The sequence below is a fragment of the Vigna umbellata genome, chromosome 7 (genome assembly GCF_029865625.1).
Source record: "Vigna umbellata cultivar VRB3 chromosome 7, Vumbellata_1.0, whole genome shotgun sequence".
Taxonomy (NCBI): domain Eukaryota; kingdom Viridiplantae; phylum Streptophyta; class Magnoliopsida; order Fabales; family Fabaceae; genus Vigna; species Vigna umbellata.
The window spans coordinates 48739805-48811893 of NC_142171.1; the positions used below are offsets into that span (position 1 = coordinate 48739805).

General features: G+C 34.0%; 2 protein-coding genes and 1 pseudogene across 2 annotated transcripts; all 3 read left to right on the forward strand.

Moving 5' to 3' along the window:
- Positions 1-26131: 26131 nt before the first annotated feature.
- On the forward strand, positions 26132-29228 carry LOC124827607 (methylsterol monooxygenase 2-2-like). The gene is made up of 7 exons (XM_047300695.2): positions 26132-26250; positions 26395-26532; positions 27632-27777; positions 27919-28038; positions 28234-28446; positions 28524-28604; positions 28945-29228. The coding sequence occupies exons 1-7, from the start codon at positions 26221-26223 to the stop codon at positions 29033-29035; spliced, it is 819 nt and encodes a 272-aa protein (XP_047156651.1). The 5' UTR covers positions 26132-26220; the 3' UTR covers positions 29036-29228.
- Positions 29229-45804: 16576 nt separating this feature from the next.
- LOC124827608 (uncharacterized) lies at positions 45805-47296 on the forward strand. The gene is made up of 3 exons (XM_047300698.2): positions 45805-46214; positions 46303-46445; positions 46894-47296. Exons 1-3 carry the CDS (start codon positions 45950-45952, stop codon positions 47002-47004), a joined length of 519 nt encoding a protein of 172 aa, XP_047156654.1. The 5' UTR covers positions 45805-45949; the 3' UTR covers positions 47005-47296.
- A 7676-nt stretch (positions 47297-54972) lies between these two features.
- Positions 54973-59124, forward strand: LOC148196486 (putative disease resistance protein RGA4; annotated as a pseudogene).
- Positions 59125-72089: the final 12965 nt, after the last annotated feature.

A 72089-nucleotide genomic window follows, 5' to 3' on the forward strand; every position in this document is an offset into this window, starting at 1 on the left:
CGATTTTATGATCTGTTTGGGCCTGGACCCGTTTTCTATTATTTTTATGTCCTATTTAAAGACCTAGATGTCTTAGGGTTTTGTATCTTTGGCAGAAACGAAGCAAACACTCTCTCTTCCACCCCTTGGGGTAGATTGGGAGATGGTGACAGCTCTCCTCTTCTCTTTCTCGGGTTTTTCTATCTCTTTCATTCTTTCATTATTGTTCATCTAGGTTCACCATGAATATGGTGAACTAAACCTTGTATGTTTGTTGGGGAATCAATGTAATCTTTTGAAGCTCTCATATATGGAATTTGTGTTTGCATCTTAATCTAAGACTTATGCTTTCTTTCATCATTAGTTAGGGTTTTTCCTCTTTGCTCAATGCTTGCGTTGTTTAACTCATTCAATGCATGATTATTGGTTTTGTCGATACGGGAACGTACGGGGAAGTCTAGATCCGGGGAATTTCTCCCAATAGTATATTGGTTGCCTTAAGCTCCTGTGCTAAAAAAACTAATTATTAGGAATGCTAGGAATCGTATGAACTCGTAATTAGGGAGAAGCCTTCTTGAAAGGTAATTTAGAGAGTGGCATTAACAATGATGACTTGAATGTTGAATTCCTAAAATATATGAGAGTGGATAAGATGAAATTGACCCCCAACAACATATTCATCAATATATTTCATTGAAAGTCCTTGTCTTTTGTTTTAGCCATTGATCAATCTCATGCATACATGTTTATTTTCTGTTTTGCATATTAAACTTCAAATATTTCGTTCTTAAGTCTTAGCTAATCAATGAATCACACAACTAAACTAGGCCGTGAGTCCTTTGGGAGAACGATACTTGGTCTTACCGAGTTTATTACTTGAAATGATTCAGTCATACTTGCCGATTGTTCAACAAGTTTGTGACATCATATTTTGGTGATCATAAATTTGTCCATCAAGCGGTACTTGCTGATTCTCTTCTTTTGCACTTTTTGTGTCCTTTTTTGTCTCCATCTCTTTCCCTTTTCACTTCTTTCATCAATTTCATCTTAAAACCTGCAAAAACAAGGAAATCAAGCATAAAACCTGTCCAACTCTTTTATTTCCAATAATTCAACAAAACCATGAGTTCAAGCTAATTTCTAAGTCATAAAGGTTGTAATTGAAGTCAATTTTAAGTATAAAGATAACAGTTTTTCAACTTTTATCACAACCCCAAACTTAGAACTTTGCTTGTCCTCAAGCAAATAAGATGTAACTCAATCTTCTACCAATACATTCAATGGTTCACCACATTCAAAACTCCTTCTTTTAGGATAAGTAACTACTCAATTTAGCTCATCACCAAGACTTCAATCAAGATGTGCACATTCTTTTAGTGTTCACTCAATCACATCATATCCAACAAATGCTATTATCATGAATGATCAATCAACTAAGCAAAGATGTTCTTATGTGTTCATGGAATCTATCCTCACTAGATAAAGTGTTTCACTCAAACACACAAGTGTATAGGAGATACTCACTCATTCACTCTACTATTGCAATGTCACATGAATCAATTTTGCCTTTCATTTAACCATAATCAAAAACACTTACAAGCACACATCATCACAAGGACTTTTCAGTGGCTTATAATGTGGCTGGGCTAACAATAACAATTGGTTTTTCTGGATCACAAAATCCTTGAGTTAAGAGAATCATCTAAACACAACCATTCTTGATTATTCCCAACTTTCTTTTGCATTGAGCTTTTCTTTTCTTTTTCTTTTCTTTCCTTTTTCTTTTTTTTTCTTTTCACATGCTTAACTTTTAGCTCAATGCTTTTTATTTTCCCTTTCTATTTTCCAACAACCCCAAACTTGAACATTTATCAATACCACAGAATATTTTCATTTTAACTCAAGGTAAAGTTTTTCAAAAAGGGTTTTCAAATCATGTTCAAGGCTAAGGGTTCAAAGGATAGAACACATAGTGCTCTGTTTTAGTGGGCTAAATTCATGCATTTGGATAACAAAAAGGTTACAAACAAATGGCCTTGATCATATGATGCAAACAAGCAAGTGATTCAATCATAGAAAATCTGGGCAAAGTCATTCATGCTTTCACAGTAATAGTATTCAACAATAACAACTCTGGAGCTCAAAACCTCACATATAAGCTCATTCACATTCCACATACACATCCTGTTAAGCATCATAATCACAATCACAACATCATGCAAATTTGTTCACATAGCTCGTGAACCACCTGTATAAGCATATAATGTGCACATTCTCAATATCAATCAAGATTCAAACATCATCAAGCAATACTCATCATGCAATCAGTCATAAGCAAACCATCATAACATACAAGATTCAAATTGAGTACATCAACCCTATTCTAAAAACAGAAGTAAATAAGTTCAATATTACAAAACTAAAGATAGAAAAGATCCTACTCTAGTGCTGATAGAATCCATCAGTAGATGTTATCTCAGCTCATCATCAGCCTGTGTTGTCATTTGTATCTTCCTCCTCTTCATTATCTTCAGCATCCTCAAATGCGTCAACATCCTCATCATCTTCATCTTCCTCCATAGCTGAAGCTTCAGCTGCTCCAGCTCTATTGCCCTAGGTCTGCTCCTCTGGCCAATCTACCACACTATGGAATTCATCCATAGTCCACCTGTGTGCTGGAGGTGTATCATATAGCCAATAATCATCTCAGCAGTCGCCACCTGTCCTCTGTGGATGGACTACATCTGTGCACCTATGAGAGACATGTACATATCTCTCATCTGGAATGGTTCTGCCTCATAAGTCTCTACAGATGCCTGACTCGGTGCTAGTCTTCTTTCTCTACGAGGACGTTGTGGTGGAACTGGCTGAGCTGTCTCCTCTCCTCCAAAATACTGCCTATAATAGGCCTCATCAATGGATTTCCTCGGCCTCTCCAGTGGTGGAGCTGAAGTATCCACCCCAGCTATCTTGCACAGGTGTGTAATCAAGGAAGGATGCCCTAAAGGTGCCTTGGTGTTCATTGTGTTGGCACACATTTGTATTTCATTGGCAATCACTTGGCCAATGTTAATACTTATATTTCTGAGCACACAGTAGAGGAGAAGTTCCCTGCTGAGAGTGATCTCTGAAACATGTGAACACGGCTGAATGTTGGCATGGGAAAAAGCCATTCAATACTTAGCAAGCGGAGTCAAATCAGTCCGCCTAATATGCATGTATTGATCAATGGAATAGAAGAAACAAAACACGTGATTTGAATTATATGGATGAATATGTTGTTGGGGTTTATCAATTTCATCCTATCCACTCTCTTATATTTAGGAATTCATCAATCTTTTCATTAATGTTAATGCCACTTTCTAAATTACTAAAAATCTGATATCTCGGCGAAGAAAGCCTAATCATAATCACTAGTTTACAATGTCTTGTCTCCCTAGCAATTAATCATGCATTATAATGAACAGAAGCTTAAAGGCAACCAACAATCATACTCCTATGTCTAGGTTGGTAATATACTGTTCGGAGAGATTCCCTAGATCTAGATTTCCCCGTATGTGTCCATATCAACAAAACCAACGATCATGACATCGAATGAGTTAAACAATGCATGCTTTGAGTAAAGAGGAATAACTATTAATGAAAGAAAGCATGTATCATAAAGATTATTTTGAAGAACAAATTCCATACAAGAGAGTTTCTAAGGATTTACATTGATTCCCCAACAACAAAATAAGTTTAGTTCACCATATTCATGGTGAAACTAGATGAAATACAATGAAAGAATGAAAGATAGAACCCTAGAAAGTTGAGAAGGGAGCCTTAGCATCCAAAATCCTCCTCCAAGGAGTGAAAGAGTGTGTTTCTGCTTCATTCCAGCCAAAGATACAAACCCTAGGACGTCCTAAAGCTTATATACTATTCTAAAAAAATACAGAAAATTAGGCCCAAGCCCATAAAAGTGCCGCTCAGCGGTAGTAGCGCGTTTAACTTCTTCCCCTCAGAGCCAGTTTTCCCCTCAGCGGTGCCAACGGGTACTGAAAAGTGCCGCTGAGCGGTAATTGGCGCTGAGCGGTACTTGCTGATTCTCTTCTTTTGCACTTATTGTGTCCCTTTTTGTCTCCATCTCGTTCCCTTTTCACTTCTTTCATCAATTTCTTCTTAAAACCTACAAAGACAAGGAAATCAAGCATAAAACCTATCCAACTCTGTTATTTCCGATAATTCAACAAAATCATGAGTTCAAGCTAATTTCTTAGTCATAAAGGTTGTAATTGAAGTCAATTTTAAGTATAAAAATAACAGTTTTTCAACTGTTATCAACAAGGAACTGATATGTTGTGGTGAAATGATTTAGTAGTGAACATGCAATGATAAATGTGTAATATGTTTAATGTTGTAGGACTTATTTAAAGATAAGTGAGTTTGATTCAATTTGTATTAGAGAGTGTGTGTTGTTCTTGTAGAACCTTGGTTTTGTTGTTGAAAAGAATTCATCTATAAGACCGTTAGTCAATCAAAATTGGTACTTCTGGAGCTAAGATATAGTTATAATATAATTTTATAAAGTTATTTAAGTGGGGAATATCTTATAAGAGTCAAATTTCTCAATCAAAACTTAGAGAAATATCCAACTAATAGTGCTCAATCAAAGCCCACTAGTCCCGTCAGGTGCTAATCATGCAGTGGTCACTGACTTTGCCTGCATTGGGTGAAACTTTGATATCGTTGGATGCTACAAAGTCAATGAGCTTGTTGAGTTGTTGGCGCTAGGTGCCACCAAATAACCATTGGACACAACTCTTGGGTGGAAATCATGGAAAAATTCAGGGGACTAGCGCTAAGCGCTAGGTGTGGGGCGTTGGCGCCACCCTATTTTCATGCTTGGAAGGTAGATTTTCCGACTTTATATTATATAGCTATAACTCTTGCAAGGTAGGATTGGGAGATGACATATGCAAGATCTCTAAATCTACTTAATACACATGTCTTTCAGAAGTAAAGTCAAATTTCAATCTTATATGAGCCATTTTAGACATGCTTTTGGGTGCACATTTCATTGATGAATTATAAGATGTTAACAATTTATTTGAAAGAAAAGAATTTGAATATGTTTTGTTTTAGTTTAAGTAATATGAGTTATTATAAATAGACTAGCTTACTCTTTTGTATGTTTTGTTGTGGTTATCGTATGTTATATGTGAGTAGAACATAATGCAGATGAAAAATTTGTAAAGCGATAAACTTGTTAATGGTTGTTAAGAAAAGATAGTGATCGCTTAAATATATAACTTTTTTACACTGTAAATCATCCATGTCGATGAAATGTTATTTATCTTTAAAAAAGTTTAGTTTTATTTTTTTATTATAAAAGATTTGTAAATACAACAAAAAAAAAAAAATATATATATATATATATATATATATATAATATTAGGTTTATGCTCCATTACCTCAATTAATATAGTAAATATGCTTCTATTTTAAGTGTTCCATTTACATATAATCTCTATATTTCATCTTATGAACGATAAGAATAATAAAGATTAGAGTAGAGTGTAACGTCCCAGATTATATAGAAGCATATAATATAGTAAGTCCACATTTTAATATAAGAGAACAGTTAGAAGTAGACTGTAAGTAAAGTATTAAAGTTACAGTCATCCCAAAATGAGTCCTAATTTAAAACTTTAACACAATAGAGTATTTCAAAATAAACAGAAGCCTATGGATCCTAACTAGGCTAAGCAGTGGTGTCATCTCCCTCCAAAGTCTGCTCTAGAGGCACCTCATCTATCTCTGCTCACATCCAAGTGGATGATCATTGAAAAAGAAAAGCATACCCAAGCAAAACACAACATAGAAGCAAGGGTGAGCTAGATATAAAAATCATGTTATAGCATTCACACACAATATGCAATAAAAGACAGATATACCAGACTATACAAACATGACTTGTTGCACTATAAACTTGACTCGTCCGAACTTAGAATGATTGCCGAGTTATGGCGGGTCATGCACTCGTGGTGGCCTCTACTGCTTTGCAAAGTCATTGCTAATGGGTTTCACCCTACTACACTCACGAGGTTAGTCCGTTATCATTCACCTTGGGCCATACTGGAAGCACCCAAGACTAGGACCTCCTCCTACTACTCACGACATGATTCAATCCTCTCTACTTGAGAATGATTGACCATTATAGTTTAAGGATAACCCCAAGACTGAGCTACCATGCAAATCATTCTAAGCACTAAGGGCACCACCATGAATCTTCTCCTTGAAGATCATGGAATTACGTCCAATAATATAGGGCACCACCATGTAACCTCCCTTTGAGATCCCTGGAATTACGTCCATAACATAGGGCACCACCATGTAACCTCCCTTTGATGACAAATTTATGAACACTGAAAAACGGCGCCACAAAATTGTTTAACCCTCGGCAAGTGTGAACGAATCGTATCAAGTAATAAAACTCGGTAAGACCAAGTATCGTTCTCTCAAAGGACTCACGGCCTAGTTAGCTATATGATTTATTGATTATTTAAAACTTGTGAACAATTGATTGTAGGTTTTAAATGCAACTGACAATAATTAAACATGTATGCATGAATTTGATCAATGAAAAAGAGGAATACAAACACTTTAATGAATTAGATGGATGAATATGTTGTTGGGGTTATCAATTTCATCTTATCCACTCTCATATACTTTTAGAAATTCATCATTATTTTCATCAATTGCTAATGCTACTCTCTAAATCACCTTGCAAGAAGGCTTATCCTTAATTACGAGTTCATACAATTCCTAGCATCCCTAATAATTAATTTTGAAGCACAGAAGCTTAACGGCAACGAACCCTCATATTCCTATGTCTAGGCAATATGCTATTGGGAGAATTTCCCGGATCTAGAATTCCCCATACGTTCCCATATCGACAAAATCAATAATCATGGCATTGAATGAGTTAAACAATGCAAGCTTTAAGCAAAGAGGAAAAACCATAGCTAATGATGAAAGAAAGCATGTATCTTAAAGTAAGATGTTAAAACACAAATTCCTTTGTTGACCTTGGAAGAATTGAGTGCCCATATAGTCAAATTGTTGACCGAATTGCATCCTGCAAGCATTAGGCACAAAACTCTAGAAAATATTTGTTAGCACAAAAGATAGAGAAGATACAAAGAATAAATGATAAGAAGATAAAAGATAGCAAGATAGAAGATAAAATAGAAAAATAAAATAATAACCGAAAAATAAAAACAAAAAATAAAATAAAATAAAATCAAATCAAATCAAATCAAATCAAATAAAATAAAATAACATAAAATAAAATAAAATAAAAACAGAAAAAATAAAAACAGAAAAATAAAAACAGAAATTCAAAATTAAAGTCAAAGATAATCAATAATCACACAAATTAACCAGTTAAACCACGAGTCCCCGGCAACGGCGCCAAAAACTTGATGAACAAATTTTTGAACACCAAAATATGATGTCACAAACTTGTTTTTCAATCGGCAAGTATGACCGAATCGTTCAAGTAATAAACTTGGTAAGACCAAGTATCGTTCTTCCCAAAGGACTCACGGCCTAGTTTAGTTATGTGGTTTCTTGATTAGCTAAGACTTAAAGACGAAATATTTGGATTTTATATGCAAAAGACGAAAATTAAATATGTATGCATGAAGTTTTGATCAATGGCAAAAAGCACAAGATAAACACTTTCAATGAAATTTATGTATGAATATGTTGTTGGGGTCAATTTCATCTTATCCACTCTCATATATTTTAGGAATTCAACATTCAAATCATCATTGTTAATGTCACTCTCTAAAGTACCTTTCAAGAAGGCTTCTCCCTAATCACGAGTTCATACAATTCCTAGCATTCCTAATGATCAGTTCATAAGTGCAGGAGCTTAACGACAACCAATATCATATTGGGAGAAATTCCCGGATCTAGACTTCCCCGTACGCGCCCGTATCGACAAAACCAATAATCATGCATCGAATGAGTTAAACAATGCAAGCATTAAACAAAGAGGAAAAACCCTAACTAATGATGAAAGAAAGCATATATCTTAAATAAAAGATGTAAAAACAAATTCCATATATGAGAGCTTCAAAAGATTACATTGATTCCCCAACAAACATACAGAGTTTAGTTCACCATATTCATGGTGAACCTAGATGAATAACAATGAAAGAATGAAAGATAAAACCCTAAAAAGGTGAAGAGGAAGCCTCAGCATCCAAGATCCTCCTTCAAAGGGGTGAAAGAGAGAGTGTTTTCTTCGTTCCAGCCAGAGATACAAACCCTAGGACGTGCAAGTCCTTAAATAGGGCATAGAAATAACATAAAACAAGTCCAAGCCCATAAAAACAAAAGAAAATCGGTCTAAGCCCACTTAGAATGGCGCTCAGCGGTATTTTACCGCTGAGCGGTACTAGCGCATGATCCATTTTGCCCCCAGCTGCTGTTTTGCCCCTCAGCAGTGATTTTGGCACCCGAAAAGTGCTGCTCAGCGGTATTTTACCGCTCAGCGCCACTCGGTCACACGTTTTCTGCGTTCTGGTTGGTTTTTCAGCATTCTGGTTGACTGGTTGACTTTTCTGGTTGACTGGTTGACTTTTCTGGTTTCTGGTTGACTTTTCAGCACTCCAATCATTCGGTATTTCAATTCTTCTTTCAAATCATTCAATTAGCCTACAAAATCAAGGGAATCTTGCATAAAACCATTAAATTCACTTTCAACTCTCTTATTCTCAAAACTAAAGCAAAAATATGAGTTCAAGCTAGTTTCTAAGTCTTAAAGGTTGCTTTTGGTATCAAATTTAAGCATAAAAATAACGGTTTTTCAACCGTTATCACAACCCCAAACTTAAAACTTTGCTTGTCCTCAAGCAAACAAGATGTAACTCAATCTTCCATCAATCCATATAATGGTTCACCACATTCAAAAATCCTTCTTTCAAGACAAGTAAATACTTAATTTAGCTCATCATCAAGACTTCAATCATGATGTGCACATGCTTTTAGTGATCACTCAAACACATACTATCCAACAAATGCTATTTTCATGAATGATCAATTAACTAAGCAAAGATGTTCTTATGTGTTCATGGAATCTATCCTCACTAGATAAAGTGTTTCACTCAAACACACAAGTGTATAGGAGATATTCACTCATTCACTCTACTATTACAATATCACACGAATCAACTTTGCCTTTCATTTAACCACAATCAAAAACACTTACCAGCAAGCATCATCACAAGGACTTTTCTATGGCTTATAACGTGGCTGGGCTAACAAGAAAATTGGTTTTTCTAGATCACAAAACCCTTGAGTTAAGAGAAACATATAAACACAATCATTCTTATTTATTCCCAACTTTCTTTTGCATTGAGCTTTGCTTTTTCTTTTCTTTTCTTTCTCTTTTTCTTTTTCTTTTCACATACTTAATTATTAGCTCTTAGCTCAATGCTTTCAATTTCCCTTTCTATTTTCCAACAACCCCAAACTTGAACATTTGTCAATACCACAAAATATTTTCTACTTAACTCAAGGTAAAGCTTTTCAACAAGGGTTTTCAAATCATGTTCAAGGCTAGAGGTTCAAAGGATATAACACATAGTGTTCTCTTTTAGTGGGCTCAATTTATGAATTTGGCTAATAGAAGGTTATCAACAAATGGCCTTGATCATATGATGCAAACAAGCAAGTAATTCAATCATAGAAAACCTGGGCAAAGTCATTCATGCTTTCACAGTAATAGTATTCAACAATAACAACTCTGGAGCTCAAAACCTCACATATAAGCTCATTCACATTCCACATATAACATCCTGCTTAGAATCATAATCACAATCATAACATCTTGCATTTGTTCACAATGCTTGTGAACCACCTGTATAAGCATATAATGTGCACATTCTCAACATCAATCAATATCAAAGCATCATCAGGTATTACTTATCAAACAACAATCATAAGCAAACCATCATAACAGACAAAGTTTCCAATTGAGTACATCAAATCCTATTCTAAAAACAAAAGTGATTGATAAAACAAATCCTACTCTAGTGCTTTGAAAAACTCAGACCCATCAATGATGCTCTCTCCCAACCCCAAACTTAGATGGAAAACTAGTGAGAAAGTGAGTGGAAGGGAGATTTTCTAAAGAGGAATGAAAGGAAAAATGTAGAGAACCTTTGGAAAAATGTTTAGGAGTGTGTGTGCAGAGAAGAATCTAAAAATAGAGGCCAAAGCGTGACTTAGGGTATAAAAATACCCTAATGGGCTCGGGTTCCGCTAAGGGGCAACCTAAGCCCCTTTTACGATACCACCGCTCAGCGGCAATTTGCCGCTCAGCGGCACTTTCGTGTTGTGCTTTTCTTCTTCCTAGCTTACTGATAACAGTTCAAAAACCGTTATTTTTATGCTTAAATTTGATACCAAAAGCAACCTTTAAGACTTAGAAACTAGCTTGAACTCATATTTTTGCTTTAGTTTTGAGAATAAGAGAGTTGAAAGTGAATTTAATGGTTTTGTGCAAGATTCCCTTCATTTTGTAGGCTAATTGAATGATTTGAAAGAAGAATTGAAATACCGAATGATTGGAGTGCTGAAAAGTCAACCAGAAACCAGAAAAGTCAACCAGTCAACCAGAATGCTGAAAAACCAACCAGAACGCAGAAAAAGTCTGACCGAGTGGCGCTGAGCGGAAATTTGGAGCTGAGCGGCAGTTTTTAGGTGCCAAAATCACCGCTGAGGGGCAAAACAGCAGTTGGGGGGCAAAATGGATCAACCGCTAGTACCGCTCAGCGGTAAAATACCGCTGAGCGCCATTCTAAATGGGCTTGGACTGGTTTTTTGGCACTTTTATGGGCTTGGGCCTAATTTTTCTGTATTTTTGGAATAGTATATAAGCTTTAGGACGTCCTAGGGTTTGTATCTTTGGCAGAGACGAAGCAAACACTCTCTTTTTCACCCCTTGGGGGTAGATTGGGAGATGGTGACAGCTCTCCTCTTCTCTTTCTCGAGTTTTTCTATCTCTTTCATTCTTTCATTATTGTTCATCTAGGTCCACCATGAATATGGTGAACTAAACTCTGTATGTTTGTTGGGGAATCAATGTAATCTTTTGAAGCTCTCATATATGGAATTTGTTTTTACATCTTTTATTTAAGATCTATGCTTTCTTTCATCATTAGTTAGGGTTTTTCCTCTTTGCTTAATGCTTGCATTGTTTAACTCATTTGATGCATGATTATTGGTTTTGTCGATACGGGCGCGTACGGGGAAGTCTAGATCCGGGGAATTTCTCCCAATATTATATTGGTTGTCGTTAAGCTCCTGCACTTATGAACTAATCATTAGGAATGCTAGGAATTGTATGAACTCGTGATTAGGGAGAAGCCTTCTTGAAAGGTACTTTAGAGAGTGGCATTAACAATGATGATTTGAATGTTGAATTCCTAAAATATATGAGAGTGGATAAGATGAAATTGACCCACAACAACATATTCATACTTATATTTCATTGAAAGTGTTTATCTTTTGCTTTTTGCCATTGATCAAAACTTCATGCATACATATTTAATTTTCGTCTTTTGCATATAAAATCCAAATATTTTGTCTTTAATTCTTAGCTAATCAAGAAACCACACAACTAAACTAGGCCGTGAGTCCTTTGGGAAGAACGATACTTGGTCTTACCAAGTTTATTACTTGAACGATTCGGTCACACTTGCCGATTGAAAAACAAGTTTGTGACATCATATTTTGGTGTTCATAAATTTGTCCATCACTTACCCTAGGTGCCTTCTACTCATGCCCCTCACTTGCTCCCTGCAATTAATTTCTCAAATCACTCAAACATTCAATCCCTATCATGCAACTAAAGCAGAATCAAAACAAACAATACAGATAAAATCAATCAACTGGGTTGCCTCCCAGGTAGCGCTTGTTTAACGTCACAAGCCTGACCCAAACTCCTCCAGCACCCTTCAGTAGATGCAAATATTTCTTACCAACACCCATCAGTAGGTGTATACAAACATAGTATCCTTCAGTAGATACTCTTCCGCCTAACATCCATCAGTAGATGTAAACCCTGTAACAAACTTATAACAAAAACAAAAATACCCAAAAGTTCAAAATTACATCACCAAACCAAAAATTAAAAGTTCTTAAATCACTGGGTTGCCTCCCAGCAAGCGCTCTTTTAACGTCACTAGCTTGACCCAATAAAGCTCATGTTCCATCTTCTTTTTCTTCTTTCTACTGAACTTCTTCAGAAATTTGATCAAACCAGGAACCTGTTGCAGTGTCTCAATCATAGGAACTTTGATCTCCAATTTCTTGAAGATTTCCATAAAGCACTTAAATTTCTTTTCCTTCCTATGATTCTTCTTTAGATGAGGATGGGATTTTTCATATGATTCCTTCTTGTTTCCTCTCGTGTTCTTTTTCTTATGCTTCCTTTCCGCAAATTTTCTCTTTTTCTTTTCTCTTATTTTTTTCTTCCCTTCTCTTTTTCTTCTCAACTTCTTTATTTTCACACAAATTTTCTCTTCTTCTTTTTCTTCTCTCTCTTTTCTCTCTTCTCTCTCTTCTTTTTCCAACTCAACTTTTTCAACATTTACACTCACTAGCACTTCACATTCTTCCCTGGGGTTAACCTCAGTATTAGCCCCAAAATTTTTATCAGGCCTTTCTTCCAATTGCTTGGTAATCTGACCCATTTGAATCTCCAAGTTCTTAATAGCAGCTTCAGTGCTCTTTTGAGAAGATTCAATTTTCTGTATGAATTGCTGAAGAATTTCTTCCAACCTTGTTGATCTTTCATTAAGTTTAGACATTTGTTGCCATAAGGTTGGTTGTTGCTGTTGTTGCTTGTGAAATGACCCTGATTGTCCAGCTTGCCCACTTTGTCCTTGACCAATACTTGGGTGTGGTTTCCACCCTTGATTGAAGTTCCCTTGACAGTATGGAAATTGATTGGCCATGAAGTTAACATCCTCTAAAGCTTCCACTGGAAAGGCGCATTGACCATTTATATGGTCACCACCACATAATTCACACATTTGTGGTTGAACCTGTGCAACAGTCTTTAACTCTTTTGGCAGTTGTGCAAGTATCTTTGTGAGATTCTCCAATTGTTGAGTTAGTATCTTGTTCTGAGCTAGCAAGGCATCATTGGATTGCAACTGTAGAACTTCTTTTTGTTGAATAGGAGCTCTTGTTTCACTGTTCAGCTCATTATCACTAGTAGCCATATTATCAATGATTTCCGTAGCTTCCTCTGGAGTTTTCCATTTGATGTTTCCTCCTGCTGAGGCGTCAAGCATCATCTTGGTTTGTGGACCAAGACCTCCAAGGAAGGTTAGGACTACTTGCACATCATCAAAGCCATGCGTGGGTGTCTTTCTTAATAGGCTTTTGTATCTGTCCCATGCATGACCTAGTGATTCCTCCATTCCTTGCCTGAAAGATGAGATATCTTGCTTTCCTTTGTTGACCTTGGAAGAATTGAGTGCCCATATAGTCAAATTGTTGACCGAATTGCATCCTGCAAGCATTAGGCACAAAACTCTAGAAAATATTTGTTAGCACAAAAGATAGAGAAGATACAAAGAATAAATGATAAGAAGATAAAAGATAGCAAGATAGAAGATAAAATAGAAAAATAAAATAATAACCGAAAAATAAAAACAAAAAATCAAATCAAATCAAATCAAATCAAATAAAATAAAATAAAATAACATAATAAAATAAAATAAAAACAGAAAAAATAAAAACAGAAAAATAAAAACAGAAATTCAAAATTAAAGTCAAAGATAATCAATAATCACACAAATTAACCAGTTAAACCACGAGTCCCCGGCAACGACGCCAAAAACTTGATGAACAAATTTTTGAACACCAAAATATGATGTCACAAACTTGTTTTTCAATCGGCAAGTATGACCGAATCGTTCAAGTAATAAACTTGGTAAGACCAAGTATCGTTCTTCCCAAAGGACTCACGGCCTAGTTTAGTTATGTGGTTTCTTGATTAGCTAAGACTTAAAGACGAAATATTTGGATTTTATATGCAAAAGACGAAAATTAAATATGTATGCATGAAGTTTTGATCAATGGCAAAAAGCAAAAGATAAACACTTTCAATGAAATTTATGTATGAATATGTTGTTGGGGGTCAATTTCATCTTATCCACTCTCATATATTTTAGGAATTCAACATTCAAATCATCATTGTTAATGCCACTCTCTAAAGTACCTTTCAAGAAGGCTTCTCCCTAATCACGAGTTCATACAATTCCTAGCATTCCTAATGATCAGTTCATAAGTGCAGGAGCTTAACGACAACCAATATCATATTGGGAGAAATTCCCCGGATCTAGACTTCCCCGTACGCGCCCGTATCGACAAAACCAATAATCATGCATCGAATGAGTTAAACAATGCAAGCATTAAACAAAGAGGAAAAACCCTAACTAATGATGAAAGAAAGCATATATCTTAAATAAAAGATGTAAAAACAAATTCCATATATGAGAGCTTCAAAAGATTACATTGATTCCCCAACAAACATACAGAGTTTAGTTCACCATATTCATGGTGAACCTAGATGAATAACAATGAAATAATGAAAGATAAAACCCTAAAAAGGTGAAGAGGAAGCCTCAGCATCCAAGATCCTCCTTCAAAGGGGTGGAAGAGAGACTGTTTTCTTCGTTCCAGCCAGAGATACAAACCCTATGACGTGCAAGTCCTTAAATAGGGCATAAAAATAACATAAAACAAGTCCAAGCCCATAAAAACAAAAGAAAACCGGTCCAAGCCCACTTAGAATGGCGCTCAGCGGTATTTTACCGCTGAGCGGTACTAGCGCATGATCTATTTTGCCCCTCAGCTGCTGTTTTGCCCCTCAGTGTTTTGCCACTCGGTCACACGTTTTCTGCGTTCTGGTTGGTTTTTCAACATTTTGGTTGACTGGTTGACTTTTCTGGTTGACTGGTTGACTTTTTTGGTTGACTGGTTGACTTTTCTGGTTTCTGGTTGACTTTTCAGCACTCCAATCATTCGGTATTTCAATTCTTCTTTCAAATCATTCAATTAGCCTACAAAATCAAGGGAATCTTGCATAAAACCATTAAATTTACTTTCAACTCTCTTATTCTCAAAACTAAAGCAAAAATATGAGTTCAAGCTAGTTTCTAAGTCTTAAAGGTTGCTTTTGGTATCAAATTTAAGCATAAAAATAACGGTTTTTCAACCGTTATCAAGAACCCTAGAAAGAGGAGAAGGTAGCCTGAATGGAATATATGGATGAATGAATGTGATCAATGGTTAAAACAAAATACAAACACTTCAATGGAATATATGGATGAGTATGTTGTTGGGGTTATCAATTTCATCTTATCTACTCTCATATACTTTAGGAATTCAACATTCTTTTCATCATTGTTAATGCCACTCTCTAAATTACCTTGCAAGAAGGCCTATCCCTAATTACGAGTTCATACGATTCCTAGCATTCCTAATAAAAGATGTAAAAACAAATTCCATATATGAGAGCTTCAAAAGATTACATTGATTTAACGGAAACCAATATACTATTGGGAGAAATTCCCCGGATCTAGACTTCCCCGTACGTTCCCGTATCGACAAAATCAATAATCATGCATTGAATGAGTTAAACAAAGCAAGCATTGAGCAAAGAGGAAAAACCCTAACTAATGATGAAAGAAATCATAGGTCTTAAATATAAGATGTAAAAACAAATTCCATATATGAGAGTTTCACAAGACTACATTGATTCCCCAACAACAATACAAGGTTTAGTTCACCATATTCATGGTGAAACTAGATGAACAATAATGAAAGAATGAAAGATAAAACCCTAGAAGGATGAGTAGGTAGCCTCAGCATCAAAGATCTTCCTCCAAGGGGTGGAAAAGAGAGTGTTTGCTTCGTCTCCAGCCAAAGATACAAACCCTAGGAAGACCTAAAGCTTATGTATTGTTCGTAATATTAGCGCCACATTCCAATGGCTTTAGCGCTGAGAGGTAGCTTTCTGGCGCTGAGCGCCACATTCCAGTGGCTCTAGCAATGAGTGGTAGTTTTCTGACGTTGAGCGCTAGTGATTGAAAGTAGTTTCCTTTGTTTTTAAATGTGATTTTTGGTGAATGCTTTGTGTGAAATTGTTATGGTGTACATGTTCTGACAAGTATTTGAGGCTTTTGAAACGGATATTTTATGAGAATGAAAGTGGTGTGTGATACAAGAAGGTCTAACACCATAGGACCCATCACAAGAGGAATGGCCAAAAAGCTCCAAGATGAATATGCTCCTCAAGGTCAAGTACTATTTGCTATCTTTGGATGGAAAATTGGAGAACAAGAAGATATGCCAAATCTGCCAAAACATGGAGAAGGGTAAAAAGGACATTTCTATACAAAAGGGGTGTACTTATCCTTCTATGGGGCTGCATGAGTAATTGTTTTTCTTCACATAAAACTTGATTTTCACGTGTTTTAGACGCTATACATGTAGCACATGGGTTCAGATCTGCCACGTGAAAGTTGAGTGCTTAGAGCCTTGAGATTAATCTATAAAATCTCATAGGAAAAGCTTGTAAATCACTTTTGGATTGTATTAAAGAATTTCTGCTGAAATGCATAGCAAATTCCTTCTCCAAGAGTCACTTCTTAGCTTGATTTCCATTGCAACTTCCTTCCACTCTAGGAAGCCTTCTGAGTTGTGAATCACCTCTCCAAGCTAGCCTCCATATCCATTCACCTTAAACTCCAAACATCCGCTGCTTCACATCCAAAACTCTTCATCAATCTGTTCACAAAACTCCAAGTCTGCAGCTGCCCATGCTACTGTTCCATTGGTTTCCGCAAGCTGTTCAAGCCTCCCTGCACCTCCAATCTCACGGATCTGCTTCTCCACATCTCCTAGGATGTATCAGTGTGTGACAAGAATCTCAAGGAGAGATTCTATATTCAAGTAAGTTGTGGTGAGTGCTTGACAGAGAGACGTTGTAAGTAGGTATCCTGATATTCTAGCAATCATTTAACTTATGTAGAGTTGAATGGGGTGGTAGGGAGAATGGCAGGAGGTCTTTACCCTAGCCCTTTGGTTTTAGGAGTATAAGATTTACCTCATGGTTAGTAGGTTGAGTTACCCTTGTTTATGACTTTGTAGAGTGTAAATACTGTCATGGGTGCACACCTTCAGTAAGTCTATGTCAAGCATATTATCCAGATAATTGAGTATAACGGTCTTTTGGTTGTATGGTTTATTTGCTATTGAATGTTAATAATTGTCAATTTAAATTATGATATGTTGTTTCATTCGTACTCTAGCTTACCCTTGCTTTTGTCGTTGTTTGTCTACGTATGTTTTCTCTTTTGCAATGATCACCACAATAGTGTGAGCTTAGGGAGACGTTCTTTCAGTTGTTCATGAGAGGTTGAGGGAGAAGCAGCAACGTAGTTAAGTTCTATCCTTTAGGTGTAGAATATACTTTTCTAGAAATCTCAAGTTTCATAATAAGTTATCATCCTTGTAACATTTTATTTTAGTAGTTTTATACTATTAAAATAAGATGTTACAATAGCTATATATACCATTATTATTAAGGGAATTGAAAATTTTCATTACTTAATAAAAGAAAATAACATTCAAATTACTTAATTTATTTTAACCAAAATATCATTAAAAATGTTTAATGTACGATATGTGTTGATAGGGGGAGCTTAGTCTCTTTATATCTTTATTTTTTTATGATGAGTGGTAAAATGATTAAAAATGGTTTCTTACACAACAAAATGACATAACAATTGTTTATATCCTTTAACATGTGTGTGCTAGATAATTGAATCCATTAATGTTGACTGAATCATGTCTTAAACAAATTAAGAATCTAGTTTCTAGTATAAATAATCGATTACATAAAGTGTATAATCTGTTAGATTTATCCAGAACACTTAGAAAGCTAAACAGGGGAAATTCACTATGTTATAATCGATTATACAAGATACATAACCGATTAAAATAGAGAGAAAGTCATAATATGCTATATAAGTGAGATAATATGTTAAGGATGACAAATGAATGACTAATTTGGTTAACTGTTAATATAATCGACTACATGAGTTTGATAATCGATTAAGACAGAAAGAATAGTCTAATCCATTACACAAATAGCCTAATCTGTTAAGACTGTTAAAAGAAGCAGTAATATGCTTAAAAAGTTTAAATGATTGATTACATACATTGGATAATTTGTTAAAACAGAGAGAAAAGCATAACAAATTACGCAAATAACATAATCGATTATTGTGCAACAGGATTTAAATATCTTATATATATGTGACTTGAAACTTGTTTCAATAACGTTACAATTTTCAAATACCAACATTCTTATTGAGTTCTGATTACAGGTGATTTTGATAACAGTTGAAAAACTGTTATTTTTATACTTAATTTTGACATCTAAAACACCCTTTATGACTTAGAATCTAGCTTAAATCATGTTTTTGCTTAAGTTGTGGAAATAAGAGAGTTAGATGGGTTTTATGCTTGGTTTTCCTTGTTTTGGCAGGAATTTAGAAGAATTGGATGAAAGAAGTTGAAGTAGCAAGGAGTTGGACTCAGGAAAGGAAGGAAAAGTGCACAATTCAAGTATCGGAGTCACCGCTCAGCGCTATTTCACCGCTAAGCGCCAAGCTTGCTTGTTGAGTACATTGTCTCGCGCTTAAGCGTCATCGCTGTGGGCTAATTCTGAGTGTGGCACTCACCGCTCAGCGCCATTATACCACTGAGCGCCGTTAACTTGGGCTTTGGCCAATTTTCTGTATTTTTTAATAAACTATATAAGGGTTTAGTCGCATTGGGTTGGTATTTTTGGACAGAAAGAGGCGAAATTCCACTCCTTTCACCCTAGGGAGGCGGATTTTGGATGTGGAAGCTCCGATCTTCAACTTTTAGGGTTCTATCTTTCATTCTTTTCATTATTTTCATCTAGTTTCACCATGTCTATGGTGAACTAAACCTCCATTGTTGTTGGGGAAACGATGTAATCCTTTAAAACTCTCATGTATTGAATTGATTCTTGATTATATATGCTTTACTTCATTAATTGTTAGGGTTTTTCCTCTATACTCTATGCATGCTTTGTTTAACTCATTCAATTGCATGATTATTGATTTTGTCGATATGGACACATACGGGGAAATCTAGAACTGGGGAAATTCTCCCGGAAGCAATATTACCTAGACATAGGAATAGGAGGATCGGTTGCCTTTAAGCTTCTGTGCGCATGTAATGCATGAATAATTGCTAGGGAGACAAGGCATTGTAAACTAGTGATTAGGAGTAAGCTTTATTTACCGAGACATCGGGTTTAAGGTAAATTAGAAACTAGCATTAACATTAATGAAGAAAGATGAATTCATGAATACATGAGAGCGGATAGGATAAGTCGGAAACCCTAACAACATCATCATTCCATATTTTACATCAATCTCTTTTGCATTCATGTTTAGTTTTCACAATTCAACCACAATGATTTTGTTTACAAGTCTAATTTAATCAAGAAATCACATAACTGTTTAGGCCTTGAGTCTCTTTGGAAACGATACTGGGTCTTACCATTTATTATTACTTGATGCGATTCTGTACACTTGTCGAAGTGTTAACAGATTTCAAGAAACATTATTGGAGAATCAAAGCTTCATTTGGTGATTATAAATCAAGGATTCTTTCAAGATTTTAGACTAGATTGGTTCTGATTCAATCTGCACCCGAAGAATGTGTTAAAGCGCAGGTTCATCAATAATCTGTGCATTGTGTACTTGTGTGGGGATAGTCAGGTTTGAAGAGCTGGGATTGCTCTTGTGTTTGAAAGAGATTGAGTGTGTTCATCTCTTGTTTTACTATTTTGATTTTGAGTGGTGAGAGGAGTGTAATTGAGGGATTGTCATTGTATTCTTGTATATTCAATCATTATAGTGGATTCCCTTCAACTAAGGTTGATGAAGGAGGACTGGATGTAGGCTTGTGATAGCCAAACCAATATAGATTATTGTGTCTTGATCTTTTTCTCTTTCTCTTTATCTTTGTTGATTCATTTGCCTTTGATTATTGATTTCAAGTTTCAAGAATTCATAAAGATTTGAAAAGGGGTTAAAACCAATTCACCTTTCCCCCTCTTGGTTTGTGATATAAGGCTTATCTTTTCCAACAATATGTAATGGAAGACCCTTTGACCCAATCAACTATGACTTAAAGATGATTGATTAACCAAACATATTATGGATACCTCATACCAGATACCTGATATCGGATACATGACACTGAATACCTTATATGCATTACAGGTTACATGTCGATTATCGAATACTTTGTAAAGGTTAAGTTGTTTGTCGAAAACTAAGGATTGCATGTCGAAGGAGTAAGCCCAACGTTATATAATGAATACCAATGGTCGAATGCCAAGTACCATGCCACCTTAACCAAAAACTGGGTGTCATCCGCTAATATATGTGCTCCTCATTGGAGTCGGGTCCTGCCTACCGGTACCTATCCCTGCCTACCGAAGAAATCAATAAATCACGTAACTTAGCCAAAACCGGCTGCACATTGTCATAGGTAAAATGGCCATTGGGCAAAGGGGCCAATGGACCCATAATCGAGGCTCATCAGTGTAAGGGTACACGGTTAGTAAAATACTTCTATAAATATAACTTTAATCGAGTTTTGACTTTATTGCATTAATCATACTTTCATCAAAGTATTTGACTTTAAGCATTAACTTAAGTGTTAGAGAATTATGTGTAGGCACCCTCACCCGCTCATTTTCTAGTAGACGAGTACTGGGAGGACAAAGGAGATTTGGAGGACGAAGACCGAGTAGAAGAGGTTCGTGACTAATTTGTAGTATTACTTTTAAGGATAAAAACATTAAATATTAAATATATTAATAGACTCGTCTACTTTGTGTATTAAAAAACTTATCTAATGTATATTGTTAGACTTATCTAATTAATATATGAATGACTTGTCTAATGTGTATGGCTAAACTGGTCTGATCAATTCATCGACAACTCGTCTACTCAAAATATTCCTAACTCATCTATTCAAGGTATGAAATGATTCGTCTAATATATTTGTTATATTATTCTAAGTGATGTATTTACAGTCTTGTCTAATGTGTATTGTTAGACTCGTGTAACATTTTTTGCAATACTCATTTAATAAGTGTATGAAAAGACTTGTTTGATGTGTATTCCTAGAATCATCTAATCAAATGCATTAACAAACTCTTCTAATATGTATTGTTATACTTGTCTCATATATATATATATATATATATATATATATATATATATATATATATATGGACACACCCGTGTAATGTGTACTTCAAACTCGTGTAATCAGTTTATGAAAATACTTGTGTAATTTATTTTTCTAAACTCATCTTATCAATGTATGAACAAATTTGTCTAATGTTTGTTGATAGGCTCGCCTAATCAATGTATGGACACACTGGTCTAATGAGTATTCTTAGACAATTTTAATCAATGTATAGAAGAATCATCTAATGATTTTTTTTCTAAACTCACTTAATTAGGGTACAAACAAAGTTCTCTAATCAGTGTTTGTTCAAACTTGTCTAAAGTGTATTACAAGACACATCCAATTAGTGAATGTACAAACTTATATTGTATTAATAGACTTGTCTAATTTGTGTATAGATAAACTTGTCTAATGTATATTGATAAGTCTATCTTATCAGTGTATGTTGTTGGTAGACTCGTTTAATCAGTGTTTGGACAAACTCCTCCAATGAGTATTCCTAAACTCATGTAATTAATGTATGAAATGTCTCGTTTAATGGTTTTTGCTATACTTGTCTATTGATTGTATGGACAAAGTCATTTAAAGTGTATTGTTAGACTTGTTTATTAAGTGCATTCATAGACCCATTTCATTTTTATTTGTTATAATTAATTAATTAATTAATTAATTAATTAATCAAATGACTTGTCTAATTTTTTTGCTATATTCGTCTAATTATTATATGGACAGACTCGTCTAATATATATTGCTAGACTTGTGTAATATTTTTTATTATCCTAATCTAACTAGTGTATGGACAAATTGGTCTAATGTGTATTGCAAGATCCATTTAATATTTTTTGTTATATTTGTTTAATTAATTAACAAAATTAATTATCTAATGTTTTTTGTTATATTCGTCTAATTGGTATATAGATAAACTTGTCTAATGTATATTATTAAACTTGTAAAAAAAAATTCTACATTCATCTAAAGAGTTAATGGACATAATTATTCAATGTGTATTGTTAAATTTGTTTAATATTTTTTATACTTATCTAGTATGTATTTATAGACTCATCTAATCAATGTAAGTTTGATGTATATTTTTATAGTCTTTTAATCACAATATAAATACATTAGTAATATATTTTAAGACATTTAGTTTATTAGGTTCTACCTTTTGTTTCGATCTTACTAAAATTACAAGTTGTTACATTTTAAAGTTAAAAACAATAAAAAATAAATTAAAAAATGTAAATAAAATATATAATACTAAAAAGTATGGTTGTTTTATTACAAATATATTTTTTAAAACCTTTGAAATTAAGTAAAGCAAAATAAAGGGATAAAAAGGAAAATAACTTTCATGTGCATACGACACTAAAATAAATATAAATAAATAAAATTAAAAAAATAAGATAAATGAATAAAAACTAAAATATTTTTCATGTACATTACAACAAAATAATTAATTAATAAAAAATTTTAAGACACTTGTTAACAAAATAAAATAAGTATTAAAGTAAATTTCTTAATATTTTTTATATTATAATATATTATAATAAATTATTAATAATATTATTTACATTAAATTACACATTTAACATTATTTTTGTATTTCATGATATAATTATGTTTAATATTAATTTACAAAAGTATCTGGCATGCACTACAATTATATGTTATTTTTTAAAATTAAAATTAAAATTATATCACATTTCATTAAAAGTATAGAAATTATAGGTATTTTTAAATTAAATTAAACTTTTTTATTATTATTGGTAGCAGTATATTTCTATTTAAATTACATCATATTTTTTTAAAGCTTTTAAATCGCTTTATTGTTTTTAATATGTCAGAACCATTCAAATCCACGCACGTATCGTCTTAGTGGATTCCATGTGTCACGTGAGGGGTTCGACACTCAGATGGGTGAAGGCAGGTGTTAGCAACTGAGTGGACGTCCGTTTTGATGTTGGAAGGAAAAGCTCTGATTTTCAGAAATTCACGTCACACTCTCTGCATGCACCCTTCTTCCCAGATTTCTGAAAATCTCCAATCTCTCCTCCTTCTTTCTACATCTCCTCATCTTCTCTCTAAGAAAGCCTCACCGTTTCTTCCTCCGATCATCACTCAGGCACCATTTCCACTCTCCCGGTGTCAAGAGCTTTCGATTGAACCGATCGGTTTGTGAAGCTGAGCTGGTAAGTTCTTTTCTTCACTCAGTCGTACGATTCCTGGACATGCAAACCAAGTTCTGGTTTCATGTGTTGGTTGCTCTTCTAAATTTATAGTTCTGATAGTGTTTTGATTTGACTTGGTTTAGTTTTGGAGAATTGTTGAGCGTTGAGGGTAGAAGGATTCTTAGAGGTGAATCAGTGGTCCTATTTGTGAACGTTCACTCACATCAGAGGTAAGGGGAGCTTATTTAATTTGATTTGTATGTTTGTTTGGAATGTGTGTACGTTTGTTGAATTTCTGAATTAATATGAAATATGATTGTTTCTATGTTTTGAGTGTATGAAGTATGTGAATTTACTATGATATGGATGTATGAAATTATGTAGATAAATATTGAGAAATGAATTGAGATAAATGATTTCTAAGTATGAAATTTTCCTAAGATAATGTATGTTCGTTACTGAATGGTCTTTGACCGTTCGGTTTTTCTCGGGGACTCGTTTAGAACTGAACTCTTTCATTTAGAAGGAGTTTATGGTGAGGACGAGCGTCTTCGTCTAGTACAATTGGTGTACAGGCGTTCCACCAAGGATATTTTTCCTTGGCATTTTGATATATAAATCTAAGTATGTCTATAGGTAGTAGTATGTCCGTTCGTTCTTGAAAATTAATTAAATAATATCTTATATCTTCCAAGCGTTCGTACGATTTAGTGCGAGGTCTTTCACCAAGCGATCATACTATTTACTCATAGGTCTTTCATCAAGCGCTCGTATGATTTAGAGCTAGGTCCTTCACCAAGCGCTCGTACTATTTAGTGTTGGGTCTTACACCAAGCGCTCATTCTCTTTTCTATAATCTATCTTGATGAAAATAACGTTCGTCCAAATTCAATAAAGTTCTCTCTCTACCGTGCTTGGTCATTGACTGACATTCGGTTTTCTTGATGTTAAACTCAAATAAGCTAAGTATTTATAAGCGTTCAGTTTCTTCATGTGATTCTTTTAAGTATTATTCTTTGAATGTTTTGAAGTGTCTGTATCCATTGGTTTCAGCCTAGAGTCTTAGTACTTGGCATGGGCTTTTCGGTGTTCGATTTGAGCTCTCAAGAGTCAATTCATTTAATTGGCTCACTTTGTAAATAACATTCGTTCTATTCGTTCTTGTAATATGTGATTGTACTCGGTTTCTTTCTCAACCCGATAGTAACCTTCTCGGTCTTAATCTGTTCTAGAACTGGAGACCTCTCGGTCTCACTCCAAGTGTTCGGTCTCGTTCTGAGTTGGGGGTGAACGTTCGGTATTTGGTATCCTAAGGGATCTTTGTTAAAAATTGAAGTTTGAAAATAAAAGATGATGGAATATGATGTAGATGAAATGAGTATGATTATGAACAAGTATTCCGGGGAGGAATATCTCATGAATGGATATTGGAATTTGGTAAAGTATGAATGTGGGCATGCTAAGCTGGCTGTTCATCCTGATGTTCCGTGATTACTCGTCCTCACGTAGAGGAGGGTATCTCAGTTACTACATCACCCGGGTGCACGAACGTCGTAGCTACACATAATTCATACAGTCCGGACAGTCAGTCTAGTATTAGGCTTTGCATGAGCGAGTGATGAATTATCTTGTTTGGTTGATTGTGTGAAATATATGTTTATACATGAATTGAATTACATAAGTTTACCCTATGTCTTTCTGTCTTGTCTATTTTGTACGTTCGGTTGTCTTTCTGTTGCAATGATATCCATGTGGACGTGAGCAGAAGGAGACGAGCTGTTGGAAGAAGCTCTGGAAGAAGAAAACTTAGTCGAGGTAGGAGTTAAGACCGAACAGTAGAATCGTTCGGTCAGTAGTATAGTTTGATAGTAAGGTGATCGTTCGATGACATTTTCCCTGTTCTTTTGTATGACCGTCCGGTGTGGACTTTTGTAAACCGTTCGGTCAGAATTGCTTATCTTGTATAATTTAAGTTTTTAGTTCTTTCTGTAAGGCCGTTCGGCCACAAGCATACTTCTCTATTAATGTAAGATTGAGCTGTAATATTATTAAATGTGATTATTCTATTATATAGTTTTAGACTGTATTTTTGGGATGTTACATAATACAGCTGTTATAATTATAAAAATAAATTCAAACGTAATCAAAGTTAACTATTATTTTATATTTTACATTAATTTAATAAATTACAAATATAATAAAGAATTTTTGCATAATATAATTAAATGAATATATATTTTTATTATATAAAACTATTGCATGACAATTTTGTTAAAAAAAAGGTAATTTTGACCCTAAAATAAAACTTAAATCATAAAACTAATTACTAAAAGTTATTATAAATATTAATTGAAAAGTAAAATTTAGGAAAAATTTCTGACATCAATAACTACTATTTTGATTTTTTACTATAAAAATACAATATTCCTAACAATTTTCTTTTTTTTTGTGTAGAAAAAATGAGAGTGAAAAATAATGTTGATGGTACAAATTTTTGGAGTTAAAGTATCATTTATTTCAAAATTCATTATGCATGAACATTTGTTACAAGAGTGGTGCCTAAGAAGGACCCTCCCCTAGAAAAACACACTGGTTGGTCATACTGCAGTTTTATATTAGTTTTTATGTGTTGCTCATCACACTAAACACTCACATTTCACAAGTTGTTTTCTACCTGCTACAATCCATGGCTTCCGTAGTTCAATCTTCTTGGCAGGTTCTATTTCACCCCATTGTTCCAGTTTCATCTCTGATTGCTTTTACAATCTTCAAAAGTTGGTTTTTTGTTAATCTTGGTTCACAATCAAATTTTGAACTAGTGTTTGATGCTTGGGCACTTTGCATGTTGTTGTGATTGCAGTTTTTGATCACACATTTTAGCGAATTTCAATTGGCCTGTCTGGGTACTTTCTTTCTGCATGAAGGTGTTTTCTTTTTGTCTGGACTTCCTTGTATGATGTTGGAAAGGTCAAGGTGGCTCAGCAAGTATAAGATTCAGGTTTCACCTTATTCTTCTTCTGTCTTTGACAATTGGATTTGAGGACATGTTTCACTGGATCAAATGTTGTCCTTGTTAACTGTTTTTCTTGGTTGGAAAATCAATTTGTATTCACTTGATATGGTTTTATTTGAGAGTTGCAACAGATTTCCCAATGTCTTTTCATCTTCTTTGTTTCTATGTCCTGCATGATGAAGATTTCAAAGGTTTGAGAGAAAAATACAATTTTTATTGTGGATCCAACCGGGTGGGCCTTATTTGATAAAGATGAGTTTTTCCTTTCTCTTCATCAGAATCATATGTTGTTCAAGAACAAAAAAAGGATCCAAATGCCCTCTGGCTGACCATTCACATTTATGTCTTTTCTTCCTTCTCTTTATGCTCTGAATGGAAAGGATTCAAAGAATCTCTTGCAGCACTTGCAAGTTTGATTTCTGCTATGTTTAAATTATTGCATTGACTGAAATCTCCCAATGCCAGTACATGCAGAAAATTTCTTAATTTCTTCTTTTTCTATATATATCAAATTATTTACCATGGAGAAAGATAGAGTTTCTTCACTTCTCTTTTCCTCTTTTGTTTTCACTCTTTATTAGAAGACTGAGTTTTGCTTTAAAAAATTGTACTAAAAGCACGGAATTTAACATAATTGTACATAAAACAGGCAACAATAGAGTTTTCAGCAGGTCTTTGTAATAAAATTAATATTGAAAACCAGTTGTATAATTAATCACGAAATTAGAGAATAAAAAAAAAAAAAAAAAAAGACGTTTCCTCAAAATATGTTCTTTCCTGTTTTATAATAATCACTTTTTTTTTTCTCAATTCAAATATGACAACCAATATGTTGCTTAGTAATCATCTTTTTCTTTTGTATTTCCACCATTTTGAAGCTTGGCCGTCTCATAGTGTATTTGGAAAGCTTTCAGCCATAAATCACATCCTTGATGTGAAAAATGTAAAAGCCAGAACCATTTTGATTTGAAAAGAGTAGAAGCTAGAACTACTAGTTTCTATTTTGATGTGAAAATTGGTGTTCCTGATTCACTTCCACGCAGTTTGTTAAATATATATAGCTATTAATGCTTCTTTCATGCAGGCAAAAAATAATAGCCCTGCAGCTCAGAAAAAATGTATCAGTGGTTTAATGCTGTACCATTTTGGTGTCAATCTACCTGTTATGATCATTTCTTATCCTTTACTTAAGCGCATGGGTATGCAGATCAGTCTTCCATTGCCATCTTGGTACTTCATGAATTCTTTTAGTGATCATAATAACAATAATAATAAAGTAATTTTTTAGCAACATGATAGAAAGCTATTGATATGAACATTTATAAATTTCTTTTAAGTAGACATGAAAATATTTTGTTTTTGGTTTTGCAGGAAAATCATTTTAACCCAAATAATCTTCTACTTCATATTGGAGGATTTTGTATTCTACTGGGGACACAGGATATTGCATACCAAATGGTTGTACAAAAATGTGCACAGTGTTCACCATGAGTAAGTACTATGCATATTCTGGATTTGATTTTCATTTGTTCCTTTGAAAGTTTTGCTCACAGTTCCAAGATGTTTTTTCCATGTTGTGAAGATATGCTACACCATTTGGACTTACTTCTGAATATGGTTTGATTTTCATTTGTTCCTTTGAAAGTTTTGCTCACAGTTCCAAGATGTTTTTTCCATGTTGTGAAGATATGCTACACCATTTGGACTTACTTCTGAATATGCTCATCCTGCTGAGATACTTTTTCTTGGATTTGCTACCATTATTGGTCCTGTTCTCACTGGTCCTCACTTAATGACTCTCTGGACATGGATGAGTTTGAGAGTCCTGGAGACAGTTGAGGTGCATTGTGGCTACCATTTTCCATGGAGTCTTTCAAATTTCATTCCATTATATGGGGGGTGAGTGTGATACTCCTTTCCCTTGACATCATGCACTGGATTTATTCCATTATAGTTCTTATAATCTTCATTTTCAGAGCTGATTTCCATGACTATCATCACCGGTTGCTGTATACCAAATCTGGAAACTACTCCTCAACCTTTACATACATGGACTGGTATGTCTTCTTCCACTATGAAAGTATTAGCCTTTTTGGTCTTATAAGAATAGAGCTAAAATGATAGGAGATAGAAGATATTGTATTACTTAGCCAATCAAGCTGCATAAGTTGTACATGTTTGCACAAGAGTAATTCATTCCCTTGAACAAAAATAGTGTTCCCGAATGTTTAGTAACTCAATACATTTTGTTTTCTAATTGTTTGTCTAACATTTGGTTAAGATTTGAGATGGCCTAACCCATATTTTCATGCATTCTTTGAACTAAGCTTTTCTTTTAAGATGTTCACTAGTAATGGTGACAATGGTATATAAAATTTTGTTGTTTTCTGTGTACAGGATTTTCGGAACTGATACAGGGTACAAAAACTTGAAGGCATCCAAGAAAGCAGAAGCTGAAAGCAGTAGCCATCAAAAGAAACAGCATTGAGGTACAAATGTTCTTGGGAGTATGCAGAAAGTGTTGATATCCAACTAAAGGCATAATATCATTGTCATACTGTACTTGGTTTTTTGCTGTTCTGGTGTGCATAGTTCAAAGGTTTTCTTTCAAGACATATAACTTGTTTTTCAGACCAATATAATAAAGTCATTGTCTTCAATGGTTCATTTTATGCATAAGACTTAACCTTTCAATTGATTTGCAAACTGAATACAGTGTTTATATAAAACATTTGATAATCTTAAATGATAAAAGATACCGTGTGATTTCGGGTGTCTATATGTTTAGTTATATTTGGAGAAATTAGTTTCAAGTTAAAATATTTCAGGAATCTTGTAAGCTGAATACAATTTTTATAATGAGTTTTTCTGTTAGTTTGTTTTTAAAATAAATACATTTAAAAATAAATTACTTCTTTCTAACATCAAGGTTAAAATATACCTTATTGAACTAAAATTTGGATTTGTTTCTTTATTTTTTAACAGATTTATTATAATTTTAAACGCATTTATACTTTTATCTTTTAAAAGAAAAGCTGATGTTGCCTTTATGAAAAAGTAAATATTGATCATCTTATGCAGTTTTTACTCTGTTGAATATTTGAAACTTGTTTCATTAAATTACTTTATTTAACTCAAGTTGTACTTCAAAATAAACTTAAAGTCATAAACACAGAATTCTCTTTTAATTTTAATTAGAGAAAATAACGGAAAAGAAAAGTTAAGTTTTTTAATATGGAAATATTTAGTTAAACACTTGAGTTTTTTTTTTCATACTAAAGTTATTTTTTTTTCTGAAGTTATTTTTTATTACTATTCAAATGAAAATTCAGATGAAATAAATTAAATTTATTGCATTTAAAGCAATTGAAAAGCTAGTTAATATTTCATTAAATATTTTATTTTAATGATTATAAATAAATATTATTGCATATGCATGGGTACGGTATAATAGATTTAAATATTAATATAAACTTTATTTTTTATTGATAAGTTCGACCTTTCATTTATTTATTATTTTCTTTTCATCCATATTTAATTTATCAAATACTTAATAACATTAAATATTATATTAATTAAATTAAATGTAATACAAAATCAGCTTAAGAAATTATTAAAAATCTTAAAGTTAACATTAGACGACTTAATATGCACTTAAATATTATATTTATTGTACACTTTAAAAAATTCATCATGTATATTATATATTAACTTTATGATTATTTATTTATTGAAAATTTAAGTGTAAGTAGAAATACGAATGTTAAATATTATATAGAAATTTCATAAAACTATTAAGATTTTGTGTTTAAGTAATATATTTTCTTGTATTATTTGACTTATATTTCATTAATTTGTATCTTCTATCAATAAATCCATCACTTTCACACTCCACTTCTTCTGCTAATTGATATGTATCTTCTATCAATAAATCCATCATGATATAAAAAAATATAAGAAAAAAAGAGAAGGATCAAAACAAATTATTCAACACTCCCCTTCTGCTAATTGATTTGTATCTTCTATTGATAAATCCATCATGATATAAAAAAAATATAAGAAAAAGAGAAGGTCACAAAAAATGATTATAGAAAGAAAGTATTGTATATCCAAAGAAAAGGAAAAACAAGATGGTATAAGATACAAAATGTAACAATGAAAGAAAAAAAAATCGAATATGAAAGAGTTAAGCCACAATACACCCTTCGATCATATAAAGAGCTCGACTCTATGAGTAACTAAACCATAGGAAGAACTCGATAATATGGACGTCTTAGCCACAACACATAGCTTGACAACTTTGAAGAACTCGATTAAAAGAAAAGCTTGACAACTCTACAATAACTTGACCATAACTTAGAGACAACTCGTAACAATTCGACCATAGCTTAACTCGACAACACTACAATGGCTCAACAACGACTAAGTACAACTCGACAACTATGCAACAATTCAACCACAATTTAGAAACAACTCAACAACACTACAACAACTCAACAACACAAGATTATGAACTTATTATATACAATGTAATTGTAACGATTCCATTATCAACTTTAACAAAAACATTTGCATATTACTCCACATATGTTACATATATTTAATATTTACATGTATAAATAATTACGATTATCACTTTTGATTTTAAATTACGTTAATCTAATCAAATCAAAGTTTATAATAAAACTAGAAGATATTAATATCTATTTTACAAGATTCAGATAACAAATGAAAATGGTAATAAACTATATGGAGAGTTGACTTATAACTATAATTGTTTTTATCAAATGTTTCTAGTAACTAACCTTGTTCGTAAAATTTTGTTGTAACAATTTTTTACCACTAAAAGATTATCCCTACATATAGACTCAAGGTATCTAACCAAAGCAACTTGTTAAATTTTTTTTCAACTAATTCGAATGCTGTTAACAAATTATCTTGTATGTCACCAAAGTAATTCACATGATAATTATTTCAATTAATAAATTAACAAGAAAATAATTTTTATATGAATATTTCATTTAAGATACATAGATTTTAATTATTTTAAATTTTTTTGAACATAGCACAACAAAATACTTGTATTGTCAACATACACTTCTTTAATACACTCTGTCAAGGATTATAAGTTTGGAATTTTTGGGAGTGATTAAAATTTGGGGTGTTGCTCCCTCCACCCCCACACATCTCTTCCTCCACCTCCCCTTTACTATTTTGCCCCTTCCTCCACCTTTCCTTTACTATTTTGCCCCTCATTAAAATTTTATTTTTAAAATTATTGTTTTTTAATTTTATTCATTTATATCATATTTCACTGATAACCTGATAACCTACGTAGTTCCTTGTATGAGTAAAATATTTTTCTGCAAAGCTTGGTAATCGTGAAAAGAATTATCAAGCAATCTTCCTCTTGTTCTCGGTGCACTACGTGGTGCAGTGCGTTTGTGGTGTAGTGTCCTTGTCGTAGTTCCTCTCCAGGTACGTAGTCATAATCCTTCCAATAATCCTAAACCTTAAACCCTTCCCATACTTCCAATAATCCTTTTAATATCTAAGCCTATAATCCTTGCATGAGCCGTAAAACGTAGTAAAATAGAAACGAAACGTAAAAGGAACACTGTCTCTGGACGGATGACATCCTTCAACGGATGTCAACATCCGTTTAAGGCGAAACGGATGTCGACATCCGTTTTGCCTTAAACGGATGTTGACATCCGTTGAAGGATGTCATCCGTCCAGGAGTATTGTTCCCTACACCAAGTTTAAAATATTAATCCTTAAACGGATCTCCACATCCGTTAACGGATCTCAACATCCGTTAACAGATTTCAATGGAGGTAAATTTATTATAGAAAGAGTGCACCAGACACTAGTCACGGGACCACGGCCTCTTATTACAACCCCTCACCCATGTGCTTCTCTGCTCATTAATTTTATTCTTCCCGCTAATTAGTCTACCTACGTAGTTTGGCCATGAAATAAATTAAGCTCCAACATTATGGAACCTCGTAAAGCCAATTTCTTGTTTGTTTCAAATTTTTTTTCGCAAGCTTGGAAGAAAACACCTGCAAGATTGAGACTTGTACTTATTTCTTGTACTCCAAAAATTATTTACCCCATTTTCTAGTTGACAGCAACTCCAATTGTGTCACACTAACTTGTATTTTATTTACAGTAATTTATATTTAAATTTATAATTTTAAATGTTATATATGATTAGTTTTTAAACGTTGATGAGGCTTGACGGAAGAGAAAATGATAAACGGTGAAGAAGAAGCTTGACGGAAGAGAGAAAGGTAAACAGAAATGGAAGAGAGGAAGAGGTGCAGAGGGAAGTAAATCAGAAATTTTAAATAAAATAAAATATTAAAATAATAAAAATAAAAAATTTTAACTTTTGAGGATATAATTGTCATTTTAGAAGGATATAATTGGCATTTTAGAAAATTGGGGAGGTGGAGGAAGAGATGTGTGGGGGTGGAGGGAGCAACACCCTAAAATTTGAGTGTAAATTAGAAAGCCCAGTCCAACTGTATAATTCAAAGAGAAATGCTGGGTCAGGTAAAGCGTTTTTTCCACAACATAGTAATAACAACAAACATACTGTTAACTGTACTTCTCTATCAACACCCTTGTTTTACTAAGTTAAATCAGTATCCCATTGTTCAAACAACCCACACTACAATAATTAAACTTTATTTTCTACTAAAATAATATATTTTCGATTTTTCAGTATGATAATTCCTGCATCTTTCGATTTTGCTTCGTGGTTTTCCCAATCATTATATTAATCAAGTATAATTAAGAGTAAGGAGGACAAAGCGGATATCGACACCAAATTAATCCGATTTAAAGGTGGATTAGGTAGACTGTTTTTTTAAAAATTAACATAAAAATAAAAATAATTTAAAAAAATATTGTTTTTATTATATTATTTAAACATGTAAGAATATAATAATGTTGTAAATTAAATCATTAACATTGGTAAATTAAGTTTTAATAAATGTTCATAATAAAGTAATATAATGTAAAATAAATAGTTATTTTAATTTATTCACATAAAATATTAATTAATTAATTAAATATTTATAAAATATGTTTATGATTAAGTATGTTATATATGTACACACACACACACACATATATATATATATATATATATATATATATATATATATATATATATATATATATATATATATATATATATATATTATACAAACGAAATTTAGAAAAATTAAAATTAAGAAAAGAAATAGCTGAAGTATTCAACTAACTTGTTGACTCGTGTTTTGATGAAACCGGTCAAGATTTCAAGCTTTTCATGTTTCATTTTGAACGGGCTAAATAAACTAATCTATTTTACCACTCTTACGAAGAACTGAACACATTAAAAACCTATAATGTAAAATAGTAAAATAATTATTGTGTTAACATTAGTACATTTTTTAGTAAAATTCAACAAGATATTTTAAATAAAGTCTGGAATTATATTTAGATAGAAGAAAAAAACAGGTAAGAAAAGTTTGTCTTGTCAGAGCTCATAAGTAAAATTTATTAACGAAAGAAATTATTAGAATATTTTTCTGATAAAGTTTTGGTGATATTTTTTTACTTATTTGTTTTAAATTAATATATAAATGAATATATGGATTGAATATCCTGGCGGAGAGATGGTTGCATCTGTGTGTCACTATTTGACATGTCTGCAAGTGTTTGTATGGAATATCCTATCACCAATGTTTTATCTGTACGGAACCATTTATGGAATCCAAAACATTATATATGAGATACATTTATCCCTCCAAAGATCCCATCCACAAAACAGAACATCCATTCTTAAGAGAATTAATGCTCAAAAGTTTTCCATCTTTTAATTTCTCATACCAAATCTAAATTAAAATATCTTTAATTCTTAAATTTACAAGAATGATGTAATATTTTTCTTATTTATTTATAACTTAATATACTTCTTATATTTTTTTTTATCTTTTCTCTCAGCACGTTATCGTTATTTTCCCCCACCTTATTTTGTTCATGAGGTTAGACGATATATATAACAAATATGCAAGTTAATCATTCTCTAAAACGATGTTAATGTTGATTTAATAAAACAAATCATATCAAATATTTTTAAAAAAATATACAGACCACACAAAGTAAAAGATAAATAGAAAAAAAAAATCATCACTTATAGTGATAAAATATGCTATTTAAACCTTAAAAATTAAATGTGACTACACTTTAATTCATTATCTTGACATATAGTGCCTAAAATTTGATAGTCCTCAATGATCTAATAGTCTATAACAAGATAAGTCTAACAAACTTTGACGATATATTTTAATCTCATGTTACAAAACTGAATTTAAGTCTAACAAACTCATTTATTATATATTTTAAATTGATTTTATATTTTTTATTTACATTAGAGTTTGAAATTATTCCTTATTTTTATTAAGAATTAATGTTGATGATATATAGTTGGAAAGAGAAGGTGGTGGCTTATCAAAATAGAACATAAATTGGCAAGGTGGTAGATGATGTGAGTAATTACCGAAAGCACTTTTGTTGAAGGATTTGTCATATGATTCCTAAAATCTATTTGATTAGAAAAGGAGGGTAATGAAAAGACAAAAGTTTGCCACCCGGTTTGACGTAAAAATTGACCCTTGAACAAGAAATGTTTGTGTAAATGCCCATAATTATCCTATTATGACCCTAAAAATGTTCCCAGAAACTGTGACAAAACCATTTTGGATTTGATTTAAGCAAATGATGTGGGTGACAAGGTGACCACCACAAACCGTCGTGTCGATTTCTCAATTCTTCAACCTGTTTTTTAGCATCACTTTATATATTCCTGCCACACCAATAATTCTAACATGGTTTTACTCCCTCGTGCCTATCTCTTTCTCACTGAGGAACCAAACAGACAGTTAAAATCATCATCACTGGCAAAAGTGAAGGAAAAGAAAACTCATCAATCTTTGCCATTCGTGCATGAATTTGTCGAATAAAACATCAAAGGGCAAACACAACTTTACGCTAAAGTGCTTCTCTAGTTTTTGTCTTGTTAAACGTTGCTTTGTTCTCATCCATTAATTATTGTGCTGTGTTTAATATTATTATTCAAAATCTTGTTAGAAAAACATGAGACTATTCACCAACCGAGTGCATCACATCAATCGTGTGGTGGGTTAATGGAATCTTTGAGATGTTTGTTTGAGACACCAAACAATGGTTCTTTGCACATGGTCATAGAACTGTGTAGATTCGAAAAATCAAGCAACCCAACAACGATGTTTTTTTCAGAAAGGGTTGACCCAGATTACCATTTATATTTTCACTGTCAAAAGTTATTATTATTCGAACATTTACCCAGTAATCAAAAATTTAGTTACACAATAATACGTTTTTTTTTTCTTAATCAGTTCTGTGGTCACAAAAGGTGGTTCTATTCTTACGTTCTTCATAATTCAACATGAGTTATGCAAATAATTAATATATAAAATAAACTTCTCAAATCAATTCGACATTCAAACACGACTTCCAACTATAACTCTTTCAACATCGATTCTGAAATTAATGTGAGATCTCTTTCAGCACGTTGAGTAGTCCATTGTTGTAGTAACATTAGTACAAAAAAAATAACTAAAAGCACTCTTATCATCGTTTTGTTTGATATAAAAGAAGAAACAATGAATAAAAAAATAATATGTTAAAAAAAGATGTATTTAGTTGAAAAAAGTATAAACAAATTATATAAGAGAATTTTCGTACATGAATTTTGTTATAATATTATATTATTGCATAAGTTAAAAGCATTAATTGTGATTTTAGATTTCAGAACGTTCTATTGCAACGTTAGAATTCTAATTGGGAAACGAAAATATTTTTATTAAACATGTCAATGTTGAAATATTCAATGTGAATTAATTCTAACGTTAAAAATCTTTATGATTTTTAATTTCTTTTATTTAATTGATTCCTCCCTAGCTCTATAAACAACAGAGAGCTCTTTTCCTGTTCTAAAACACACCAAAAAATTTAGTCTTTCTCATTTTTTTCTTTTCTGAATTTCATTCTTTAGCTCTCTCTCTCTTCTAAAAATATTCTGGGTTATTCTTATACTCTGTTTAGAGTTCCTTACTAGTTCTGAGATCCTCAGACATTCTGAGAAGTTCCTGTTGTATCTTGGGGGACTTGCGCAACACACCGCGGATAAGTCCTTAAGGACAGTGACTCTACACGCCTCAGGAAATACTATTTTGTCAGTTTTTCCAACAATCTTAAGGACTTATGGCTGACATCAACAACATGCCTTCAAAGAACCAAACCATTGCTTCCAGAACCCAAACAGTCTTCACAAAATCTCTTCCGGACGTGTCAAAAATCGAGATTTTCTCTGGACAGAACTTTCGACGCTGGAAAGAACGTGTTTCCACCCTTTTAGACATGTATGGAGTTGTTGCTGCTCTTTCATCTCCGAAGCCCGACTCCACTATTCCTTCAAACTCAAAACTAGTTGAAGAGTGAACTTACACGAACAAGGTATGCCGACACACTCTACTTAGTGCACTTTCTAATGATTTGTTCGATGTGTACTGTTCCTACAAGGAAGCAAAGGACATTTGGGACTCGTTGATTCTCAAATACACTACTGAAGATGTCGTCAAACAAAGATTCGTCATAGGAAATTACTACCCTTGGGAAATGATTGAAGACAAGGACATAAAAACTCAAATCAATGAATACCACAAGTTGCTCGAAGACATCAAAGCAGAAAACATTCTAATCGAGTTGTTTCAGAACTTCTGATCGAGAAATTGCCGCCATCCTGGACAAATTACAAACAACAGTTGAAACACAGACACAAGCAAATGTCTCTACCAGAACTCATTACACACATAATAATTGAAGGTACCAACAGGAAGGAGTCTGCTACTACAAGGGCCAAAGCTTTATCTATGAAAGCAAATATGGTAGAAGTAAAACCTGCTCCAAAAAGGTACGAATACAAACCTGATCACAAAAAGAAAAATAATTTTCTTAAATCTCGTCCCCATGAATCTAAACCCACCTTTAAAAAGAAAGGAAATTGCTTCGTATGTGGGAAGCCAAGCCATCATGCACCACAGTGCAGGCGTATAGCGAGAAACGACAATCCTCCTAGGGCCAATATAGCCGAAGGAGATGACATTATTGTTGCGGTCGTTTCTCAAGTGAATCTGATGACCAATGTGAGCAAGTGGGTAGTAGACTCTGGTGTTACTAGGCATATCTGTGCAAACAGAAGTGCTTTTACCTCTTACACTAGTGTCGGGGATGGAGAAGAACATGTCTACCTCGGTGATTCCAGGACCACTCCTATTCTGGGAAAAGGAAAAGTTCTTCTCAAACTCACATCTGGAAAGACTCTGGCCTTGAGTGATGTGCTACATGTGCCATCAATCAGAGTTAATTTAATCTCTGTAGCACTATTGGGAAAAGTGGGGATTAAAGTGTCATTTGAGTCTGACAAGATCATCATGACAAAAAAATAATGTGTTCGTGGGGAAGGGATATTGTGATCAAGGACTCTTCATTCTAAATGTTTCTGAAAATATTAATGAATCAAGTTCTTCTGCTTATATTGTTGACTCGTATGATATATAGCATGCTAGATTAGGACATGTGAATTCCTCGTATGTTTTGAAATTACAACGACTAGGATTGATTAATATGCATGATAAACAGAGTAGAAAATGTGATATATGTGTAGAATCTAAATTAACAAAGAAAACATGTTTTTCTGTAGAACGCCAAACTGAACTATTAAGCTTAATTCATACTGATGTAGCTGATATGAAACAAACCATGTCTAGAGGAGGTAAAAATTATTTTGTGACCTTTATAGATGATTATTCTAGATATACCAAAGTTTACTTAATCAAACATAAAGATGAAACCTTTGATGTATTTTTAACCTATAAGACAGAAGTAGAAAATCAGTTGAATAAGAAAATTAAAAGGATTATATCAGATAGAGGTGGTGAGTATGTGCTTTTTAATGACTATTGTGTTAAAGAAGGAATTATCCATGAAGTGACCCCACCATATTCACCTGAGTCTAATGGAGTAGCTGAGACGAAAAATAGAACCCTTAAGGAAATGATGAATGCTATGCTTGTTAGTTCTGGTGCACCTGATAACCTTTGGGGAGAAGCCTTGCTTACTGCATGTTTTTTACAAAATAGAATACCCCATAAAGAAACCGGTAAAACTCCTTATGAGTTGTGGAAAGGTTACCAACCTAACCTTAAATATTTAAGGGTGTGGGGGTGCTTAGCTAAGGTGATGTTACCTGATCCTAAGAAAAGGAAAATAGGATCTAAAACCTCTGATTGTATGTTCTTAGGTTATGCTGAACATAGTGCTGCCTATAGGTTTCTAGTTGTTAAAAGTAATATACTTGAGAGAAATTCTATAATGGAGACGAAAAATGCTGAATTTTTTGAACACGTGTTTCCCTTAAAGGTTAGTGAGATGTCTCAACCTGTTGATGATAATGATAATAGTAATACCATAAATGATGATTTGAGAAGAAGCAAAAGGCTAAGAAAGGAAACTTCCTTTGGAGATGACTTTTATACTTGTCTTGTTGATAATGATCCAATAAGCTTTATAGAAGCTACTAGTGCTCCTAATGCAAAACAGTGGGATAAGGCCATTAGAACTGAAATTGAATCAATTCAGAAAAACAATACTTGGACTTTAGTAGATTTGCCTAAAGGAGCAAAACCCATTGGTTGTAAGTGGATCTTTAAGAAAAAGTATCACCTTGATGGATCCATAGAGAAATATAAGGCAAGATTAGTAGCAAAAGGTTTTACTCAAAAACCCAACATAGATTACTTTGATACTTTTGAATTTTTGAGTGTTGTTAGCCTTAGCAGCTATCCATAAACTAGTGATACATCAGATGAATGTTAAAACAACCTTTTTGAATGGTGATTTAGAGGAGGAAATTTATATGACTCAACCTGAACGGTGTGTTGTACCTGGTCAAGAGGATAAAATATGCACACTCTTAAAATCCTTATATGGGTTGAAACAAGCACCAAAACAATGGCATGAAAAACTTGATAATGTGTTGCTTTGTGATGGGTTTTCACCTAATCATGCTGATAAATGTGTGTACTCTAAGTTCAAAAATGGTGATTGTGTCATTATATGCTTGTATGTGGATGACATGTTAATCTTTGGTACATGCAATGAGATTGTCGCTACAACTAAATTGTTTCTAGGATCAAAATTTGAAATGAAAGACATGGGTGAAGCCAATGTGATTTTAGGTATTAGAATCATAAGGAAGGGAGATAGTATATTACTATCTCAAGAACAATACATTGACAAACTTCTTAAGAAGTTTGGGTTTTATGACTTAAAACAAGTGAGTACCCCTTATGATGCTAACTCTAAATTAATGAAAAATAGAGGAGAATCATTATCTCAGCCTCAGTATGCCCAGATAATTGGGAGCTTATTGCACTTGATGAGCTTTTCTAGACCTGACATTGCTTATGCAGTAGGTAGACTAAGTAGGTACACTCAATGTCCAAATCAGGAACATTGGGATGCACTTGCTAGGCTTATGAGATACTTAAGAGGTTCAATGGATTATGCCATTGAATATAGTGGATTTCCCGCTGTACTAGAAAGGTACACTGATGCTAACTGGATCTCTGATTTAGATGAGAAAAAATCCACTAGTGGTTATGTATTCATACTTGGGGGTGGTACGATTACATGAAGATCAGCCAGACAAACAATTATTGCAAGATCAACAATGGAATCTGAGTTTGTCGCTCTTGAGATGGCTGGTAGTGAGGCTGAGTAGTTGAAAAACATCTTAGCAAACATTCCGCTAGGAATGAAATCAACCACATCTGTGTCAATACATTGTGATTGCCAATTGGCAATAGCTATAGCTAAAAACAAAAATTACAATGGAAAGAATAGACATATTCAATTGAGACACAATTTGGTGAAGCAGCTGCTAAAGAGTGGAACTATTTCCATTGATTATGTGAAGTCAGAACGGAATCTAGCAGATCCTCTGACAAAACCTATGGGAAGAAAAATGATATTAGAAACATCAAGGGGAATGGGACTTAAGCCGCTTGCAAACAAACAAATGATGGTAACCCAACCTTTGTGATTGGAGATCCCATGAATAAGGTTCATATGGGTAAAAACAAGTCACTTGTTAGTTCTGATAGCACTAAATTGATTTTAATCAATTATGTCTATTCCTATGGTGTGTGTGTGTGAAAGTGCTAGAGACTGCATTATTGAGAGGTTAAACTTTGTCATTAAAATTCCATACGGTGATAGAATTTTGTCTTAAACAAAGTCTTAATGATTTTCATATCCCTTATGGGTAGTGTATGATTTGCAGCATACACTTGATGAAATCACCTATATGAGTGTCAAGTGGGGCCGCTTGCATGAGATCTTGGCATGATCTCTAGATCATTCATGAATACCGGGCACGCGCATGGCCTAGTAAGCGCAACACAGCGATAACAGCAAGGATTGTGGGGGTGTATTGTGATTTATAAACCTCTAACACACGTCAATTGTCCTTGGCTTATATAGCTTGCTATACCAACTACACTGTGTGTTAAGTATCTCAATCTAAAACTGGTTCATATAGCTTGCTATACCAGCTCTGATGCATTACATCCTATGAGACCCAGAATAAAAGTTTTTATCTTTTCTTTCAACTTTTGCAATACGTGGGGGATTATTATAATATTATATTATTGCATAAGTTAAAACCATTAATTGTGATTTTGGATTTTAGAACGTTGTATTGCAACGTTAGAATTCTAATTAGAAAACGAAAATATTTTTATTAAACATGTCAACGTTCAAATATTCAATGTGAATTAATTCCAACGTTAAAAATCTTTATGATTTTTAATTTCTTTTATTTAATTGATTCCTCCCTAGCTCTATAAATAGAGAGCTCTTCCCCTGTTCCAAAACACACCAAAAAATTCAGTCTTTCTCATTCTTCTCTTTTCTGAATTTCATTCTTTAGCTCTTTCTCTCTTCTAAAAATATTCTGGGTTATTCTTATATTCTGTTTAGAGTTCCTTGCTAGTTCTGAGATCTTCAAACATTCTGAGAAGTTCCTGTTGTATCTTGAAGGACTTGCGCAACACACCGCGGATAAGTTCTTAAGGACAATGACTCTACAAGTCTCAGAAAATACTATTTTGTCAGCTTTTCCAACAAATTTAAGTATCTATGAATTTATTTAACTTATTTATGAAAACAGTTTTCTTTTTTCTTGTTTGTGGTGTAGAATTCATTTGAGAAGTTCTACAAGAAGAATTAATATGCTTTTCTAGTTTGCTACTACTTTCGTCTTTACACGTCTCTTCACATTTAATGATGGTGTACTGTCACTTGTATGAAGAGAAGAAATAATACATAAACCCAATTAATGTGAATTTATTAATTTTGAACACTATAATGAAAGTTGAAATATTAGAAATATATATATTGAGAAAGAAATCATATAGCGGAACAAAATAGATATTTTAATGCATAAAACGTTTTTGTGTTTTAATCATTTAATAATAATAAATCAGATTATTCAGTTCTCTGTTTTAATAAAAAATCGTAAAAGGTAAACCACTTTTTACAGTTTCTCACGGAAATATTTAAAAATGAGTTAAGTTTATTATTATTATAATTTCTGAAACAAGAAGTAAACTTAGAAAATACATTTGATTATTAAATGTTAAAAATGTTGTTATATTTATGCATTTCTTTTACCCTAATTAAAGGTATTAGTTTTTGACCTATGCATGTTGCGTAGCCATCTAAAAAGGTAAATTGTCCACTGCAATATTAAATCATAATCACATCCAAGAGCAGGAATCCTGGGGAGAAGTCTTTTCATTTCTATAAATATGAAATTTTATAAAAAGTTTACGAAAAAAGAGTTCACAAATATGAAAAGTTTTAATAGCAAAATTGTCAGTACAACAACCATATTTTATGAGGGACGGGGTTAAACTTAATTGCCTCATTTTTATTTCTTTAAAATGAATATACATATATATATATATATATATATATATATATATATATATATATATATATATATTTGAAATTTTTTAAGAAATTGAATAGTTAGGCTTCAATCTGTTTTGAGAATTGAGGGAAATGGGAATCATACTCTGCATAAATATATAATAAAATTGTGATTAAAATATATGAAAAAAATTAGAAGTGAAGAATTTGATTTTGGTTATTGGTTGCTTTTAAGGTTAAGCATGATTATTCCGTACTTTGAATTGGTCAATTCATTATGGAAGAGCTAATTCAAATGGATATGGCCCTCCAAAACCTTTCCCTTCTCTCTACAAGACCACCATCTGGGTGTGTTCATAACTATAAAGAACCTATTCATGATTACAAGGCTTCTTTTAAAGTTTTTCTCTCGAGCTCATAACCTAAGGTTTGACCCCTTTATGATAATGAATCATTTACTACTAGCTCCGTCTTTATTTAAGAAAATCATGCATGAATCCATACAAATATTCACATTCTAAGCTAAATTTGCCACATTTCAATTTTTTTTTTCACTAAAAGTTAGGTCACCTTTTAAACATAAATCTCCATCGGCGTTAAAACCGATTCTCTTCATCAAGTCTTTTCACCAAGGATTTGGATCTTTTTTACGAGGAACAACATAACAATGTCACGTTTCAGAAAATCTTAAGTTTTAAGGACAATGGAGTCTCATTTTAATGCCTTGAAGCACATACCCTTTTGATATAAATGGTTGGTTAAGGCAAAACACTAATGGCCTAACCACATGCAATTTTATTTTTGTGAATAAAATAACAAACAGTTAGCAGATGAAATGTGTGAAACAGATATGGTGAGACCAATGTGAACAATGTTTAGGAAGCCTTGTACAGAGGACAGTATCTTGCACCTTGATTTTTTGGAATCAAGAAAAGATTTAGAGAGTAGAAAGGAAAGCCAAACATGATTTGGAGACAACAAACCGATATAATATATATATATATATATATATATCAGATTTCATTTCACAAACTTTATAATGTTTCCCCAACGACACATGCAGATTTTCTTTATGAGAATATACTGAACTTGTATCAGACAAAGCACTGTAAAAACCCTGCACATTGTTGGGTACTTGACTGTCCCTAAACAACATGGTGGCATATGCTTTTGCCCCTAAGTTCCTCCCTCTGAGTCACCAATTTCATGGGGGTCTCAGATATTTTGATTCAGTGAACTTTTCTCGTAGATAATAAATTGATTAGTAAGTGCTTTTTGGATGGTTGGTTTTGTTTTTATCATGGGGGGAAGAATGTGGAGAAAGCAACTCTTGGCTTATGTCCTTCACAGCAACAAAAGAACGAATAATAGTCCCCACAAATAAGAGGCTTTCAGAGGTCCAACGTTTGGTGGGAAGTTTTAAATAAAAGAGAGAATGTTGAAAAGCCACGGTACAAGCCATACAAAACCTGAATATGGTACCCCCACAAGTTGCAAATATGAACCATTATTGAGATTGAATTCCATCAACTACTGTATTTAAAACATGTCCTAACATTAGAATATTAACAAATAACGATGGCTGCCACTCTTACTATATAATAGCAAAGGTGTAGTCCCCTACAAGAGTCATGTTTGAACAAGAAACAGTCCTTTCCTCATTTAATATTTCGGCCAAAATCACCCAGCACCTCACATGGCTTACATACACTGACATTATGCAGAGATGTTTACACATGTGAATCAGAAGAAGAAAATTTCAAACCTTGGGGCAATCATAGTTTAAGTAATATCAGATTCACAAGAGTCAAGGATCTACACCAATATTACCACTCTTGTCTTAACTCAACAAGGCATTGTTCATCCCAAGATATATGGACAATTTATTGAGCAAAACATACAAATTAATTATATTATGTCAACACTTTTTCCCCATACATACACAGAACCAGACAACACAACCTATGGAGGCCCTTCCTAGGGGTGGTCCCATAGGTCATAGTTACTTGCTTGCTTGAGTTGGCCAAGCAAGGTTAATGTGCAGTGATAAAAGTAAGAAGCAAATATGAATTCTGGTAATTTCAAAATTAACGAGTATTCATCGCCTTGTCGCTGGGATCATGGAGAGAAATTATGATTGTAAAGCATCTTTGGTGCCTTCTTGTCAAAGTACTCAAGATACGCACAAAATTTGCTCCATGGATCAAAGAGGATACTCAAATCTATCATTTATGGTTCATAAAATAGTTTGGGCGAGTCACGTTTCAAATCCTGAATTAAAGTTTCTCCACATTGAAGATCAAAGACTCTTGCAGCCGTCTGAAAAGAATTATTTATCTCAAACTGAAACTTAGAAAAATTACCAAAATGGCTTACAATGATTTGGTCCAACCCACTTTCAAAAAGCAAAGTTCGCTCGAACACACTCATAGTTTTTATACATTCATCAATAAACCAATATCATCAATTATTATAGGTCACTTTGAAGCTACACTCGGCATTGGACTGAGAAGCAATATCCGTTTAGTATTAGTGAAAATTTGGCATGTTAATTCCTAGAAGTTTCTACCTTCACACACATTTTATAGAAACCAAACAAACAAGGTACGCGAGTTTCTGAAACCCGGATAAGATGGTGCTGTGTCCTTTATCCAACGTCCACTCAAAAGAATCTTGTTCAAACGCACGCTTTGAGTGCCCAATATTTTTATTTTATTGTTAGAATAATTATTATTATTAGTATTTTCTGATTTTTGGTTATATAGTAGTAGTAGCATATAGATAATACGTAAGAGGCATTTGTCTTACTTTAAATCTAATCCTTGACCGCGTCGACATCGCCGAACATATCCGTCCAATTTTCTTCGTCTTCTCATCTCTCCACGTGGCATTTGCAGCATTTCTAGAGGCCAGTGCCGGTGCCAATCAGTGGTTGCACAATATTAAAATAATTAACCACTATGTCCAAACATTATCTTACTAGATTCACAATTATTAACGAAAACCTTCACAATATTTTTGTCATGCCCCCCTATGCAATTTAAGGCCAAATATCTTTGCCTTAAATTGACCACCCTATCACATTAATATAATATTATTATTATTAATAATATAATGTTAAATGGGACGAGGCTGGTTAAAGAGCCAAGAGTTTCTTAGAACCTGTTTTTACTATATTTGTGGGGTGCTAGAAGGAGCTGTATAGATAAAGACCTTTGCTTACTTCACTTCCTTCCTTCTCTTCATTCGTTCATTCATTCATTCTCCCTTATCTTTACCATTTTCTTCTTCATTCATCCATTCACACATGGGGAATTGCCAAGCTGTGGATGCCGCAGTGCTTGTGATCCAACACCCTTGTGGGAAGATAGAGAGGTTGTATTGGCCAGTCTCTGCAAGTGAGGTTATGAGGACCAACCCAGGTCACTATGTGTCTTTGATAATACCATTGCCTGTGCCACCACAGGACCAGAATCAAGACCACAAAACGGTACGTTTCACCCGAGTTAAGCTCCTCCGGCCTAACGAAACTCTCAACCTTGGCCATGCCTACAGGCTCATCACCACTCAAGGTATATCATGCTGTCAGATCTTTTTCATGATTCTACTTTTTGTGTGTTTTGGAAGGGTCTCTGACTGTGTTTCTGTTTCTGGTTTTAGAGGTTATGAAGGTTTTGAAAGCAAAGAAGCATGCAAAGACAAGGAAGCCACAGGCTGAGACTGTTGATAAGCCACACACAGCACAACCGGAGAAGCAGAGTTCAGCCAGTGAGCCACATACAGGAGGGGAGTCTGCACACCAGGTATGTCTCATGTCAACACTGCTTTTCTACTTTTCCCTTTAAGTTAAGTATTATTCCATGAATAATATTCTAGTAGGTTCTTTCTTTAGTCCACCCCAATAGTGAATCCACTCGAGACTTTGATCTATCTATCCACATGGCACACGTTCTATAGATGCCGAATCTCTCTACTGTTATCTATAATAAAATATGTATGTATTTATACCGTTAGTCATGCAATCCTTAACAAAACATGGCTTGGATGTTATAACTCTTTGAAAGTGTGAAACTCTAGCCCTTGTGTTTCTTTTGAAACGAAGGGAATGAATGCTCAAAGCAAAATGAAATATAATCCAGTAATTTGACAGACATAATTTTACTAGAAATTAAGCTGCAGACACGACTTTTATCTCCAATTTTGGACGCATCATTGATTTGTATCGATGCTAAACAGTCTAATGAATTCCAGGGAACGAGGGCAGAGAGACAAAGGCCTAGGGTGGCTTCAGCAAATCCTGCTGTAGTGAGGTCAAAATCCTGGCGCCCTTCGTTGCAGAGTATTTCGGAATCAGCAAGTTGATTGGTGCAAACTGCAAAGTTGTGACATGTATAGTGGCTCGTAGAGTATTATATGATAGCCACTAGAATGTCGGAAGTTCCTTCTAGTTGATTCTTACATGGGCATGGAAATTCATCAGAAGTTTCAACCAAGATTTCTCTTTCAACGCCAATCATAACCTCAACTGCAAAACCATGCTCCTGTGGTAACATGTTTGTATAGCACCACCAACAAAAAGAAAAAGAATAGAGGAGTAATGAATGTAAAAATTTTTTACAAGTGAGTTTTCTGATTGATATAGTTACAACATCCACATCTTCCTTTTTAGTAATTATATGTTTAGCAAATAAGGCATTCTTACTCACAACTTGAAGGGATCTTATTTATAACAAGAAAAAGAAAACATGAGGCGAAAATTATATCAGTTGAGTTCCAAACTTCCGACATTCAAGTTTTTATGACGCTCTTGGTGACCAACATATTCATGAAAGGTTTCACCAATAATGTGCCAGAATCTCCACAATCCTCAAGCAGAACCTCACGCAATGTCTGTTTTCCAATTAAGAGCGGTTAAAATAATAGCTCAGAGTTCAAATTGGAGTTTAAATATTGCATTATTTGTTTCTAGGCTCAAGTATCAAAGGACAGATAGCACGTCAAAACATTGTCAGATAAGAGGTTTTCCAAAATTTATGCTGACTTTCTAGTAATTTTTTGTTTGGGTCAATAATTGTACCATTGATATCAGGTCCGGCTTTCTAATTGAAAAGTAAATGAAAATTCTTCACTGCAGAAGTAAATAAACACAATAACAGATCATTACAGACATCTGAATTTAATGAAAGGTTTGCTCTATCTGAGGTGTTATGAACCTCGGAATTCTGATCATGGTTTGGCTCAGATTTTCCGTTTTGTTAAAAGAACTCAATCACAGATACAAGAGTGTTACTTTTTCACTATGTGTGCAAAATATAACAGCATGAAGCCACAAAACCACCACCCTTTTATTGTTTATGCAATAGGAACTTGAAACAAGCAATCTTCTAATCAACAACTCAGTCAAAAAAAGTCTCTAATATAGTTTCAATTCAAATTAATTATAATGAATTATTAGTTGATATTTTAATGGGTGAGTCTTGACCCTTACGCTATTAGTACAATAGCATGTAGGGAAGAAGCCAAAAATCTATCCATCAAGTTAGGATGGGTCCATAACTGCATATATGAAGCAGCCAGTTACTGCTATGTCAAGAACCAACAAAGAAACCAACATGCAGTATGAAATCCTGTGATATTCATGATAACAGTAACAGTTATTACCACAGTAATATTCATTTATAATGTACCTACTGTTCTTGTGATATTTATCCCTTTAAATAAGGCCATATAACTCATTTACTAAATTCCCATAGGCCAGAATTTCTAATAATCAAAACGCCTACTGTTTATATCATTTCAACCATCCAAAGAATTGCATATCACTTCATGTGTCATGATTAGACCCAAATCAGACAGTCTATCTCTATTGATTGAGACCAAAAATAGACAACCAGGTAAACCTACCTTGGGATTTTTCTTTTGCAATCATTAAGGAAAATTAAGTAATTATAACATACTGTCTACCAAGGACCACAGATCAAATCTGCAATAAATTCTCAATTACTCTGAAAGGCAAAAGAAAAGGGCCATATAAAATAAAGGCACATGCAAATGGGGCCTGTATTGTGACTCATCAGTAAACAATTGTGATATTCTTATTAATGTTATACCATTTCTTATAGGAAAGGAATGTTGGCCACAAACATTAATGAAGAAATTCCTTTAGATGTACCAATATTGGCCACAGAATTATGAAATGAGAATGTCCTTAATGTGGGCATGGTAATCAATAAGGGTATTATCAGTGAATTAAAGGCAGATCTTTCAAATTCAATTTAGGATTGCTCTTGATAACTATAGTGACTGAATTCTATGTCCCCATTTCCCTCTTTCTTCGACGGTTCCAAACTGAAGATCAAGTTTATGAATATTATGATTTAGAAGAAACAACAAGTGATTAACACAACCCTTGACTTCTGATCAGCTTTCTTTTTCAAAACACAATGCTTGACAAGATAACACAGACTAGTAGCATATGATAATTGACTTTTGTTCTTTCAAGAAAGATGTTGGAGATCAGATTACAGGAGACTTGTTCTATAAAAGACAGCAATCACTGCTCTCCAAGAAAGTTCACAGGGAAACTAGTCAAAAGCAGATTTTACTGCTTATATGCAATCAATGAACTTCACTAACTGCATAAACACTTCTTGCTAGCATAGCCCTTGTTCTAGTACTTAAACTATGAGAAGTACAATTACTTTCTTTTAGTGAATAACACCTGTATCAAAACTGAAGTACATGAACAAATAACTGTTGAACAACAGAAACAGTAAATTTCTCCTTCTCTGCTATTGATTGATGATAAGATGAGTTATTATAATGCAACCAACAGCTCTTTTCATGTCCAAACTTCAAGTTTTAGGACTGTATAAGGTTATCATTAACAATAAAAAAAGAATAAAAGATACAAATATCAATTAATAGGTTGCTTGATTCAGTTTTTTCACATGGAAAAACACTTCTACATTTTTTATGTTTGTTTACGAATATTCTATTATCATGAAAACTTTACTTTGAGGAGTTTTTGGAAAGAAAAAGCTGTAATTTAATTATCTTTTCAAATAAAATCTTTTTATTATTATAACCAAATAAAATACTAGCATATATGTTTTTTGTAATTTTTAAAATTACTTTGCTTAAAAGCTTATTTATGCATCCCAGACAGTCCTGAGAACATTTTGTCTGTTACGTGTTCCTTTACAGCAGGATAAACTATTACCGAACATTGAAAACAACGAGATAATCATAAAGAGTTAAAAATATGTGTTTGGATTATGGTTACCAAAGTTAAACTTAGGTTGAAAAAAAAATTATCATAGCTTTAAAGGTAACTGAAATTTTGGTGAATTTTATTTTTAACTAAATTAAAAAAAATGTTTTCAAATATCAACATAATGTTTGACGAAAACTAATTAAAATTTAAATTTAAATCACAGAAAACACGAATACAATTATACCATCAACACCAACACACGTATTATAAAAAATAAAATAAAACAGAACGTGAATTCAGTTACTGAGTAAAATTTAGTTAACTAAACCTAAACATTCTTGTTCAATTTACATTGAACTGTGTTTTTACTCTGTCAATTTTTTTGGTCAAATTTAGCGTCGTCTAAATTATCATGTAATTTACCTAACTTGGATTCACAACGAAATAGGAGAACTCTGTTTAGTTAAATTTTTTTATTGTATTTATTATTAAATCTTACATTTAAAATAGAAAAATAAAAAATATTGACAAATACGTAATTTAGTAGGATAATAGGTAGTTAGTTTTTATTTTAATCATTTACTTTACATAAAATACGTAATAAACACTTAAAAATCAATTTATCAGAATTTCTGTTATTATAATAAAGAAAGAAAATATCCAAATTCATAATACAACACCCTTTTCAAAAAATGGCTCAGAGTACAATTACTAATTTTAGGGTTCAATCGTTTGGGCTAAGATAAAGTGTAACATGGATTATCATAGTCGAAAACAGTACTTATTTATTTGGTCCTAGATGAAAACTTAAGTGGTATTGCTTCCTATACCCCACAATTACTCACAGCATCCCCATATTAACATAAAAATTAAATTAAGAAGAGAGGAAGAACGCCATAAAGAAAAAAGAGAGAGAGAATGAAAAAAAGAAGTTTCAAAAAGCTCTTTTAAAAATGCATTTCAAAAACGAGAGGGAGAATGAAAATAATAAAAAAGGTTTCAAAAAGCTCTTTTAAAAATGCATTTCATGTGGTTTGAAAAAATCATTTTGCAAGGCGTTATATGTTTCGGAAAATTTGTTTCAAAAATCCTATTATAGAAAGCTTATTCCATATTAGATTTCACACATTCTGGAAATTGCAGAAAGCGTGCGTGTGCCAAAAATTTTTGGAACAGGTAATCTGAAAAATTCTTTTACAAAGGAAGAAATAATCATTTTGAAAATTTGAAAGAGTGTGCAAAGAAATTGTGAGAGTGCATGAAGTAAAAGCTAAACTTTAGTAGAAGGACTTATTTTACCAAAAGCATGGAAAGGTGAAACTAAACGCGTATCATTTCTTCTTACAACTCCATAATTTCAATCTGCATCCAAAAATATTTCTATATACAACTTGGAATATACAATTTTATATTTTAGAGTGGATGTTTTAAAATACAAAATAAAAAATACATTTGAGATTGTATAAATACAAATATATTCCACATCATATAAAATAAAAAATACGTTTCAAATTACACATTCTAGAATACAAAATTTACATTATAAAAATTTATAAGAGTACAAATTGAAACTATGGAGGTGGAGGAAAAAATTGTCTTAACTGCGTCACCATTCAAACAGATCGATGATTTCTTATGGACAATTACTTTCTACATTGCACCCAATCAGTTTTTTTAATTCCACTTATACCCTTGTGTTTTATTTGAAGTTGTCTTCTTTGTAGATACACTGGCTTGGTCAAATTAGGTGTTTTGTGGTGTGGATCTCTAGAAGCTTTGATGAAAGTGTAGCTGAGCTGCGGATGAAAGTCTTTGTAAAAACTTGAATTCAAAAAAAAGTACAAGCAAACAAATTTACATACCAGCATGCTTTTGAAATGACTCAAGAAAATAAAAATAGAAAATGAATTTATTTTTATTAAAATTTGGATTAGTTAAAATGATTATCTATACACAAAAACTTCTATGATTTTTTCTGATTTTCAAATAAACAAACAATTTCATCGTAAATTTAAAAAGAATTGAAGGAAAGAAAAGAAAAATATATTTGTACTGTGTGACTGTACAGTTTCGGAAAAGCACTGACCATACAAGATCATGAATAGGGCCAAATAGTCCAAATATAAATATCTTTAAGCATTATTCAATCCAGATTATTAAAAAACATTGTTTCTTAGGCAACGAACTATAATTAAAAGTTCGTTAATCATAAGCTTATATCAAAACTTATAAATACAAGTAAAATGTAGGAAGATAGATAATTGCATTTATTACGAATTGAGATTTTATTGTGACTCCCAATCAATTATATTATTGACTTCAACGTTGAAGTATCTTTGATATGTATCTGTCCATACGGTTTGGAACTTAGACATCAAGAAAGTAGAAGAAAGTTAACTAAAAATATTTAAGATAACCTAATCTGAACCGAAAAATTTTAAAAATTATTTTGTAGAAATCCTTTTACAACCAAATAATATTTATAAAGAATGTGATATTACAATCAAAATTTGATTACTTCATATTCTTTTTATAGCTGAAGTTTTTTAACGCTAAAATAACTTAATTCTACTCCTATTATCTACTCTATCTCATCTATACATACGGTTCATTCTATCTCGTCTACGACGTCTACTCTATGTCGATTTCATATATTATGTATTTCTATATTTAATATTTCTAAATCCTTACATTCATTATCTTTATTTTCTTAATCAATATTTTTTTCTCAACCTTAAAATAACTCTAGTTTAAGGTAAAACTAAAAACAATTGTTAAAAGAATTTCAATAATCTAAAACTAATAAAGAAATTTGCAAGAATTAAGAATAAACAATATCATAGTTATAGAAATTTAGAATATATTTAAACATTAAAAAATAAGACTATGAAAAATATGATTTAACTTTTCTTCTAGAAAATGATATCTATAACTTGTGATTATAAAATTAATTATTTAAAATATGATAAAATCAAATACATATTTAACAAGAATGTAACGTTAATTATAATTGTTACTATTAGTTCTTTTAATTAATAATTTTAAATACACTTTAATTATTATGAATTTATTCTTTTTTGTAAAGCTTTAACTTTTAACTCATGTATTGTGAGAGCCAAGCAGTTGGAGCAGCCAGGTTTAGTAAGAGAATGGGACCAAGTGTTTATTATTAAAATAAGTTTGATATATAAATGAAATTTTAAAAAGCTTCGTTCCATTTCTCTGATACAACTATCTCTCCAAAACTTCTACTCTCTTCTTTCTCCTCCTTCTCTCTAGATTTCTTCCATCTCATTTCATCTATTCTACAATCAGATTGTGCCTAAGCAATCTTGGTGTCAAGAGCTTCCATTCCTACCGATCAGATTCTTGTTTAGAGCTGGTAAGTCTTGTTTTTTTGAGTTCTTGTGAATTTTTGAAACTCTGAGACACATGCAAGCCATGTTTATGTTTGCATGTGTTCATCGGTCTTCTTCCTCCCTCCTGACTTCATTTTTGGTCTTTTGGTTGGTTCATTCTCACAAATCTGTGAGTTATAGGTTCTTAGGATTTTATGGTGTTGAGAGCAAATTTTTGAAGTTCTTGAGTTGTCCAGTTCGGTCAAAGAGGTAAGGGTAGCTATTTAATTTAGTTTCTTGGTTATGATGTATGAAAATGTTGTTTGATGGTGCTGCATGTGTGTGAAACTGAATGATTGTGTGTTCGGTATTGTTGTTGAAGACTATTAAATGTTGTATTCATGTTGATTGTGATTCTGCATAATTCTGGTTTAGTGGCCGACTGATATTGGGAGGAAGTGTGGTAGTAAAAATGGAGAATTTGTGTTCGGTGTGAGTTTGGTCTGTATGAGGAATTTAGGTGAGTTGTTTAAGATTTATTTGAATCCTTAAGCCACTCAAAATTGTACCAAAAGTAAGAAATTTGATTCTTGGTCATTGAGTTCATGATTCTACATAATTGACTCTCAAATATGAGATTAAACTCTCTAAATAATGTGAGGAATGTTTATATGTTCTTAGAGAAGTGTATAGGTCTGTATAATATAAGTTGGGAGGATTAGAAGTTGGGAAGAATGAAGGAAATTGGTAAAGATTGGTGTTGGCCATAATTCTGCAGTAGTTTGCAGAATTTTGCAGTTCGCTGAGTGTCACTTGTTGACTGTTCGGCCTTTCTCTTATGATCGATCTTAACTGGGTTATGCTTCTATGGAGTTTTAGTTAATGACCGAACGGTCTTACACTAGTACTCAGTCTAGTCTAAGTTCTCGATCTTATATTTAGTCTTCAGTTTGTACTGAGTCAGTATTAACTGTGTTCGGTTTCTTATGGGATTTTCTTGTTAATGACCGTTCAGTCATGTTGAGTGACCGGTCTCTTAAGTAGTGCTCGATCTTGTACTAGCACTTGGTTTCTTAGTAGTTCTCGGTATTACGTTAGTACTCGGTTTGTATTGGTGTTCGGTCTAAGTTAAATAATATTCGGTTACTTCTAGTGGTCGGCCTCAATAGTGTTCAGCCACCTACTTCAGTCTTATCTATTAGGGATTGTTCTTTCCTGATCTTTGAGTAGTAACGAATCGTTCGGTCTCCAACATTCACAGGGTGTTCGGTCTTGTTCATATGTGTTTGGTGATTTATGTTCGACCTATGTTTATATTTATTCCAGTGTGTTATTTTAATTAATTGTTCTAATTGCTTTGATGACTTATGTATGCATTATCATAATGGTGTCAAATTGAAAGTATGGTATGATAATTGTAATATCACTAGTGTAGAAAGGGCTTTAGACGTCTATTATTTTGGGCTTTTAACATCATATCCCGATCCGACGTCTTTATGGGTGACGTTAATGGGACGTCGGGACTTTACAGGTCCGACGTCTTTATAGACGTCAGATTACACCAAAACCGATGTCTATAGACGTCGGACATGACATTAATCGACGTCTACTACAGCTCGTGTCTTTGGGTAGCGTAGTAGCACTTTCTTCCTTTGCTTGTTTCCTCATAAGAAAAGCTTGCGTCTTTTGGACTTCTTATGGAATTTCAACCGAAAACTGAATCTGGGTCCTTGCCTAGTTCCATTCCAACTAGGCAATGAAAATGAATACGGTGACATGAGAATTAGGCAAGGACCCAGGTTTGATTTTGGGTTGAAATGCTATAAGACATCCAAATGACGCAAGCTTTCCTTACGAGGAAACTAGAGGGAGAAGGTGCTACTACGCTACCCAAAGACACGATAAAAACTGCACCAAAACACAACGAAAACTCATTTTAATAGGTTCAAATTGAAGATAATCCATCAAAGGCTAATTTAATCGGAGTAAACGTAAGTTTAAACGGTTCAAAAGAGACAAAACGCACCTGGAAATGCAATGCCACAGAGAAAAAAGGGGAGCCGATGCCCAAAACAACTCTTCACTTACCCTGTCAGGCCATTTAGACGTCGGATGGTGGGATTAGACGTCCATATGGCAGAAACAACTTCTCACCTGCCTGTCAGGCATATAAACGTCTGTTGTAGGGGGTCGACGTCGATAATCGTATATAGATGTTGGGATGGTGGGATCAGACGTCTATATGGCGGAAAAAAGGAATTTTTCATCTACCTGTCAGACATATAAACGTCTGTTAGGAGGGGCACCGACGTCTATAATATGAGAGACGTCGTGGACCCCCTAACCGACGTCTATATGCCCAACTTATTTACGAAAATGCCACCGGTCAATAATTTACGTTGGTTATTTTGTGGTCCGACGTCTACGGGGTGACGTTAAAGGCCAATTCTGCACTAGTGTATGGATGCGAAAGAGAATTCCAAGGAGGAATGTCTTAGTAATTGGTTATCAAGGTGGTGGTAAAGTATGAATATGGACAGCGAAATCCATGACGTTCATCGTGACATTCTAATGATTACCAATTCTCAAGTAGAGATGGGTAAGTCATGTCGTGAGAATAGCAGGAGACCCTAGCTGAGGGGGAGAGGGGTCCTACGGTGAGTGATAACGGGTTAACCTCGTGTGGCAGCTAATGGGTTTCCAGTTACTACACCCACGAGTGCACGAACGACCAAAGCTACATATTCATACTTGTCCGGACGGTCAAATGTAAAGTGGTTGGTCAATATGTGTATATATGTTTTATGCATGTGTATGAGTGTTTTATCTGTTTATTGAATTGTATGTTAACATGATTATTAAATTACACTACCTTACCCTGCTTTTCTGTTTTGCCATGTTTACCCATTCGGTTTATCCTTTGCAATGATCATCCGGTGGGTGTGAGCAGAAGGAGAAGAGGTCTCGGTGGAGCAAGCTCTAGAAGGAGAGGATCCACTAGTTTAGTACAAATCGTTCGGTCTTGTACATATTTTAGTACTAGATTAGGTTTCTGCTTAAAGTTTTAATTTTATAGTTATTTTGGGATAAGTGTATTATTAACACTTTATTATTAAGTGAATAACTGGTCTATCATATCAATTCATGTAAATATTATACTATGTAGTTTATACTATATTTTGGGATGTTACATTTATAACAATATAATTAAAAAATGATATTTTTTTTAAATTATTGTTGAAAAGAGCCCGTAACAATAAATTAATAAAACTAAGAAAATTAAAAATAATAGGATTAAAATTATAAGAAAAAGACATTAAATTTTTTTATAATCGTTCATTTTAATCTAATATAATCCCAACAAAGCTGAATTTTTAAGAATGAGTTTTTATAATTGTTCAAACATATAGCAGGAGATATGAAGCATTTTGCTTATTCTCTTTTCATCCCAAGCATGTTATTTTCAGTTACAAAACTTCCAAGAAAATGAAAAGTATAAGTGAAAGATTAATAAAAATTGTTGATGAAAAGAATAAGTTTCATTTGACTGAGACCGAGATGAGTGCTGAGAGAACAAATGAAGTCACTGCGGGGAGTCGAACTACCTTTTTCTTCGGTGATCCACGACTGTACGAAAGAGAAGAGGATAAAAATGGACTTTTAAACGATTTTACTAGTTATCCTATATTCTCTTACGGAAGAGAAGAGGAAACAAGTAAACTTTTACACTATTTGACTAGTTATCATAAAGGTTATTTGAAGGTCCGGACGGAATTCGAAAAACAACATTTGCCAAGTTCATCTTCGATCATCCGATGGTAGTCATTCACTTTGAGTTAAGAATTTGGGTATGTAGTTTTTCGGATTTCAGTTTTAAGAGAATGATGGAAGCTATGATGAAAGCAGCTATTGGGTGTGACTGTGAGGACTTGGACCTACAGCTAGTACAAAATAAACTTCTAAATCTTCTCCAAAGAAAAAGATATTTGATTATAACTGGCAGAGGTTGAAATCAGTACTGGCATGTGGGAAAGATGACGCTTTCATTTTGGTCACCAGTTGTAGTTGGATAGGAGCAGAAACGATTGGAACAGGGCCTGGTTGTGAATTACCAGTGCTATCTTACGATCATTGTTTGGAATTGTTTCAATAATAAGTCTTTGAACCCAAGGAAAAAAATACCGTTTGAGTTTGACACAATGAGGATGAAGATAGTACAAAAGTGTTGGGGAATGCCTCTTACAGCAAAAGTACTGGGTGGTCTTTTACAGTTCAGCAGAGATAAAAAACAGTGGCTCAATGTCATGAAAAACGTCGATTGGAATTTACCATATTTTCATACGGTAAGACCTACCCTGATATTAAGTTACTTGAACTTACCAATAAGACTCAAAAAGTGTTTTGCTTATTGTGCATTATTTCCCAAAAGTGAGACAATAAGGAAGCCATATTTAATTGAACTTTGGATGGCTAATGGATTCATTTCATCCGATGGAAAGTTAGATGCAGAGGATGTCGGTGAAGAGGTGTGGAAAGAATTACGTAGAAGATCATTTTTCCAGGATATTGAGACAGATGAATTTGGCAACATCACAGGTTTTAAGATTCATGATGTTGTCCTTGGTGTTGCAACCTTAGTTGCACAAGATGTAAAATGCTTAATAGATGATAGTAGAGTTACTCATTCATCTAACAGAATCCACCATCTCTCAGATTATAGATGGAGAGCTGAATTCGATTCACATGAGTTGCAGGATACAAATTTTTTTAAGACTTATCTAATGTCAAATCAGTGCAGTGATCTAGTTTCTCCTAATGTATTGAAATGTCAATATTTGCGGGTGCTTCAGTTACGACTAAAGAGAGAATTGTCACCTTTAATTGGTGATTTAAAGCCTCTAAGGTACTTGAATCTTTCCAAGGGTGACTTCACAACTCTTCCAGAATTCATATGTAAACTGTGAAATTTGCAAATCTTGAAATTAGATTACTGTAAACATCTCCGGAAGTTGCCCGACAATTTGATAGACTTAAAATTTCTTCAAAAGCTATCTTTTAAAGGTTGCCACAAATTATCAAGCTTGCTTCCTCAGATGGGGAAGTTGAGTAACCTGAGGAGTTTAACCTCGTTCTTTGTTGGCAACGAAAGAGGGTTCCTTTTGGCAGAATTGGGAGGAATGAGGCTGAGAGAAGATCTTGAGATGAAGAATCTGGGAAGAGTGAAAAGTGTAAAGGATGCGATGGAAGCCAATATGTCAAGTAAGAGATTGAAGGAGTTGAGGTTGTCATGGGACAGAAATGAAGAGACTAAATTAGGAGAAAAAGCTGAGGAGATTCTTGAAGTGCTTCAACCAGATATCCAACAGCTTGTGAGTTTGACAGTAACAGGATACACAGGTGGTCGTTTCCCGAGATGGTTGTTTAGTGGTTCTCTGAAGAAATTGCAGATTGAAAGATGCAAAGAGTTGAAAGGTTTTCACGAGTCTTTAGAATCCATGACTGGCCTGCACTCGTTGAGATTATGTGATCTTCCAAATCTTGAATCTTTGCCTGATTGCTTTGAACACACCTTTCCTCTCTTCGCCATTTAGCTATTGGTTTCTGTTGCAAGTTGAGGAGCCTTCCAAACAACCAACTACTGAAAAGGCTGGAAAGATTGGAGATTTACGCTTGCCCTTCCTTACAGGAGCTACTATGTCATTCGTCTACAATGCTTCCTCTTTGCGAAATTAGAGTGGACGGACGCTTGTCTTATTTTAGACAAGGTAAAACTATCACTTTCTCTTACCAATATCATCAGTGTCGGTTTAAATTACAAGGTTTACCAAGTTTTATTGCTCCTTATAATTTCTTTTGTTTAATCAAATTTACAAAATTTAATATCAATTTTATTGGCTAAATTTAACAAGCTAAAGTAAACACCATTGATTATGTAAACTGAGAAAAAGAAGTAATTTCATATGTCCTAGAAAATATTTGAAGGATCGAACTCAATATATTTATTAACTTGTCAAACCAAAATAAACTAAAAAAAGTTAAATTTATTTACAATTAGTATGTATATTCTTATCCGGATTTTGGTTTTCTGATTCATTTACATGTTAAAGAAGTCCTTGTTAAATTTAAGTGCAGATTATTTTGATGTCTACTTTAAATCATCATGATCTCGTACAAAAAGACCGTTTATTGGAGAATGCAGTAGTGTTATGTTTAGATAGATAGTCTACCACTTTTATTATATGGTATTTTGACTTAATTGTTTTAACAATTTTTTTTTTATTTTCTTAGTTTTATATAGAGAATTTTATGTGTAAACTATAATACTGTAATGTTTCTAATTGAGAATGTGTTTGATAGAATACAATTGTTTTGATTCATTCTTGTTATAGTGTTTTTTTTTTGTTATTGTTGAACGAACCCAACAATTGACAATATATGTGGGATGTGAGGAAGAAAGTCAAGAAATACAAGGTTTAAAACCGTGATCATTATGTTTGACAATTGAAAAGTATTTTTGTGGTTAAATTGGTACTATCTAGGACTGTTTTTGAGTAAAATTATACTCATTTTATGCTTGAGAAGAGTGACAAAGACTAACTCAAGAATAGAATAATGGACCAATCTAATATATTTATAAAGTTTGGGTTTGGTAAGACTTCGAAACCGTTAGACACCATTTGGAAAAGAGTCTAGGGTGTTGGACACCATATAGGAACTATTATGCACTCAAGGCCAATGGAAGGAAATATTAAGTATGATAGATGGAAATAAATTCCAAAAAGCGCCACGGGTTTAGCCACCTAGATATTGTTGGGTGCTCAATGCAGAGTTGTTAGCTGCAAATCTAACCATAAGAACACCGGTTACAGCGTACACCGGTTACAGCGTACACTAATACAAAATTTCATTTTTAACTCGTACATTATGCCTTGGTTTTTTTAGAACCGAAGCGTATCAGACGCGGTGGCAGAGTTGTAATTTTCAAATCATTATATGCTTCGGTTATTAAATAACCGGTGTCTAAAAGATATATTGACTCGGTTGACAGAATAGACCGAGGTATATACCTCAGGTGAAAAAGTTACTGCCTCGGTTACCAAATGGACCGAGGCATATGGGCTTGGACTTGGACTGAAGCACGAGAAAACCTAGGAGCTCTCTCTTCTTCCTTTTATTTTTCTCGCTTCTCTCTCGTTCCCTAGAAGCTCTCTCACTTTCCTTTTATTTTTCTCGTTCCCTAGAAGCTTCTCTCTCGTTCCAATCTCGCTTCTCTCGTTCCAAGCTCGCTTTTCTCTCTTCCAATCTCGCTTCTGCTGTTGTAAGTGTCGCTGCCGCTGCCCTGCTGCTGCCCCGCCACTGCCGGGAGCCACCACCACCTCGTCCTGGGCGACGGCTCGAGTGCAGCTTCCACCTCACCTGCCATTGCGTCTCTGGAGCGAAGAGCAAGCGGCCCCGGCGCTGCCCCGGCGCTGCCCCGCTGCTACAAGGAGCCACCACCACCTCGCCTGTGCAAGCGGCCCCATCTCTGGAGTGAAGAGCAAGCGGCCCCGTCTCTGGAGTGAAGCGGTGGCTGTTGGCGGTGGCTGTTGGCGGTGGCTGTTGGCGGTTGCTGTTGGCGGTGGCTGTTAGCGCTTGCTGTTGGCGGTGGCTTTTGGCGGTGAAAAATCTCAGATCTGAAGGCCCGGCTCACCCGCAACAGAGATCCCCAACGTCCCAACCGACTCTCGTTCCAATCTCAGATCTACAGATCTGATGCCTCTTCGCGGATTCGCGTCTGGGGAAGTGTCGTTCGCAACCTCACGTTGGAGCCGAGGCCAGTCGTCGGACCGCCGTTGCTCAACAAAGTCGCCGTTGTTGGCTCCATTTTTGTGTTTTCTTTTTTGTGTTTTTTTTATATTGTATGATTCTGTTATATTTATGAAAGAATCTGAATATGATTTTAGCCTCTCTGGATATTTTCCTCTCTGGTTGTGAGATTTTGCTTTCTTTTTCTGGTTGTGGTTTTACAGTGTTTGAGATTGAAAGATGCAACAGAGAAAATGATAATAAGTTAATGTGATGGAAGGCCTGGAACATTGGAAAATCGAAAAACACTATACTCACTATACTACCTCGGTTCAGGTCTCAAACGAGGCAGTAGAATCCAAGATATTGACTCGGTTCAGCAGAAACCGAGGCAAAATTCTATCATTTTTTGATTCGGGTCACAACCGAGGCAAAAAGAGGTAATCTTTTTACCTTGTCTGGATATGCACCGGTTACCGAACCGGTGTCTATAACCCAAAATAACCGAGGCTATATCCTTTTAATGCAGTAGTGGTAACAAGTTATAAATATCGTTCTCTTTTAAAGGACTTGTACAATACTTAACAACTATTGCATTCTAACTCAATTAGAGTATAAAATTCACAAAAACACAAGAAGCTTTTTTTTTTGTACTTTTAATCAAACAATTAATGTGCAAAGAAATGTAACATAGATTATTTACAAATTGTTAAGACTAAAGTTCAACAACTTCATTATCTTGCATTAATAATCATCTCAATTCTATATTCATGTCAAATTCAACTCACAAGCATGCTCAAATCTTATCTTACTGACTTTGAGCTTATGATAATTTATCGAGTTCAAATTCCTTCAATCCTCAACAAGCAACCACATATTAAGTTAAGAGTTTAAGATTACTAATGAATCATGTTATATTCCTAAATACAAGATCCATTAGGTATCCAATTTCAGTTATAGATTCAAGTCATATTTTTCACTACATCAAGAACAATAAATCAAGCATGGGAACAATCCACATCAAGCATTAAGCACGAAAATTCAATACTAACATGAATTGGAAAAACATATACCATTAATAGCATAAAATTACACAAGAGTTTCATGTTTTACAACTAATCTCAATAAATAGGATTAGCCCTCCATAATAGAAAACTTAGGGTTCTACAAATTGAAAGAAATGGAAACCAAAGAGAATATGCAAGCCCTCTCCCAAGGTTCATTGTAGCTACTCCATGCTCCAATTGCACCTCCCATTCGCATAAACTCCTTCAATTCGAGGTCATCTCCCTCATCAACCCTAAGAAGGGTAAAACACCATGGATGAAGATTGAAGTCCCAAGTGTTAAAGATAAAATTGTCTATATTCTCAAAAGCTCTCATGTTTTGAAATTTAATCAAATAACATTAAAACAGGATAATAATAAAAAAACAACCAAGGGTGAAAGCACAAGACTTAGAGCCTAAATCCAAAACATAGAAAACTTAAGTAAACACTTAGGTCTTAAGAAATAGAAAAACATATAGGCTAAACACCCAGACGCTTGGTTAAAGGATGTTCTGCCTAAAAGCGTCCAAGGGAGATTGAGTTAAACGCTCAATGCTTACAATATCTTGAATAGGTAATCAACCTCTCTCAAAAACAAAATAGGTCGAGACAATTTCTTTGACAAAACATATTAAAAGACTTAATTATTAAAATGTGTAAGAAAGCTTAAGCAAGCTAAAAGTTATCTGTCTAAAATGAGACAAAAAGCTAAAGAAGCGTTTACTAGACTAAACGATTCCATGAGCTTAACGAGTACCTCATCTTATGATAAAGTATATCTAAATTTGGTATCCTTAGAGAAAATAACTTAAAAGTAAAATGCTACCTAACGGTAGGAAATTAAAAGTACTTTGTTGATTCTAAGCAAGCATTAAATGAAATTAATTGCTCAATGTTCAAAAATAACAAAAGTGATAAGAAAATAGATGTATGTTGCATGCACAATTTACTCTAATTTTGTAGATAAGCTATACTACACGCATCCACAGTGCTACAGATCAAATATCAAAAAGTGGACGTTAAAGACAAAGAAGATATTCACAGAATGTTCCTCACTTGAAGGAAAGTCTAAAAAGATCATACAACCTACTTCAAGCAAACAACTAAACAAGCAAGTATGCTCTGACAAAGTTAATTTACGCAATAGTTGCTGTGAAAAGAAGAAAAAGAAAGCACAAGTATCAAGACTATAAACTACGAACTCAATCTAACAGACATATATCCATGAAATCTATAAATAGAAGATCTCTCAAGAAGAAATTCAAGAAGTAGGAACCGAAGTAGGATACAGAGTCTATACACTCTACTGCCTCGATTATTTTACGAACCGATGTCATTGGGCCTTTACGTTTTCGGTTTGCCTTCTAACCGAGGCATATAGGTTAATTTGGAATTTTTTTTAGCTCTTTAGGCACTGGTTAGTAGATGAATCGAGTTAGTAACTCTTTCAAATTACTCACACCTGAGAAAAACTTTACACATTTTTCTTCTTCCCCCAGAGCGATCTTCTTCTTCCCTTGTGACCTCCACCACCACTGGGCGAAACCCTAGCCACCTTGTCGTCAGCCGCCTTGCCATCAACCACCTAGAATCGCGTCCACACCAGAATCACGTCCTCAGCAGAATCGCGCCGACGCTATCTTCCATGGCCATCTTCACGAAGCTCCGGCATTACCCTTGCAACCTCCATCTACATCGCAACTCAATCAAAGAAATATGCACAACAACGCAAGCAGAACGCGCCACCATTCATCTTCATCACCTACAAACCCAGAAATAAAAAATTCCCAAATTCCATGAACCCTAAATTGAGCTGTTGTTCAATCTCACGAGATTCTGATATTCGGAGTGCGGCCGCGGGATTCTAATCTTCGGAGTGCGGCCGCGGGATTCTGATCTCCGGCGACTCCAAGTCCAACTCCATCGTCTACACCAACGCCAGATCGGTGGTCATCGTGAGCACCGAGAATCCCCTTCACGTCTCTGTCTACGGGGAACACGCCAGATCCGGCCACCGTCGCGCGTTTCTCCCCCAACGGCGAGTGGGTCGCCTCCGCCGACGCCTCCGGTACCGAGTTGAAGAGTTAATAGAAGGTTGTTATAATTCAACCGAGTTGCCGCAAGTTCCTGTGGCACAGTCAGACATTGCTGCTATATTTTACTCTTCAGGGACCACGGGAATAAGCAATGGTGTGGTTTTAACTCATGCAAATCTCCTTTCCATAATGAGATTGATTTTCTAGTGTGCTAAAGTTAGTGGATCCAAGATGATATTTTCTTGGCCTTCATTCCAACGTTTCACATCTATTGATTTGCATTCTTTGGATTAGGATTGTTGTGTGCTGGTATAACAACAATTTTGATGCAGAAGTTTGACTTCCAAGATATGTTTGATGCAATCCAGAAGCATAAGGTTAACAACGTGCCACCAGTGCCACCAGTGATCCTTGCACTAAAGTTATAGACATTGAAATAGGGAACCCTTTGCCTCTAACAAAGAAGGAGAGTTGTGGTTAAAAAGTCCTGGTATTAGGCTTTGAGTAGCTTAATTCTTGATTGTTGGAATTTCTGCTTGATTGTTGGAAGATCTACAAGCAGAAATTGTCCTTAATGTGTATTGGGAGAAACTGCCTCGGTTCAATAGGAACCGAGGCGAAACGTTCTTAAAAAAAAATATAAAAAAGTTGTACTGTTTCGGATACTGGTGAACCGAGGCAAAAAGCTTATCCCTCTTTACCTCGCCTGTATATGTCTCGGTTGCAGAACCGGTGTCTATAACCGAAAATAACCGGTGCCATTTTCCTTAACTGCACTAGTGTCATGCATCAACCTACGTATGTTGGACTTGCGAATATAGCCATCCACCTCGGCTAATGTGTCAAGGAGTTCTTCTTCGTTTTTCTTCACCAAAGAAAACACATCCTTAATGTTAATCAACACAGACTTCAAATCGTCCAAATTTGCTTCTTGTTCAACTTCCTCAAACGCTTCAAGAGTAAAGGAACTGCTTTCATGGGATTTGTTCGAATAGACATTTTTTTTTCTGCAAAGATTAGGGGATGAAGTGGTGGGAGATTTAATAGTGACTACGAAAATATAATGAAGGGGATTATACTTTTTGCAATTGAAAAAAAAAAAATTGAGCGACAGAGAGGTCGGAGATTATAGGAGTTCGTAAGAAAAAATACTGTGAAAGAAAAGATAGTCTTGCAAAGAAATTATGTTGTGGTAAATTGTGTGACTATGAATAACTGGTGAGAACAAAAATGTATTTACAAAAAGATTATGGGACAGACTAAGCGAAGGTTTTGAAAGAAACAATGTGTTTGCATCAAGAATGCACGATTGAGAGATTGAGTATATGAGAAACCGATGAAAGAGCCACGCTATATATAAGTTTAATAAAATATAAATTATGAGATCAAATCACTCGTCATCACTTAGAAAATGGTGAAAGAATGATATCTTTCCTTGCTTTACTTAGCCAAAGAAAAATATTCCCATAGACAATGACAAGAAGAAATACAAAAACATATTCTTTTCTTCCTCGGAAAACTGCCACAAATGCCACACATATGAATTTATTCCAACAGACTTTGACAAGTAAAATTTAGAGAACCCAAATAAAAAGTTTGACATCATTTTTTCTTCTTCCCAAGAGAAACTGTAACACAGTATAACTGATGGAAATTATTCCAACAGATCTTCAGAGGCAAATTAAGAGAAGCCAATGAGAAGGTTGACATCATTCTATCTATCCTTTACTTCACAAAGGAATCCATTTCTTGAAGATGAAGTATGGAAGAATACCAATTTTAAAACTTTCTTTATATTGTGATTATAATATCAATTTGGTAAAGTGAATTTTCTTACAACTTTCCTTTACTTGATGCACTCCTTTCAGCATGAATTCCTTACACTAATGATTTATATATTAGGGCTTTGAGCACTAGACCAACTTAACCTTATCGGGATGGCCTGGTGTGCAAATGGGGATTGAATGTTCCAGCTAGAAAACAAAACAATTTCCTAAGCTTACTGTTTTTCCTTACAAAATGAAAAGGACAGGTAGTTAAGTATAACATTTTAAACACATTGTTATATATATATATATATATATATATATGTTATATATATATATATATATATATATATATATATATATATATATATATATATATATATATATATATATATATTACGAATTATTTATATTGAAAATTAAAATTTCTATATTAAAAAATATATGTAAAAAAATAGTTAACCAACTAAAACATTCTAAACACGTAATTATCTAATATAAAACTAGATATAATTCATCCATTTAAAATTAAAAAAGTGGAAATAATGTCTACTTTATTTATTTATTAAAAAAAAACTTGTTAACTCAGGTTCATCCAAAAGAAAATTAATAACTTTAAGAACTTTGCAGTTATCAAGTGGACAAAAATCATGTCAAGCTAAATCCTATATTTTTGTTTGTTGAAATGGTGATACTTTAATATTAGACCATTGTTCTGAAATTCGCCCCTAATTTCACATGCTTAAAAGCTCTGCAGCATCTGTACACTAATAAAAATTACGTTTTTTAAATCGCCCAATAGGCTTCGATTTATGGAAAATCGAAGTCTATCAAAATACGGTGACATTCTCATAATTAAGCCGAACTTATAGGCATCGGTTCCTTCTCACCCGAAGCATAAAGGAGATATGACCTCGGTTAACAAGGCACCCGAGGCCGAAAGACCTATCCATCCTCTCTGCAAAACCTGCTATGCTGTCTACTACGCTTGACCAGTCAGACCTAAGGCATTGGTTGGCCTAGGAACCAAGGTCGTTCGGTCCGAAGGCATCGGTTAGCCTAGGAACCGAGGTCGTTGGTCCTTGATATTTTCTCCTGCACGACCGTTCCTCTTCCATTTCCCATTTCCCTTTTCTTTTTCTTATTTCTTATTTCTCTTTCTCCTTGATATTTCGCTTCCGCTGCAGCCAGAACACAGCAACCACCACTAGGAGATGGGTGTGGGTGGAACTGCATATTTTTTCTACAAGGAGGCTCAACGGCTAAGCTACGTGGCTCGCTCCGCCTTCAAACTTCTTCAAATTCAGGTTTGCGCTCCCGATCTCGACCGTGGTGCCACCATTCTCGACCTCAGTTGCGCTCCCGGAGGGTGGCTCTAGGTGACTTGTCAGAGCTTGGGACCCTTCCACGACAGAGGCTCCATCCTCGGCGTCGACACCAAAAAAGTCAAGGTTCTCTTGCAGGTTTCGATTCTAGGGTTCAGACCATCCCTTGCAGGTTTTGATTTTTGGATGGCGTTTTGCAGGTTGAAAATTGCTGATGAGGTTGTGTGAAGTGAGGTTGGGGGAAACAATTTGATTTACGGTTTGATGACGGCGGCATTGACAGTGAAGATTAGGGGAAATTGTTTGCTCCTGCCACGAAGGAAAGATGGTGCTCTGCCGCGAGTTCTCTACGCACAATGAAAGGAGGCTGTCACGATTTGCGTGGACACTGGCGGTGGCTACTTCGAAGGCGGTGGTGGCGCGATCTGCTGGTTGCCTTTCTGATTGCAGGTTGTGCAAAGGAGAGAGAGAGAGCTCTTGTGGTGGTCATGGCGGCAGCCTCATGGAGCTCGCGAGGTGTTGTGGCACGATTGTTGATGGCGACGGCACAGTGCGGCACAATGTGGTTGTTGATGGTGCACAAGAAGCGTGGTTATGGGTGGCGGCAGTCGCGGCGGCGTCGTGGTTCTCTTGCTTGGTTTCTATTTCCTACAGGTTTCCATGGATAGCAGTGTGATTCTGGAGAATGTCGTTGGAGAAGAAGGCTTCGCGTGGTGGCCTGTGGTGGTTCGGTATAGGTGGCATGGTTGTTTGGTAGTGGTCCGATGTGAGAATGGAGTGTTGAAGATTGGTGGGCACGTTATCAAGCTTCTCGGAGAGTGAAGATGCTAAAGTGCTACCTTGCTTACTGACCCACTGGAAGAACTCGAACAACGTGAGAAACAACATTTTACATACAAAACCAGAAAAAAAACCATTCTACTGCCTCGGTTCAGAAGGAACCGAGGCGAAAAGTCCTTCAAAAAAAAAGAAAAGAAAAACCCTACTACTTCAGTTCTGAACCGAGGCATAAAGCCTACCCGTTTTTACCTCGCTTGTATATGCCTCGGTTCAAGAACCACTATTTATGGACGAAAACAACCGTTGTCGTTTTCCTTGACTGCACTAGTAATATTTGAAGCATTGTGACAAATTATGAAGCCTACCCTTGCATATAGGGAGTTGACTTCCCTAATTAGTTAAGTATATGCATTGTTGGTATGGAAAAAGGGTTCCATTAGCTGAATTGGGAGCATTTACAAGCAATTAAATGGTTCCTTCCAATCAAGCTTCAAGAGAGAATGCCAAAGAATCTCATGTAGTTAGTATCTTTATTTTTTCCTTGCACAATTGATGATAATGAATCCTTTGTTTTTTGCATTAATTACTTTTACAAATACTAGTAAAATAAGTTTAGACATAATCTATTCCTAAAAAAAACTTAAGAGAAGAAATTGTTTTTACTTTTATAGTATATTTTCATTATTTCTAGTCTAAACTTGGATTTTTTCCAAACTAAAGAAGTATAGCAATGATTTGACAGGTTCCAAAGTACTCAACAATCTGGTTTCAAAGCTAGCAAATGGATCCTTCTTAGTTGTTTATAGCTCTGGTGATGTAGTGTTTATGATATTGGTCTGATAGTTAGTGGCATACGATAGACTCAATAAACAATAAATTTCAGTAGGATGAGTTCTAATTCATGGTTCTGATATCATATGGAGAAGTAAATTTTAAGTTTTATTTAAGTCCACAAAACCAGCTTGTAAGATTAGGTTTGTACCAACTTATATATTGTAAACCTGTCTTATCTCTAGTTTATGTTGGATCTCCAACAATGCACTAACTCCATTTTCATTTTAATCTCATATTTTGGTAGTCTAGAAAACAATAAGTGGATCCCTACTACAAAAATGAGATTAGATGTATGTTATTTTGGACGTTTCACATTAGTCCAAGCTTCGACGTCATTCTAAGAGATGTCATTTTAATGTCGGAGCTCAAGAATAGACATCGATTGAAGTCAGACTTCATAGGAACAAATGTCATTTTCCACTATGCGAGAGGGATATGCAACGTTGAGCGAAACATTTTGGAAATAGAGAAGGGGGAATTGATGTCAACCTTTACCATAGCAAACATCAATTGACATCTGTTATCAATTTTACTTTTTTTTAAAATAATTTTTACATTTTTATAATTTTTCCAAACCTAAAAATTAGAAAACCAACACAATTTTTAGTATTTGAGGTTTCTATAACATATTTACAAATGAAAACTAAAAGTAAAGTAATCTATGTCTTCAACAAAAAAAAACAATGGTTGCTATGGTGGGTATGTCCTAACTTCATCTATCCAGAAGATACGCTACCCATTATTGTCGTATCTTCTTTAGTGTATCCTCCATCATTGGTGATGAATTCATGAAGTGCTGCAAAAACAAAACAAGTTGATTATGTGTTCATTCTAATGTTTAAAGTTGAATGTGATTTGTAATATGTGAAATATACGTATTATTACCCCAGTCCAATCATCTCTAATTCCTGCTCGGATGATGGTCTTCATTCAAGATTTCTGCTCGGATAATTATCTTCATCCAAGACATGACATAGTAGTCACATTTCCATGAATATAACTGCTTGTTACACTAAACATGACAAAGAAAATAATCACATATACATGTCATAAGTTTGCATACGAAAATTAATAACTTAAAGATCAATGAGTTCTCACCTTTGGATACAATATTTGAATTTGTTGTGCTCTAGGCCTACCAACAACTCTAATTACATTTGAAACATATAGGTTAATAGTAATATAACTAAGTAATTGATATGAAAATATTTAACACTTACGTTTGTAACAAGGATTTCATCTCAGCTTTCATCTTCGTGTGCACAGAACAAAACCACACAATTATGCATTGTCTTGGTATGATGACCATTAGTTGTCAATGGTTCCTATCATGAATCACAAATAGTTAGTCAATTAATTAAGTAAACCTTCATAAAATTTTACAATCAGTAACACATACCCATCAATGCATAGTGCAAGGTACATCTCTCTTTTAGACTCAGACATCCATGTTTACATATGCTTGCTTGTGATCAACTGTGTTTCCAGAAGGATTATTTGGTAACACATACTCTTTCATTCGTTCATCTAAATAAGATGTTCCTCATGACGTTGTAGGATTGTCTAATGTTTATTCATGCCAAGTCCAAACTATATGACGTCTCATTATACCATAGATGAATAGATGATCATGCATGTTGTCCAAGTCTTGGCGTATTTGATTAAGATAGCAAATACAAGGACAAAAATATGTTTCGTTCACAAAATTTGTATGTTCTTCAACATATTGCAACAACTCAAAAACTCTATTTTCATACTCATCACTGATGCGACGTTCATTCATCCAGCTTTGATCCATACTATGTTTGTTACAAACTTCATTAGTCTCAAATGTTTAACTCTCACAAGTTAGGCTTGTACCCATTCGAAAAAAAAATAATTTTAATAATTGCTAACTACATACAAAGAAGTTTAACATGATAAATTTGATTAAATTTCAGTAGCATTTCGCATTGGTCTTCGAAATACACGAAATGAGAGTATCACGGATGACCATAATTAAATATGCACCCGAAGAACAATACAAAATGATCTCAACCGAAATTTTATCAAATTTATCCATGAACTCCAACATACAGGTTATAGAAAATTATGAATTTTTTTTCCAAACTGTCTGATGAGATAATTCATTATTTAATACAAAGAATTAAAAGTTTAATCATTTGTGTTAAACCTCAAACAGGAACCAATTTTCACTCAATATTTAATTAAAATGCCTAAAATCATACTAGAAAAAAAAATGTTGGATACAACAAACAAGTTTCCCAAGGGCAATATATATAAAAAAAACAAAAGTGCAACAACCAATTTATAAACAAATCGCTAAGGCTCCTCTTGATAATGGTTGGTTTAATTAAAATGCCAAAAAATCACATTAGACAAAATATAACCAATGTCAGATACAACAAAGCAGCTTCCCAAGGGCAATATATATCAAAAAACAAAAATGCAACAACCAATTTATAAACAAAGTGCATTATACATCAAAAATAAAAAAAGAAAAATAACCTTTGGGTTTGCCGCCAGAATAAAGCGTCTTCCAATGAGGGAGAAAGGAGAACACGTTGGTGCTCCAAAGATGGTCTATGCATGAACCAATTGATCAAAATGAAAGAAAATCATACCTAAAGTGTTCAATAAGTGTGCATATGTGTTAAATGAAACAAATGTTACCTTTGGTGGTCGCGCAAATGTTCACTGGAGTTCTTCGCAGTCGTGGAAGCAAGGGTTCGTATAGAGAAAGTGAAGGAAATGAGGTTCTAGACAGAATAAAAAAGAATAAGACATCGAACTCTACTTAGCCGACATTATATAGCCATTAGACGTCACCCCTCCCTCCCCCTTCCCCCCGCCCTTCCTAACGAACGACGTCTAATTGGCTCAAAAACACAATTCCAGCTTAAATTTTTATTATATTTTGAACACCATTAGACGTGGAACCTACCGATGTCTAATTGGTCATAAATGTAGAATATGTCTTTTCAGTTCATGTTTTTGATGACTCGGCATACTTAGACGTCTCTTGATTATCCAACAAATGTAAAAACAAAACACGATATAACGTCAGACATGTGAACCATTGACATTAAACAGCTATATGACATTAGACTTGCATATCACCAACTCAAATAACTTATTTTATTTATCAAAATGTCACTAGTTATTTTTAACATTGATTGTTTAACATACTGACATTAAATGTATGACGTTAATGGCAGATTTCGAATTAGTGATGCTAAATTAATCAGAGGTAGAAAATATTGCAATTTAATTCGAAATTCAATGGATTCAAATTCTTTCCTCTAAACATATATCAAGT

Coding starts and splice junctions, on each gene's coding strand:
- LOC124827608 (XM_047300698.2), top strand. CDS start 45,950: ATGGGGAATTGCCAAGCTGTGGATGCCGCAGTGCTTGTGATCCAACAC. Junction 46,215..46,302: donor CAGGCTCATCACCACTCAAG/GTATATCATGCT, acceptor TTCTGGTTTTAG/AGGTTATGAAGGTTTTGAAA. Junction 46,446..46,893: donor GAGGGGAGTCTGCACACCAG/GTATGTCTCATG, acceptor AATGAATTCCAG/GGAACGAGGGCAGAGAGACA.
- LOC124827607 (XM_047300695.2), top strand. CDS start 26,221: ATGGCTTCCGTAGTTCAATCTTCTTGGCAG. Junction 27,778..27,918: donor AGTCTTCCATTGCCATCTTG/GTACTTCATGAA, acceptor TTGGTTTTGCAG/GAAAATCATTTTAACCCAAA. Junction 28,447..28,523: donor TTCATTCCATTATATGGGGG/GTGAGTGTGATA, acceptor CTTCATTTTCAG/AGCTGATTTCCATGACTATC.